Here is a 66,237-nt window from a genome sequence, read left to right on the forward strand (position 1 = left end):
TTTCTTCCCATTCACTTTAGGTTGGCCCTGAGCATCACTTCCTGCATTTCAGGGGTTTGAGGGTACCAGGAGCCTGGAGATCTGATCAAGAGGAGCGAGGCTGAAAACTAGGTCTCTCTAAGCAGCTACTCAAAGACCATGCTGCGACGTAGCGGTCTGAATCCAAGGAAGGCGCAACGTGTAGCGGCAGCCAACTCCTCTCACACCCTGCTGACCATGCACTGGCTGTCCTTGAGGCAAGAATACTAGGGAGAGGGAGGGGGTCTCTGGAGAGTTGGAGGAGCGAGGACCCGGGAGGTGGTTCGGAAATCTCTTACCTAGGAGGGGTCTAGGGATGCCCTTGAACTGGAACCCCCAAGTCTCAGGGACCAGGTTTGAATCCGCGTTTGCACCTCAAGCATGTTTTTTTTTCTTTAATTTAGGTTGCTCCTACGCGAGGGCTGGTTCAGGAAGGACTGATGATTACTTCGGGGAACTTCGCCTCCCAAATAACCCCTGGCTCTGTGACCCCAGCCGCTGAGCACCAGCGCTTGATCCCAAAGGCTGGCTGGGCTGGTACTCGGACAAGTCACGCAGAGTTGGGGCGGGGCCTGGGCGAAGGGGCGGGGCCTCTCCGGCTCCCAGGCGGAGCTTCTGCTAAAGGCGCGGAGCACAAGGCTCCGAGGGCGCAGAGTAGAGCAACACCACCCGGTAGAAATCTGGGCTGGAGACTGCGTGTCCACAGCCCACCCTCAGCTTCCACTCGGTGCCGGCATCCCAACCCTTACCGGCCGTCGCCCGGCGCAGCCCGCGGCCATGCAGCCCCGGGCTTGAGGCGGCCCCATGGCAAAACCTGCGATCCCAGCGACGACGGCGCATGGAGAACTTCCGTAAGGTGCGCTCGGAGGAGGCGCCGGCGGGGGACGGTGATGAGGGTGGCAGCCTGAACTCTGGCCCTTTCGCAGATCTGGCGCCCGGTGCTGTACACATGCGGGTCAAGGAGGGCAGCAAGATCCGCAACCTGCTGGCCTTTGCCACCGCCAGCATGGCGCAGCCAGCCACGCGCGCCATCGTCTTCAGCGGCTGCGGCCGGGCCACCACCAAAACCGTCACGTGCGCCGAGATCCTCAAGCGCCGCCTGGCGGGCTTACACCAGGTCACGCGGCTGCGCTACCGGAGCGTGCGCGAGGTGTGGCAGAGCCTCCCGCCTGGGCCCACGCGGGGTCAAACGCCTGATGGTCCGGCCGCCAGTCTCAGTGTACTTAAGAATGTACCGAGTCTGGCTATCCTACTTTCAAAGGACGCATTGGATCCACTACAACTTGGCTACCAGCCTCCGAATCTCAGTCCTGGTCCTTCGTCCACTGCTACGGTGTCGACGTCCAAGAGGAGCCTGGGGGAATCTGCTGCTGGAGAAAGCACTGCTAAGCGGTCTCAGCCTGAGCCAGGGGCTGAGAATGAGGACCCGACTGCCTGAGAACTCCTGGCTCTGAGCCACCTAGACCGACTGGATCAACACTCCTACATCCACATGCACTTTCATACCTGGGTTTTAAGGGACCCATGTTCCTGGACTAGAAGATTGACAGCACGGATCCCAAGGCGACCGAAGAAGGAGCTCAGGATTAATAAGAGGATCCCCTGAAGTTCAAGGAAACTTTGTGGGATGTGTTGCCAGAAGTCACAGAACTCCACCCCCACTTTTTTCTAGGCCATACTGGGATCTTTTTTAGGGAAGCATGATGGATAGTGAAACTCTTGATCCTTCTTGGGGGCCCAGATTTTAAAAGCACCCAGGATGCATGAAAACTGGCAGTTGAGGGTCTTGAAATCATTCTTGCTATTGACTGAGGGCCGGGGCTGTGAAGTAGATTCCTTGAGGGTGGTCACGTTGGAAACGTTAGGACCCTATTTTGCCCACTCACCGCCTGGCAATTCCCCTTGTTACCTTTTCTTCCTTTCAGCATCTCCCCTTTTGCATGGTGGCGGAGAAGAGACCCAGGACAAAACTTTCCATGCCTCCTCCCCGGAGTCCTACTGCTGGAGTCTTGCTTCAAATAAAACAAACATGAAAATGGCTGTCCCCAGAATTGTTTGTTTTGTTTTTTTTTTTCCTTACCCACCCGCCTGTGCAGAGACACTTTGGCATGCTTGCCTTCAGCCTTATTAGCCTTTGGAGTGTTCAAGGTCAGACACAGCGACTCGGCAGCCTCAGGAACTCGTGGTGGAGCGGGTGGGGGTTTGTGTCCCTGTTGCTTCCCCACAAAGGGAAAGGAAGCAGTATTGCTGCTTTTCTGGGTTGGGAAGGAGGGAGAGCGTTGGTGAGCTGAAGGAGGCAGCCTGCCAAGGCTGGCAGACCATGCTAAGGTTCTAACCTTGTACCCTCCTCCCGGTAGACATCCTTACCCAGAAGGCAGGCAGGCACAAAGCCCCATGAGTAGGAGCTCCCCTTCACTGCCCTCTCTCTGCAAAAGGACAGCACACCCTTGGGAGAGGGGGAGGAGAGAGGCAGCACAAATCCACTGCTAGAAATTACTATTCAGCAGAGAAGCCTGGACTGTGAATCACTGCAGGCTCCCTGATAAGCTGCTGCCTCCAGTCCTGCACAGCTGTGTGGTGAGAGATAACGGCCTCAGATGCCTCTCTGCCCAAGTCCAAGCCGGCGGGGGTGGGGGTGGGGGGTGCCGTGTGCTGGAAGTCGAATGGGGAGCTGTGCAGCATATAGCTCAGGCTCTTCAGAGCAGATGCCGCCCCATGGAACTCAGCACTTCTGGAAAGGAGATGGGAGGGAATACATTTGTAAGTCACTTTGCTTGCAGAACCTTGAAATAAATTCTACTGGTGAGGAGGCTGGCTTCTGCAGCTGATGGAGGGGTTCCTTGGGGAGGCCTCTTTTCTCCTTCTAATATCTCTGCTTGTGCTTTGGATCACCAAATCCTGTCATGCAGACTGTCATTCATTGCCCTCCACCCTCCCCTGACCTATTTATTTTTAGAGATGATCTTGCCATGTAGTACAGGCTGGCCAGAAACTCATCCTCCTGCCCCAGCCTCCCAAATGCTGGGATTACAGGTGTGCATCTTATCCAGCTCAATTTCTTGGTCTTGAGGAATCTCTACGGAGAGCCAAGGGATTTAGATGTGTTTGTTGGCCCCTCTCTGAGATGGAGCAAGAGATATGGAAAGAGTGAAAACTGGACTAGGGATGTAACTCAGTTGGTAGAGTATTTGCCTAGTGTGTATAAAGTCTCATTTCTACTTCCAACACCACATAAGCTTGCAATGGTGGCATATGCCTGAAATACCAGAACTCTGGAGGTGAAGGCAGGAGTATGTATCAAAAGTTCAAGGTCTCCAGGCTGTGGTGGCACACGCCTTTAATCCCAGCCCTCTGGAGGCAGAGGCAGGCGGATCTCTGTGAGTTTGAGGCCAGCCTGGTCTACAGAGCAAGTTCCAGGACTGGCTCCATAGCTACTGGGAAAACCTGTCTCGAACCACCCACACACACATACACACACACAAAAGTTCAAGATCATCCTTGGCTACATATAGTGTTTGAGGCCAGCCTGGGCAAAGTATCTCAGAAAACAGTAAAATATCCAGGCAACAGAGGTGCACTGTACTGCTAGGCTTCCAAAGATAAAGAAAAAGATAGCCGGGCGGTGGTGGCACACGCCTTTAATCCCAGCACTCAGGAGGCAGAGGTAGGCGGATCTCTGTGAGTTCGAGACCAGCCTGATCTACCGAGCGAGTTCCAGGACTGGCTCCAAAACAATACAGAGAAACCCTGTCTCGAAACCCCCACCCAAAAAAAGGAAAAAGATAAATTTTACAAGTCTTGAATGCTAGACGCCTGTGGAAGACTTGCCTAGATCACTATCCTGGTTCCAGGACTATGCAAGCAGAGCCTGCTAGGCTTGTCAGGAAAGCAAAGCTATGGAAGCTCTTTGGATGGGCCAGGTGAGTGTCCTTCCAGCCTAGAATCACATCCTGGGATGGGGAAGAAGGACACAGCTTCCTCTAGCTTCAGTTAACCTGCTCCCTTGAAAGAAAACAAGCCATGGGTGTTGGTGGCGCACGCCTTTAATCCCAGCACTCGGGAGGCAGAGGCAGGTGGATCTCTGTGAGTCCGAGGCCAGCCTGGTCTACAGAGCGAGTTCCAGAACAACCTTCCAAAGAAATACAAAGAAACCCTGTCTCAAAAAACAAAACAAAAAAAAAAAAAAAAAGGAAGAAAACAAGCCACAAACAGGCCCAGCATGTTTGGTACCAAGGCTGATCAGCTGACTGGCATCCATGAGCACCCCGCTTCTGCCTTACCGATCTGCTGTCCCTGCTGTCCCTGCTGTCCCTTGAGAAGTTTCCAAAGGAGGGGCACATGTCTCTGTGCCTCTTCGCTCCCCATAACATAAGCTGAAGTGGGAACTTGAGAGGTACTGGCTTAGGGAGAGGACATGGATGGAATTCCTCAGAAGTAGTGTCCACTTCAGGAAGGGACTGGTGGTAAAGTAGGAAATCTCTCTGTGAGACCTCCATCTATTCCAGTATTGGCCTATTTATAAATTTGCCCTGGTACATGGTAACAAGCCTCTTGTCTTATGGTTTTTATTGCTGAGAAGAGGTACCATGACCATGGTAACTTTCATAAAGAAAACACTTAATTGGAGTGGCTCAGAAGTTCAGTCCTTTATAACCAAGATGGGGAACAAGGCTGTGTGCAGGCAGATGTGCTGAAGCTGAAATGCAGATGTGGTGCTGGAGCTGAGCATGCTACATCTTGCAGGCAACAGGAAGTCAACTGACTATAACACTGAGGGAAACTTGAGCAAAAGAGACCTCAAAGCCCTCCCCCACAGTGACACACTTCCTCCAACAAAGCCACACCTCTTAATAGTGCCACTCCCTTTGGGGGCCATTTTTTCAAACCACCACACATCTACTCACCCTAGATAGGGTACCAGAGATTGATGGGAGTTGCTATTCTGTAAATCTTTATTGGTTGTTGAATAAAGTACTGTTGGCCAACAGGGAAGCAAAATAGGTGGGACTAGGAGTCCAGGAGGATTCTGGGAAAGAGAAGCACAGGAGACATCATGTAGCCGCCATAGGAGTAACGGGTCTGGACCCTTTTTCCAGTAAGAGAAATACTCAGATTAGCAATTATGGGGTAAGTACTTAAATCAGAGATAGCCAGTAAGAAACCAAGCAAACGGCCAACAGCTTCATAATTAATATAGCCTCCTGTGTGTTTATTTGGGACTGATGCGGCTCTGGAACCAGGCTGGCGGGAAGGCTTCACTCTTCAAGAGATGAGTGCATCCAAGTCTAACTCGGGGAACCAATTAGTTTATTGGGCTTACTTACAGATCATGGATGTGGGGTTACTTACAGGAATGTGGGTGAGCCCAAGCAGCCACACCACTGAAAAGTCTCATCCCAGCATGGATGACAACTACGGAGCTGCACACATGCTGTCTCCCTCCATTTAACCTTATATATTCTATGCAACCTATGACCTGCTAAGACCATGAAAACACATGCAACTGGGAGCAGGATTGGATACTCTGGAAGTGAGATGCAGAAGGAAGGTTTTTGCATCTCAAGTGAAGGATCTGGTAACAATTCTCAGTCCCCCCCCCCATGAGAGAGTGTCAACAAGCACAATCTGAAGAGTTACTAATATGCTGCTTCTGGTGATGACGGTGTGGTAGTTATATTTGGAGGACAGTGTTTTCCCCAGCAGGGTGCTTGCCTCCATTCCTGCGGTACTCACGTCACAAAATCAAAATCCATTTGGGAACATAAAAGTATATAATAAATACATGGTCACAAGGGTGGTGGGCTTCCAATTAGGCTTTTATTCATTCAACTCACTTTCATTGTTTTGTTGTGTCAACTTTCAGTCTAGGTGGAAGGTGTGGCCAGGAGTTAAAATCACAGAATAATCCAACATTTCTTCAGCAACCCCCCAAAGAAAAACCACCCCAAAACAATAACAACAAAGAGAAATCTATTGCAGAGAAATAAAAGTAACTTATGACCAATTTTATTTATGTATGTCTGTAATACCAGCTCTCAGGATACAGAGAAAGGTGTTCGGAGAGTTCAAGGCTAACTTAACCTAAACAGTGAGTATGAGGCTAGCCTGGGCTATACAGTAGGACCCTGCCTCAGAAAAAAAAGGGGGGAGGTGGGTAAATAAAAATATAGTGATGTAGCCGGGCGTTGGTGGCGCACGCCTTTAATCCCAGCACTCGGAAGGCAGAGGCAGGCGGATCTCTGTGAGTTCGAGACCAGCCTGGACTACCAAGTGACTTCCAGGACAGCCTCCAAAGCCACAGAGAAACCCTGTCTCGAAAAACCAAAAAAAAAATATATAGTGATGTTTATAGCCGGGCGGTGGTGGCGCACGCCTTTAATCCCAGCACTCGGGAGGCAGAGGCAGGCGGATCTCTGTGAGTTCGAGGCCGGGCTGGACCGATAGCCTCAGAAACAATACAGAGAAACCCTGTCTCGTAAAAACCAAATATATATATACATATATATATATATATATAATGATGTTTATGTACAAGCAGGTAACAATGAAACCTACTATGTCAGCAGGTTGATGGTGGTACATGCCTTTAATCCCAGCACTCAGGAGGCAGAGGCAGGCGGATCTCTGTGAGTTCGAGGCCAGCCTGGTCTACAGAGTGAGTTCCAGGACAGCCTCCAAAACAATACAGAGAAATCCTGTCTCGAAAAACAAACAAACAAACAAAAAGCAGTTAGAGCTTGAAAGCCATAGGGAGGTAGGAATTGAGACTCTCTGGTCGTGGGGATGGAGATAAGAGTGTACCTTAGAGCTACCAAGCTAAGTGGTCATTATCATTCCAGCCAGGAAAAAGAAGGCCTTCTGAGCATTTTTGCTAGCCTGGCCAGGTTCTGGTTTGCCCTTCTGGGATTCCAGGAGTGACACCTTTTAAGGATCAAATAGTGAAGGGGCAGGAGTTGTGGTTGCATAAGCTTCAGGAGCTGTCATTAATTGGCTATGAATCTGCCAAGGCGTATTCGATGTCTAGCTAGCGAAGATGTGCCAGACGTGCTCACCTCCATCCTTTGCCCTCTGTTTCCTAAGCTCATTACTTGGCTCAGTTTTTGTCATTATTCTAACCAACAGGGAAAATCTAATCCCCTTTATTTCACCTACATGTTAGAATACATAGTTATCAGAGAGGAGTAATTGAAGAAAGAGAGGCTAGGAGGCAGAACTCAAAAGGTGGGTCAGGGGTTAAATGTGCTCACTGCTCTTGCAGAGGACTCACAAGGTGGATGATAAAGGTATGTAACTCCATCTCAAAGGGATCTGATGCTCTCTTCTGGACCCTCCATACATGTAACATCCACATACATGTAACCCCCTCCACCATCACACATCATTTAAAAGCTTTCTTTAAATTATGTAGTGGTGGTGCATGTGTTTAGTCCTTGCACTCAGAAGACAAAGGGCAGGCAGATCTCTGTGAGATCAAGGCCAAAAATAAAGTTTTCTTTCTTTCTTTCTTTTTTTTTTTTTTTTTTGGTTTTACGAGACAGGGTTTCTCTGTATTGTTTTGGAGGCTGTCGGTACAGCCCGGCCTCGAACTCACAGAGATCCGCCTGCCTCTGCCTCGAGAGTGCTGGGATTAAAGGCGAGCGCCACCACCGCCAGGCAAAAATAAAGTTTTCTTTAAAAAAAAAAAACAGGAGCCGGGCAGGGGTGGCGCTCGCCTTTAATCCCAGCACTCGCGAGGCAGAGGCAGGCGGATCTCTGTGAGTTCGAGACCAGCCTGGTCTACTGAGCAAGTTCCAGGACATGGTCCAACAAACAATACAGAGAAACCCTGTCTGGAAAAACCAAAAAAAAAAAAAAAAATAGGGATGAAGAGATGGCTCAGAATTTAAGAGCATGTACTGCTCTTGTAGAGGACCTAGATTCAGTTCCCAGCACGCACATGGCAGCTCACAACTGTCTGTAACTCCAGTTCTACAGGATCCAGCACTATCTTCTGGTCTCCATGGGTACCAGGCATGCACATGGTATATTTACATGCAAGCAAACATTCATATACATGAAATAAAAATAAATAAAATCTTCCCAGTGGCGATGGTGCACATCTGTAACCCCAGCTCTCAAGAGGCAGAGGCAAGCAGATTTCTGAATTCAAAGTCACCCTAGTCTACAGAGTGAGTTCTAGGACAGCTAGGGTTACACAGAGAAACCCCGTCTTGAAAAACAAACAAACAGAATCTATTAAAATAAAATAAAAATTTAAATAAAATAAAGAGTTGGGGAGGGAGAAAGAAAACAAAATTCATCACAGGATTGACTCTCTCAGAACACAGTTGTCACTGTGCCCTGTGTGATCTGTATCACTGTGATCTTTTGGCTGGCCTGGCAGTCACCCTGCTAAAAGCATGTCTATGATTGAATGAATCCCATTTGCTTTGTGCCCTGTCCAGTTCCTGGCACTTAAGAAGCCATTAGAGCATTGTTAAGTGAATGAATGGGGACTCTTTGAGCGAGGTTTTTCAGCTATTCTTCTGTCACATTAAAGTCCATAACTGGGGCTGGAGAGGGGGGCTTAACAGTTAAGAGCATGTGCTGTTATTCCAGAGCACCTGAGTTCCATTTCCAGTATCCATGCAGGCCAGCTTATAACCGCCTGTAACTCCAGCTACAGGTTATCCACAACCTTCTCTGGCCTCTGGAGGCACCTACACACATGCAGCATATACACACCCAATAATAATAAAATAATAATAATAATAACAAATATTTTCAAAGTCCACAACTGCTCAGTCCCATAGACAGTGTCAGATCTGCCCCTAACTCTACCACAGGTGTCTTGACTCATCTGGGCCCTCTGGTCCTCCTGCCCTGCCCAAGTAGGGTCACCATGGGTCTCTAGCTCCCAAAAGACTTGTTAAATGCCTAACCGCGGTAACTGTAAGTAGGACCTAATCTGGAAACTCATTCTTCCCATGTTAAGGGCCTTTGCCTTCAAGATGGCTCATCAGGTAAAGATGCTTGCTGCCAACTTTCATTATCTGAGTTTAATTCCTGATGTCCAAATGGTTAAAGGAGAAAACCACCTCCTTTAAATAAATAAATGTAATATATTTTTAGAGATATAAATTTAGAAATTGTGCTGTAGTTGGGCCTGGTGGAATCCTAGGAACTCCAAAAATTGAAGCAGGCTCAGTTAACCTGTGCTAGAGTGAGTTCAAGGCCAGTCAAGACAACTTAGTGAGAATTTGTCTCAAAATAAAGAACAAAAGAAGGCTGACGTTACAGCTCAGTGGTAGGACACTGACCTGATCTGTCTTGGCTGAGTGCGGGGGGGGGCGCTGGAAGTGTTGCTCAGTAGTAGAGGTCTTGCCTAGAATGTACAAGACCTTGGATCTTGTGGTGGTTTGAATGAGAATAGCCCCCATAGACTCATATGTTTGAATGTTTTATCCCCAGTTAGCGGAACTGTTTGGAAGGATTAAGAGGTATAGCCTTTGTTGGAGGAGGTATTTCACTAGGTGTGGACTTTGAGATGTCAAAAGCTCATGCCACCAGGCGGTGGTGGCACACGCCTTTAATCCCAGCACTCGAGAGGCAGAGGCCAGGCGGATCTCTGTGAGTTCGAGACCAAGCCTGGTCTACCGAGCGAGTTCCAGGACAGGCTCCAAAACAATACAGAGAAACCCTGTCTCAAAAAAAAAAACAACTCATGCCATTTTTCAGTCCCATCTTGTCCTGTGTCTGTAGATCAGATGTAAATTCTCACACTCCAGTGCCTTGCCTGCCTTGCCTGCCTATTCATATGCTCTCAGCCATGATGGTCATAGACTCACTTCTGCAACTGTAAGCAAGCCCCAATTAAATGCTTTCTTCTATAAGTTGTTTTGACTATTGTGTCTCTTCACAGCAATAGAAAATTTACTGAGACAGGCCCTATCCACAGTACAGCAATTAATCAATTATTAAAAGTAAAATTGCCATGTGGTGGTGACACATAACTCTAATCCCAGCACTCAGGAGGTGAGACAGGTGGATCTCTGTGACTTCAAGGGCATCCTGGTCTACAAAGCAAGTTCCAGGACAGGTAGGGCTGTTACACAAAGAAACCCTGTCTCAAAGAAAAAAAAAAGTCATGCTAAATTAGGACAAGCCAGCCAGGCGTTGGTGGTGCACACCTTTAATCCCAGCACTCGGGAGGCAGAGGCAGGTGGATCTCTGTGAGTTCGAGACCAGCCTGGTCTACCGAGCACAATACAGAGAAACCCTGTCTCGAAAAACCAAAAGAAAAAGAAAAAAAAAAAAAAGAAAGCCCTCAATCTAAAATGTGGTCCTTGCTTTGTCCAAGTCTCGAGGATCCCCAAAGACCCCCAGGGAGACAGACCCACTGAATTTCAAAAGCAATGTTTATTGTTCCATTCAACCATGACAGGGACTTCATCTAGCTAGCTGACGCAGCAGCCACCAGAGAAAGTGACCACCTAGTCTACTGCAATAGTTTTAAAGACAAAAATCACAGGATTACATCAGTAGGTAGGGAGAGGCACGGGTTGGATCCTGATTGGTGGACATTTGGGGAACAATTAGGGGAATATCTCAGAGTCAGGGCAACTGGTCTGTTAACATTTTTGATTGGTTTGCTACAGATGGGAACATTTGATGGTTTCTATGGCTTTGTCTGTTACTGGCAAGTTAGCCTGTTTTCATTGATTGGTGCTGGGAGGTAGCATTCTGTGATTTCTATGACTTTGTCTCTTGGAGTCTTTTTGTGGCCAAACACAACCTCCAGGTACTAACTAAATCTAAGAGGAAAGTCGTCTTGGAGTTTTTGTATTTAGTTTTGGACACATACAATGTAGTCTCCAAGAACTAAGTCTCCTGGAGACTAAGGGGGAGGGTGGACTGGGTTTATTCTGAAGCCTTTTTGAGTTTAGTTTAACCCTTTCAGTCCTGGGAAGATAGCTTAGCAGTTAAGAGTATGTACTGCTCTTGCAAAAGACCCAACTTCAGCTCACAACTGCCTGGAACTCCAGATCCAGGGGAATCTAATACCTCTGCCCTCCAGGAGCACCAACGCTCACATGCACAAACACCTCAGATACACATAATTAAAAGTAGTAAAATCTTTAAACTATGGTCCACAAGAGGAGAGATACACAAAAAAATGTATGAAGATGGAAGAAGAAGAGCATATAAAGATGGAGACAGAGACTAAAATGAGTTACATACATCAACAAGCCCAGACGTCCAGAGGATTGCCAGAAAAGAATAGAAACTGAAAAGGACACAAGGAAGACTCTTCCCTAAAGATTTAGAGTACACAGCCCTGTGGTGATTTCAGCTTGTTGTAAATCAGTCAGGCTGACCTCAAGTTCAGAGACACCCTCCTGCCTCTGCCTCCCAAGTGCTGGGGTTATAGGCGTTTTATTTTCCACTACACCTGTCTTCTTTGAGTTTTAAGGCACCAGCCTAGGGTACTTTGTTACTGAATCTGTAAACAATGAACAGTAAGTTCTCTCACTGCCTCTAGTGAAAAACAGGGAGAAGGAACAAGGAATATTTGCCAAGGCACCTGTTATTAAAATGTCCAGCCCTACATGGAAGGTTTATTCTCTGTGTTAAGTTAGCAAGTATTTCTGGTGTCGTGTCAATCAGGGGCATTAGAGAAATTAAGCCTGTGATTTGAGGCAAGTTACTTCTCTGAGCCTCAGGCTTCTTAGTGGCAAAGTAAACTGCAGATCATTGAAGGAAGAAAGGAGGTGGTAACACTAGGCTATCTTGGCTCTTGCAAACAATGGTCTGAGAACTGTCAAGATGGCTCCTTGGGGAAAGGTGTTTGCAACCAAGCCTGATGACCAGAGTTCAATCCCTAGAATCTAAAGATGTAGAGAGAGAACTACCTCAGTTTCTGCTCCAGCCTCCACCCACACCACAGCACGCACATGCCCACCCCCCACACAAAGTAAATGTTATCTAATTGTAATTTAGCACTGGCTGTCCTGGAACTTCATATATAGAGCAAGATGACTTTGAATTCACAGAGATCTTTCTGTCCCTACCGCCCAACTGCTGGAATTAAAGAAAGGCCTGTGTCACCATCCTCAGTCTAATTTTAAAAAATAATAAATAGGGAAGTATCATCTGTGGCATTGCTTAAAAATACAAGTGGCCAGGATTGAATCCAAACTATGAGGAATGGCTTCTCTCAGAAGCAGGACTATGGTACAGCTTAGTGGTAGAATACTTGCCTAGATGAGAAGTCCTTCCTGGGTTTGGTCCCCACTACTGAAAAAATAAAAACTAAGTTTACCAAGAGCGACCTGGGAATATGCATTTTGAAATAGTCTGTGTTGAAGCTGAGGATTAGTTGAGGCTCATTATTTTCTGATAAATAGAGTTGTGTTCATACTGGCAAGAAAGACAGCATTGAATCACCCTTCAACAGAGCTGGTAGATCACATTTGAAATATAAACATTTGTTGTGTGGGCATGGGAATGTAAGCGCAGGTCAGTCTTTTATTGTTAGTAATGGTAGGTTTTGGGGGTTATTTTGTTTTGTTTGGTTTTGTTTTTATTTTTCGTAACAGGGTTTCTCTGTAACAGCCCCGTCAATCCTGGAACTCGCTCTACAGACCAGGCTGGCCTCAAACTCAAAAAATCCCCTTGTCTCTGCCTCCCAAGGGCTGGAATTAAAGGCGTGTGCCACCACTGCCCGGTGGCTTGGGACTTTTATTTTGTGTTCTGTTCTGGGATTGGATCTCGGGTTTCATATCTGCTAGGCAAGCAGCCTTGTCACCAGGCGGCAGTCATGATTTGATACACATTTCTGTAGAGAAACTCTTTGTTGCAGAACCGCTCTGAGCTGCCCTCTACAGGTCGTTCTGGGAGAGGCAGGTCCTGTGCTCATTTGAAGAGCAAGACGGGATGGAAACTGTTTCTTTTAATAGGGGTGCTAAAAAAACTCCAAGCGCAAAGCTAGGTCCTGTTTCTGAACAGAAGTCGAGGGAGAAGGACCCGTCTCATACAGCACATCCCTACAACGATCCGTCTTTTCACATAAGTGTGTGTCTCTGTATACTTACATGGATAGTGCAACCTTCATATTAGAACAGCTGTTTTGGTAAACAGTCCCACAGAAAAGCAAAGACTTGCTAAACAGTTCATGTGATATTTTAGACGTATGTTCAGAAGAACTGAAAATGTGTCCACACACACACACACAAAAGATGTGTAAATGACTGTTTTCAAATGTGCTGATGGGAATATCCTGAACAATGTTAAGTAATAGCAATAATATATTCTTGTCTTGCCTCTGGCTTTCAAGCTATAAAACATCTCAGGATCTGTAACCATGAAAATTATGCTGACTTACAAAATTGAAATAAATTAGAACACATTAAAACGTAAGCATGATTATTCAAATCACCCTGTTCATAATAGTCCCACAGTGGAAATAACCTAACTGTCCATTAGACAATTAATGGATTGGGTCACAGAGACGACTCAGTGGAAAAGGTGACAGAGATGACTCAGTGGAAAAGGTGATTGCTTTCAAGTCTAGTGACTTGAGTTTGATCTTACCTGACCCCTCCTCCAAGGAGAAGAGGGCTAATCAATGAAGGTTGTCCTCTGACCTACATGTATGCCATGGCACCCCACCCCCAATAATTAAATGTAACTAAAAATTTTTTTCAAGTCAAGTGGTGGTGGCACATGCCTTTTGTCCCTGCACTCAGGAGGCAGAGGCAGGCAGATATCTGAGTTTGAGGCCAGCCTGGTCTACATAGCAAGTTCCAGGACACATGGGGTCTCAAAACACCAAAACACAAAACAAAATTTTAAAACCTCAAAAATTTCCAGCTTGCATGTTGATGTAGTGGAATAGAAATCTGCCAAGGGCCGGGCGTTGGTGGTGCACGCCTTTAATCCCAGCACTCGGGAGGCAGAGGCAGGCGGATCTCTGTGAGTTCCAGGCCAGCCTGGTCTACAGAGTGAGTTCCAGGACAGCCTCCAAAGCCACAGAGAAACCCTGTCTCGAAAAAACAAAAACCAAAAACAAAAAACAAAAGAAATCTGCCAAGGGGAAGAGTAAGAACAGATTAATGTTATGTGGCTAAATAGTGTTTCTCTAAAATTCTTTTTTTTTTTTTTTTTTTTTTGGTTTTTCAAGACAGGGTTTCTCTGTGGCTTTGGAGGCTGTCCTGGAACTAGCTCTTGTAGACCAGGCTGGCCTCGAACTCACAGAGATCCACCTGCCTCTGCCTCCCGAGTGCTGGGATTAAAGGCGTGCGCCACCAAACGCCCGGCCTTCTCTAAAATTCTTGTGTAGAAATCCTAACACTTAGTACCATGGCAAGTGGCAGGCACCATCTACAGATAGGCCTTTAAAGAGGTAGTTAGAGTGGGTGTGGTGGAGCATGCCTACAATCCCATCCCTTAGAAATATACTGAGGAGGACTGGGGCTGGAGATATGCCTGGATCATGCAGTGAGACCCTAAAAGGAAAAAGACCCAAAAAGCCAAATACCACATTATGTGATTTCCTATGTGTGAAATATCCATAGAAGGTGCTGTGGAATAATCCTTCACGCTGTAAATTGCACTAATTGGTTTAATAAAGAAGATGACTGGTCAATAGCTGGACAGGATAAGGTTAGGTGGGAAAACCAGACTAAGGACACTGGGAAGGAGGAAGGCAGAGGCGGAGGTGTCTTGCAAGACACAGAGAGGATGCAGGAGGCACAAGATGAAAGAGAGACAATGCCACATGGCAGAATTAATAGATTAATAGAAATGGATTAATTTAAGAAATGGATTAGTAGGTTACTTAAGTTGTAAGAGCTAGTTAATGATAAGCCTGAGCTATCAGCTGAGCTTTCATAATTAATATTAAGTCTCTGTGTCAGTTATTTGGGAACTGGCAGATGTTGTAGAATATTCGTTTAAGGTGTGTTACTTTTGTTTATGCTCTGAAACATTTAATGATGCAAAGATGTGTTTGATTAAATAAAATTCACCTGTGGTCAGGAGGCTGGGTCAGCAACTAACTGATAGGAAGTTGTAGGGAGAAGCCAGGAGGAGAAGGGTTTATAAGGAGGGGGGGCGAAAAATCACGAGGACTTGTTTGGAGGCTCGCTCTCGGAGGTGAACTAGGTGAGCTGCTTGCTATTCAGCTTCGCTGGGAAGCCGGATTCTACCTCAACCTTTGAATCTTGAATTCTTTATCGGGACAAAGATTTAAGTAAGTTTTCTTAGTAGCTCTGAAAGAGTCAGTTCCCTCAGGCGTCGGCTCTTGTGGCCTAGCTGCTGCTGGTAGTCTCAGAGTGGCAGTTGCCGAATAGGACGTTGGTAGCTTAAAAGGCAAAACGATTAAAAAAGAAAAGCCATAGGCAGGTGGGAAAGAAAAGTTCATCTACAACAGGGCAAGTCATTGCTGCGCCTAGTCCTGCAAGCCTGTAGACCCAGCTACTTGAGAAGCAGAGATAGGCTTATGGTAAGTCTGCCAGGGCTAAAGAGTAAGCTCAAGGCCAGCCTGGGCAATGTAAGGTGACCCTGTCTCACTAAGGAGTTACGGATGCAGCTCAGAAGTGAAGTGCATGCCTAGTTTCAATCCCAAGACTGAACAATGGATAAAAAGAGAGGTGGCTCAGCAGTTAACAACATTTTTGGGTTTTGTTGTTGTTGTTGTTGTTTTGGTTTGGTTTGGTTTGGTTTGGTTTTTGGTTTTTTAAGACAGGGTTTCTCTGTGGCTTTGGAGGCTGTCCTGGAACTTGCTCTGTAGACCAGGCTGGCCTTGAACTCATAGAGATCCGCTGCCTCTGCCTCCTGAGTGCTGGGATTAAAGGTGTGTGCCACTACCACCTGGCCACACTTGCTGTTCTTGAAAAGGACCCGGGTTTGTTCCCCGAATGCACATGGTAGCTCACAACCATCTGTCACTCCAGTTCTGGCAATCTGATGGCCCCTTCTAGCATGCATGTGGTACACAGATATAAGGTAGACAAACCACTCGCATACCAGAACAAGATTTTTTAAAGCCATAGCAGCAGAAAGGAAACCAAGTTGCTTACAGGGGTGGGGTGGGAGTAGGGCTCATTATTCTTAGACTGATTTTATTTCTGGGATAATGGAAAATTCTAGAATAGCTATAATGAACTATAGCTATAATGAACACCAACTGATTCTGTATCTTTAAAAGGGTGAGTTTTATAGTTTGAGAGTTATATTATTCTAGACAAGTACTCTACCACTGAGCCACATCCCTAGCCCATTTATATATAACAAACAACAAAAACACTTTTCTCTGTTATGTTGTTTCTGTCAGGTATTTTGTCCTATCAATGAAAAAGTAACCAAGGGCAGGTGTGGTGGCTTCTTTAACTCCAGCACTCAGGAGGCAGAGGCAGATGGATCACTGTGAGTTCAAGGCCAGGCAGGGTTTCTTTGAAACCACAGTGAAATCTTGCGTTTTAGTCTTCTATTGCTGTGAAGAGACACCATGACCACAACAACTCTAATAAGAAAAAGCACTTAATTGGAGCTTGCTTACAGAGGCTTAGTCCATTATCATGGCAGGAAGCGTGGGAGCACTCAGGTTGGCATGGTACTGAAGAAGTAGCTGAGAGTTCTACATCTGAAGGCAACAGGAAGAGAGAGACATCGAGATTGTCTTGGGCTTTTGAAACCCCAAAGCCCATCCCCAGTAACATACTTCCTCCAACATGGCCACACCTCCTAATTCCTCTCAAGTAGTGCCACTCCATGATGACCAAGCCTTCAAATATGTGAGCCCATGGGGCCGTTCTCATTCAAACCACCACACCTTGTATCAAAAACTAAAAAAACTAACACAAGTCCCATACCTGGCACAGAAAAGTCAAGATGAATTTGGACAGACCTAGCATGGACTCATACTCCTTCGGTCAACTTACATTGTTCTTTCTTATATTTTCTTTTTTACATTCATGTATTTATGCATCCAAAAATTCATTTAATTCTTTTAAGGCTTATTTTAGGTTTATTTATGTGTATATATGTGAGTGTATACCACTGTTATGCCAGGTTCACAAAACCCCAAAGAGACTTCCACAAGGAGCCCACATGCCAATGCAAAAGCAAAGGTTTCTTTATTTTCAAGCTGGTCAGCCAAGATCTCACTCCATCGGGAGGAAGTGAGACCCCAATCAGCAATTAAAGGAAGCTTTTAAAGGGAAAGACCATAAGGCTGAAGGCCACAAATTACAAAGTTTCCATGGTTACTCAAGGTCTTTACAAAGTACAAAGTAAAACAAAAACTATATATTTTAATAAGATACATTTCAGCAAGATAGAGCAGGGGCATGGAGTCCTGGGGGAAATGGGATCATGAGTTTGTCATGGGCTGGGGAGCTTTTTACAACAGGCAATTAATGCTTATCTGGTTTTCTTTAGAACAAAGAAATGTTGAAACAGATGGTGGTGAGCTAACTCCCTTTCTCCAAGAGCTGGACTCAGGCTCCTAATCATGTACTCCTGGTTAGGGAGTCAAATTTTAGAAGTTCCCTTTTTCTCTGCATAGGTTCAGCAGCCCAAGTTTTTAAACTTTTATTAGTTTTAATTTTCGGTCTCTCACCATCGTGTCGAAAAGGATGTCAAATCCCTTTGGAGTTGGAGTTACAGGCAGTTGGGAGCCACTTGATGTGAAATAAACTTGAATCCTTGTGTGATATTTTGTGTTCTGACAAATAAAACTTGCCTGGAGATCAGAGGGTAGAGATAGCCACTAGTTAACCACAGAAGCTGGACAGTGGCTCACACATTTAATCCCAGCACTCGGAAAGTAGAGACAGGAAGTGAAGTGGGAACAGATCTCAGCCCTTTTGGAATGAGGAATGAGACTGGTAGGAAGCTACTAGAACTGTTCCGGTTCTCTGATCTTCCAAGTTTTCACCCTGATACTTGACTCCTGATTTTTTATTAAGATTAATTAGATTAATGCTTCAAGTCTCTGATAGAGCTAAAAGCATTCTTAACTATGGAGCCATCTTTTTCCTGCCCAATATTTATCGTTTCGTTGTTGTTGTATTTTCTGTGACAGGGTTTCTCTGTATAACACCTCTAGCTGACCTGGGATTAGCTCTGTAGACCAAGTTGGCCTCAAGCTCAGAGATCTTCCTGCCTCTGCCTTTCAAGTGCTGGGACTAACGGCAGGCATCATCACACCCAGCATTTATTGTATTTTTAAGATAAAAATTTCATTCTGTAGTCCAGACTGGTCTGGAATTCACTGCTGTAGCCTAGGCTAGCCTCAAACTTTGTGACATTCCTCCTCCCTCTGTCTCTCCAGTGCTGAGATAACAGACACGAGTCATCAACTATAACTTATCCAATCACATCACTTATTTATTTACTTATTTAATACATTAGGAATTAAAATTAGGGCCTTGAATATAAGACACAATTGCTTCATCAGTATCCCTGGACTTCCCATCATATTCCTTACAGTTATCCATGCTTTGACCATATATATATATAGTGAAAGTTTTATTTAAAAATAAACAAACATGGTTAGGTAGTAGTATCACATGCCTTTAATCCCAGCACTCAGGAGGTGGAAGCAGGCTGATCTCTGTGAATTCAAGGCCAGCCTAACCCACACATTGAGTTCCAGGACAGGCAGGACTACAAAGTGAAATTCTATCTCAAAAAACCGAAAACAAACAAGAAAGACAATTGTTTAGAGAGCTTCAGGACAGTTGAACAGATGGGGCTTTAGGAAAGGTACAAGGATTATGGTATTCCCCTGAGTCTTATGAGTTTCTCTACCAAATTAATAGAACCCAAGAAAGGAGTTATAGGAATGCTTATTGGAAGCTGACTGACAAGGAGTGCCAGAGGCCTTGCCTTGAGATTCATGTCTGAAGTGGAGGATAGTCTTGGGGATTGAGTATATACTTGGATAGATAATATCAGAATTTAATTGAATTTGTAGAAACTGAATTAGTTTTTTTTTCCAGAGTTAGTCAAAAGTTTACTCAAAGTGGACCTGAACTAATCCAGTGAAGACTATATATGTATATGAGTTTTTGAGGTAGAGTCTTGCTGTATATATAAAACCCCTACCCAACCTGGAAGTCACTATATAGGTCAGGCTGGCCTAGAACTTGTAGTGACCTCTTTCTGGTTTTTTTTTGTTTTTGTTTTTGTTTTTTGGGTTTTTTTTTTTTTTTTTTGTTTTACGAGACAGGGTTTCTCTGTATTGTTTTGGAGGCTGTCAGTCCAGCCTGGCCTCGAACTCACAGAGATCCTCCTGCCTCTGCCTCCCGAGTGCTGGGATTAAAGGCTTGCGCCACCACCGCCCGGCTCCTCTTTCTGCTTCTTAAGTGATAGGATTACAGGCTCATGGACCATTTACCATCTTAGAGGGGTTTTGGTTTGTGTGTGTGTGTGTGTGTGTGTGTGTGTGTGTGTGTTTTGACAAGGTCTCACTGTGTAGACCAGGCTAGTCTTTAACTTAGAGATCTGCTTGTCTTTGCCTTCTGAGTACTGAGATTAAAGGTGTGCACTGTCGGGCGTTGGTGGCCCACACCTTTAATCCCAACATTCGGGAGGCAGAGGCAGACAGATCTCTGTGAGTTTGGCCTGATCCACACAGTGAGTTCCAGGACAGCCTCCAAAACAATATGGAGAAACCCTGTCTCGAAAAACCAAAAAATAAAATAAAGGTGTGCACCACCATTGCTCAGTTTAGAGGGGTCTTTATGAGAGGGTGAATTTATCAGAGACTCTGCTGCTGGCCTGAAGAAATAAACTAAGGTATTGTGAGATAATCTGGAGGTGGGTTATGTGAGGACACAAGTATTCTTGGCTGGTATCAAGAAACAAGCCCTGAACTGCGCCAACAACCTGAATGACCTTGGAAGAGGACTCCAGGTTTCAGATGAGACACAGACACAGCTGACACATTGACTTCAGCCTTGGGAGACCCTGAGTAGGCAATCTAGACATTCTTTGCCTACACTTTTGAGCCAGAAAACTGGAAGGTAATGATGGGTTGTTATTTATTTATTTATTTATTTATTTATTTATTTATTTATTTATTTATTTATTTATTTGGGCTTCTCTGTGGCTTTGAAGGCTGTCCTGGTCTTGAACTCACAGAGATCCACCTGCCTCTACCTCCTCTGCTGGGATTAAAGGCATGCGCCACCACCGCCCGGCTTGCTGGGGTTATTTTAAGCAGCTAGTTTGTGTGATCCTGGCGCTCTTATAAGGAGTGAGGCAGGTGTTTGACCATAATCACCCCGGTGAATCCTCAGAGCTGGGGATGCGATGAAGAATCCAATTGGCATCATACAACCTAGTGTGTGTACGTGTGTGTATGTGAATGTGCACGCACAAGCGGACACCAGAGGTTGACGTCAGGTCTTCCTCTATCACTTTCTACCTTATTTCCCAAGAGGAATCTCACTAAGCTTGGAGCTTGGACTAGATTGGCTGGCTGGTCAGCGAACCTCTAGGATCCACTTATCTCCACCCCAGCACTGGCACCACAGACTGGTTTTTACGTGGATGCTGAGCAGTCGTGGCATCTGAACTCTGAGCCTCATGTTTACACAGAAAGTACCTTATCCATTGAACCATCTCCCTAGACCCTGAACACTGTAATTTTCACTTTCCTTATGGGTAAAATGAAATAATTGGGCTTTAAAAAAAAAAAACGGGATCATGTGATCCCCGGTCCTTCTGCCGAAACCTCCGAAGTGCTGAGATTATTGGCCTGATGAGCCACGCCCAATACGGAAACAAAAAAATTTTGAGACACAGGCTGCAAAGGAGGGTCTGGAACTCTAAGCCCGCAGAATGCTGGGATCATAGCACGCACCACCACGCGAGGCAAAGCAGCTATTCTTTGACACTATCGCCACAATCCCAATTTTTGATATCTCCTTCGTTGTCGGAATCCAAAATCCACAACGTCCATTGCTCGCTCCGCCTTTCCTCCCACGCCAGGACGTTCACTACAGGACTCAGGTCAACGGACCATCATCCTCGAGGCGCCGGCGTGGTTTGTCCTCAACGCGCCGCCGTAGCCGCCCTTAGTTCAAGGATACCACCCGCTTCCGTAGGCGCGAGATCCGCAGTAGGCGGGCCTTGTGCTCCGCCCAGTGTGCGTCGGTGCGTGAGTCCGGCCCCCACGAGCTGCCGAGCCGCCCGCGAGCTCTCACCGGCTTCTCTCCAGCCTCAGCCAGTGTGCTGCGGTCGCCGTCATGCTCGCCGCTGCCCTTCGTCGCTGTACCGCAACCGCGGCCGCCCGAGGCTTTCTGCACCCGGTCTCGGCCCCCAGCCCCGCCGCCGGTAAGGCCCGCGCCCGCCACAGCCCGCGCCCGCGTGTCCTTGCTGTGACCTGGGCTCCCGCCGCCACTCGAGGGTAGGCTCTCTGGCGGCCTAGCCTTTGCCCTGCGAGCCGGCAGCCGAGCCCGGTGACCGCAGTCCGTCCGCTGCCGTGTGGGAGAGTCAAGGAAGCGCCCCCCAGGTCTCCCTCCTGCACTTCCTGGTGTCGGAACCACGACCGGTGAGATGTGGACCTGCCGGGGTCGCTGAGGACCGGGCTCAGCGCTCCTTTTCCGTCTCTGGGCCGTGACCGTTCCCGGCGCTGACCCCGCAGCCACCTGACCGGGAGTGGCCCCGCCGGCCTACGGCGTCTTGGCGAAGGTGACATTGAACCTCCGGGCGCGCCGCCCGCCTCTGTGTTTCCTAGAACATTATTCGATTTCCCAGTGGGACACAATACACTTTTGGTCTTAATCCGGCAGTTCTCTGCTGGTTTTTTTGTGTCACCTTCATAACTCGAGTAGGGTCACGTTTAAGGACTGTTGAGCCGCTTTGTAATTCCACATTTAAAAGAGGTAAACGTGTGTGGTGGGTTCTTACGGTCTGCAGGAGAGCCTGGATTTTGATAGGTATTAACCACAAGAATGTTAACGTTTCCAAAATTGGGTACCAAATACCCAGGACTACCGGGTGTATAGACATGGCAATTCTTAATGGTTTCCCACTTGGCCCATTTAAAGTAGGATCCTGAACGCTGGCTATGAAACGTTAGGTTTTGTAGCTTTGTGATCTGGAGAGTTTGTGTCCACTGCCCAGTGCTGGGGAAGGACCCAAGGTCTCCTGCATGCTAGATAATTGCTCTGCCGCTTAGTGCATTTTAGCCTCCTCCACTAGCACTGTAAGTTTCCTTTTTGTTAGATTTTGGTGTGTCTCACTATGTAGCCCTAGCTGTCCTGGAATTCTGTGTAAACCAGGCCAGCCTCAAACTCAAATATTCGTATTTTATTTTTGAGATAGGGCCTCTTTCTAGGCCCAGAAGGACCTAGAACTCATAAAGGCTAGCCAGGCATTTAGTGCATTTCTCCTGCCTCCCAAGTGCTGGGATTAAAGTGGGAACCACCACATCCAGCTCAAGCAAAGCACTGTGTACTTTTAATTACGGTAGTTGTACTTGGATCCTGGTCTGTGATGGTAGTGCATACTACATTACAAAATTTAGTTCCTGTGTGTTAATATAAAAAAAAACTAAACCAGGTATGGTGACCCAGCACTCATAGGAAGGCAGCAGCAGATGAATCTCTTGTGTATTCCAGTCCAGTGGTGACTACGTGTGAGACCCTGTCTCTAAAAAGTAACTCAAACACTCCAAAATTTTATGTTTCCTTCATTATTTGAACCTAAAGAATATTTTTGCTTCATTTAATTTGTCTTTTATAATGTATTAGCAATATAAGAATCAAGTATAAGGGTTTAGGGTTTTAAAAGGCCCAGGGGTACAGGGCTCACTTGTTCTTGCAGAGGACCCAAGTTCTATTCCCAGCACCCACATCCAGAGGATCTGACTTCCTCAGGCACCCCATGATGTACACATGACATGCAAACATTTGTAAAAAATAAAATGATGGAGATGATCTTGTTTACAGAAGGAAGCAGCTGAAGCCTACTTTGAGTAACTGACCTTTTTGTTAGTGGTGGAGCTGTTTTCTCTTTCTTAGTTAAGTTTGGACTAACCTGGTATTAAAATGCTGTGTTGTTCTTGTTTATTTCACATAGAAAAATACCGAAGAAAATTGCTTTTTTGTCTTGGGCTTTTGAGTTGAGGTCAATCCATAGAGACCTGGCCTGCCTGAAATTTACTGTGTGATCAGACTGCTCTGGAGTAACAGCTCTTCTGCCACTGCCCCCTGGGTCCTGAGATTATAGGTGCAGGAGAGTGGTTTAAAGGAAATTTTCTGCTTTTTCTTCTTTTTTTTGGGGGGGGAAGCATTGAACTTCAGCAGTTTGTTGTGTGACGGGAATTTCCAGCTTTTTTTTTTTTTTTTTTTTTTTTGGTTTTTCGAGACAGGGTTTCTCTGTATTGTTTTGGAGGCTATCGGTCCAGCCCGGCCTCGAACTCACAGAGATCCGCCTGCCTCTGCCTCCGGAGTGCTGGGATTAAAGTCATGCGCCACCACCGCCTGGCAATTTCCAGCTTTTTAAAAGAAGGTTTGGAAAATGTTAAAAGGTTTATTGTTGTTGGTTGAGCGGTGGTGGTGCACACCTTTAATCCCAGCCCTTGGGAGGCAGAGGCAGGCTGATCTCTGTAAGTTTAAGACCAGCCTGGTCTACAAAGTAAGTTCTAGGACTACCAATTCTGTTACACAGAGAAACCCTGTCTCAAAAAACAAAACAAAAAATGTTATTGTTTAAGGAAACCATAGACTAAAGTTCTCTAGTTTTATCTCTGAGGCTTCCTACTGGTGTGTAATTCAGAAACCAAAGGCTTCCTTTTAGATTGTTGTACCATATACCTAAATACTGCCACAAGGGGGCAGAATTGGTTGCAGATGGTGTCTGGTCCTTTTTAGCTGTGTGATCTTGTACATACTCATTGATCTTAAGCTTTAGTTGCCTTTCTGCAGTTGACATAATGTTTTGGGTGGCAAACGCTTTTAATCTCAGCCCTAGGGAAGCAGAGGCAGGAGGAGGGTCTCTGAAGTTCAAGGCCTGGTCTACAGAGCCAGTTCCAGGACAGCCAGGGCTACACAGAGAAACCCTGTTTTAGAACACCCCTCCAAAAAAAAGAATGTTTTGGTATCTGTAGGTTTAAATTAGGTAATGCAACCCTTGACAACTTGTCTGGCACAAAGGCAGTCATGCTCTGCTAAGTAATAAATTGGGGTCTGGTAAGTACCTCCTGCACATTAATCAATTTGTCAGCGGACATCTTAGAGCCTATTACATACTAGGCCATGAAGTATTGTCCACTCATCCTATATCTGGTTGATGGTTGGCAGAAATGTGCAAAGCATATTTGGTTTGTTGTGATTCACTTCATTTTTTTGGTTGACATTTATTATTGGTATGAGATCATACATTTTTGTAACTGAAAGTTAAAAAGAAGCTGGGCAGGCCAGGTAGTGGTGGCACACATTCCCTTAGTCCCAGCACTCAGGAGACAGAGGCAGGCAAGTCTCCAATCTGGTCTACAGAGTGAGTTCCAGAACAACCAGAGCTACACAGAGAAGCCCTGTCTTTAAAAAAAAAAAAAATGAAAAAGAAGAACCTGGGCATGGTGGCTCACAGCTAGGAAGGGTCACTAAGAGTTACAGACCAGTCTGGGATGCAGATTTGGAACCCTAAAAGGGTATGTGGGGGCTCCTGGTTGATGTAGGGGTACATCGTCTACAGTGGTGGTTCTCAACCTTACTAATGCTGTGACCCTTCAATGTTTCATGTTCTGGTCACCCCAACCATTAAATTATTTAGTTAATACTCCATTGCTGTAATTTTGCTACTGTTACGAATTGTAATTAAATATCTGATATTCGGCCTCCAGGTTGAGAACTGCTGCTCTATAGGTCTTCTACCTTCCTTAAACTTGCTGACAGGATTAATCTCCCTAGTCAGTTTGTTCCAGGGTCCTCTACCTTCTGAGGGCAGAATTATAGTTGGGGGACAGCATGTCCACACAGCATTTTATGTGGGTTCTAGGACCCAAACTCTACTGGGCCATTTTTCCAGCCCCTGATTTTGTTTCTTTATTTAGAGGCAGGGTCTCTTGTAGCCCAGGCTAACCCTGAATCTAAAGATAACCATAAACTCCTGATCCTCCTGCCTCCACCTCCTAAATCCGTATTTTAAGTAAAACTCTAGGCCGGCGTCCTTGGCACACTCCTTTACTCCCTGCACTCGGGAAGTTTTAGGTATGTGTGGGAGAAAGAGCTGGACCTGATATAATTCCAGCTTTTGAGCGGCTGAGACAGGAGGATGGAGATCTGAGACAGGGAGATGCTGTCTCAAGAGAAAAATAAAACCTACGTATCAATATATACAAATAAAACATTGTCTTAATCTTGAAGGATCTGGAACTCATGGAGATCTACTTTGCCTCTGCCTACTGAGTGTTGGGATTAAAGTGCCACCATGCTTAGCTCTAATGATTATTTTATTTTATTTTTTGGTTCTTTGAGACAGGGTTTCTTTGTATTGTTTTGGAGACTGTCCTGGACCTTGCTCTGTAGACCAGGCTGGCCTTGAACTCACAGAGATCCACCTGCCTCTGCCTCCTGAGTATTGGGATTAAAAGCGTGCACCACCACCGCCCGGCCTAATGATTATTTTATAAGGGTATGTTTTGTTTTCTGAGATTGGATTTTACTCTGTAGTTCAGGCTGGCCTCAATTTCCAAAGTGCTAGTATTACAGACATGAGTCACCATACACAACTTTTCTCCCCTTCATATAATAGTTTTTAATTTGTATTCTAGGAAGGCGTAATCAAAACTTTGAAGGGCATGATCATCTTAGCTTGCATTTGCAGTTGCTTGTTGTCTGTTTTTACAGTTAGAAAACAAAGCTAGCAAGCACTCAGATACACACACCTTGGCAAAAGAAATTGGCTACCATGAAATGCTTTTCTAGGTTGAAGGTAAACCTAACAGTTAACCCAGAGTTGAAGGCAGGCACCGGTCGGTAGTGTTGCACGCCTTTAATTCCAGCACTTAGGAGGCAAAAGCAGGCAGATCTCTGAGTTCAAGGCCATCCTGGTCTGCAGAGCAAATTAATTCCAGGACAGCCTCCAGAGCAGACAAGCAAAAAACTTACTTCTAGTAGGATGTACATATACTTTGATTTTTTTTTTCTTGAGTAAATACTTGGATTTTACTGTAGCTATGTTTTGTTTTGTTTTGATGTGCTTTGATGTCTTGCCTGCATGTATGTCTGTGTGAGGGTGTCAGATTTTGGAGTTACAGACCATTGTTAGTTGCCATGTGGGTGCTGGGAATTGAACCTGAGTCCTCTAGAAGAACAGTCAGTGCTCTTAACTGCTGAGCCATCTCTCCCAACACTGTAGCTGTATTAACTTGATGGGAAATCATTAAGCAGTCTTTGAAAGTGGTTATACCATTTTATGTTTGCACTTGAAGTAAGGATAGCTTTAGTTTTTGAGAAAGGTAGCTTAGAACTTCTAGGTAACCATGAGATAGAGGGTTACTACAGTATGTGCTTAATAGTATATAAAATGTTTTAGTCTTCTGAGATACTATGTATAGTTTAGATATCAGCTACATTTAGGTCTATAGATCTTTTTCCTTGTCAAAGAAGTTAAAACATACCTACTTTTAGCCCATTCATACTTGTGTTCCAGTTTGTTTGGGACCAGGGTTATGCAGAAATTTGTCTCTGGAATTGGGGCTTGGGTTGTGATCTTCTGGGACTAATGGCAGGTGTTTTGCTCAAGGTACAAATCCTTTCATTGATTCAACAATTCTTTTCCTAAAATGATTATACATTTTGTTCATTTTTCTCCTTTTCTGTTATCATATTAAGGCTGTAATGCATTGTAAGAGCTGGAGAGATTGATCACTCATTGGTTAAGAACACTTACTGCTCTTGCAGAATATTACCTGAATTCCAGTTCCTAGCACTCCTATCAGAAGGCTCACAATGGCCTGTAACTCCAGCTACATGACATCCAATACCTCTGACTTCCCAGGGTACCTGCATTCATGTGGATATACCCACACACAGACATTGACACATACACATAATTAAAACTTACTGTTGAGTGTGTGGCTGTTGATCTGTTCGTACCACAATGTGCATATTGGAGATCAGAGGACAACTTCAATTGGTTCTTACCTTTCTGTCTTTGTGTGTTCTTGGGATCACTCGGGCCTTTAGGTTTGTGTGGCAGTTGATTTGATACACTGAGCTATCTCACTAGCCTGAGAGGGGGTCTTTACTATATAGTCCAGGCTGAGCTCAATCCTCCTGCCTAAATTTCCAGAGTGTTAGGATTATAGGAATGTGCCATCACACCTAGATGTATAATACTATCTTATTTTTGGTAGTATTTAAATTTGTTTTTCTTGCCTTTTGAGATTCTGCGGCCCAGGCTGTGCCTAGAATTCACTGTATAGTGCCTAGGCAACATAGCAAGATCTGTCTCAAAATGAACAAAAAGACAACTTAATGCATTAGATAGTATATGTCAAGCATTCTTTATACATTTTGTCCTCTTTGTTGTTCTCTCTAGTCTTCTGCCAGTTACTATATTAAGGACAGGATATAACATTTACATTTCAAAATAGTCATACTATTGAAGTCGTTGTTCTTTTCCTTTGTAGCTGTCCAGTCCATTCGCTGCTATTCTCATGGATCACATGAGACAGATGAGGAGTTTGATGCTCGCTGGGTGACATACTTCAACAAGCCAGACATCGATGCCTGGGAATTGCGTAAAGGTAATTGGAACAGGCATATCTACCTGTTTGGGTGTGTAAATATGAACTATTTCCACTACTTTATTGAAAGCAGCTAGTTGGAAACAAACTGTGAGCTGGTGATTACCATACAGCTTGTAGTTAGTTAGGAAAGCCTACAACCTTTTCCTATAAAGTATGAGTTTTAAACTAGACAGCAGGGCTGGAGTATAATAGTCAGTGATTGATAGAGCCCTTGCCTAACATGCATAGGGTTTGGTCCCCAGCACTGGGAAGAAAGAGGGGAAGGAGGAGGGAACATGTGAACTATTGACATTTGGGCCAGAAAATTCTTTGCTGTGAGGGGCTGTTCTCTGAACTGGAGGGTGTTTACTAGCATCCTTGGTCTCTACCCATTAATAAATATACCACAATTATGAAAACCAAAAACATCTCTAGATATTGCCTAGTGTCAGAATCACCCGAGTGACAAAACCACCCTCATTGAAAACCACTACTAAAGATAATTGAGCAGAGTTACTAGTTTTGTGCCTTCAGATAATTTACATGAGCAATCATTTGGTTCCCACACCCATTTGAGGTTTTGTTAGTTTAAGTTATGAGTTGCAGTTTTGTTGTTTTTTTTTTTTTAAGCAGGAACAAATAGCATTATGTTAACCAGTCATTAATTGTATGTGTGCTAACTATATAATTCATCTCAGACCATGAGTCTGTGGCTGTGGGCATAGTTGTTACTTGGTTGTGTTTTTTGTTCAAATATTTTATAATAACAGAAGCAAGAAACTCAAGTGTTTTTAACTTCTCTGCTGGGGAAGTTCTTACTGAATAACCTGAAAATCTTGGTGGCTGTGAAAAACAGTTCTGCATTCTCATCAAGTCTTCAATTTTGATAATTTGTTGTTTTGTGCAGACACAAAGTAATCATGCCCAGTGTTTTTTGGTTGAATGTTTTTGAGTCTGTACACTAATATTTCTGTATAATATCTTGATGTCCTGATTTGGGTCTCATTGTCTCTCCTTAGGCATTCGAGTAGTTTTTAGATGATTTTAAAATCATTTATATTGTAGATGTATTACATACAGGTAATACAGTTAACCCTATGTGTTAACAGTTAAGCATGTAAGTTGAAGAAAGTTCTATAATTCTCCTAATTCTTTGTGGATGATTCTTATTAGTTTGTTATAGGTAGATTGTCATTTTACAGGTAAGAGAACAGTGGCCCAAACAGATGAGGTCATATGCTCATGATTCAGTAAGAATATGGAGAGCTAAGCCATGGAAAGTAGATAACTAAATTTTAGTGTTAATTAAGAAGGATATCTCAGGTTAATGTGACTCTTCTTTTTTTAACTTGACAGGGATGAACACACTTGTTGGCTATGATCTGGTTCCTGAGCCCAAAATCATTGATGCTGCTTTGCGTGCATGTAGACGGTTAAATGATTTTGCTAGTGCTGTTCGCATCTTGGAGGTTGTTAAGGTCAGTAAGATAATGAATGATGCTAAGATTGTTCCAGAAATAGGTGGGCCATATCACATAACAGCATTGGTTTAACTTCTGCACATAATATCCTCTAAGTACAATTCTCCATGAAAGGCCATGTTCTGTAAGAAACTTTTAAGGAGCCAGGTGTGGTGGCACACGACTTTAATCCCAGCACTCAGGAGGCAGAGGCAGGTGGATCTATGTGAGTTCAAGGCCACCTGGTCTACAGAACTAGTTCCAGGACAGCAGGGCTACACAAAGAAAACGTTTCTCAGAAAAAAAACAAAAGTTTTAAGTTTTATGAGGGGGAGAATGACAATACTGTATCCAGTCATTCAGCACTAGTAGTTAATTCAGTTAGACCTTTTTAAATTGCAAATTTTAAAACTTCCGTTGTGTTAATTTAATTTTTCTGATGCCTGATGGCATATTTAATTACCTTTTCTTCTGTCATCACCACCTTGAACTTCTGATTCTCCTGCCTCTAATTCTGAAGTGCTAGGATTACAGGAGTAAACACCTAGTTTTGTGGTTCTAAGGACAGAACTGGAAGGCTTCAGTAGAATGCTTAGTGGGCATTCTACCGAGTATAACCCCAACCCTGCAAATGTGATTAAAAACTTGTAGTTTTTGTTTGTTTGTTGTTGTTTTTTTCCGAGACAGGGTTTCTCTGTATTGTTTTGGAGGCTGTCCTGGAACTCACTCTGTAGACCAGGCTGGTCTCGAACTCACAGAGATCCGCCTGCCTCTGCCTCCAGAGTGCTGGGATTAAAGGCGTGCACCAACAGCGCCCGGCTAAAAGCTTCTAGTTTTGTTTGTTAATAGAGACTATTCTTTTGCCAACAGGACAAAGCAGGACCTCATAAGGAAATCTACCCCTATGTCATCCAGGAACTTAGACCAACTTTAAATGAACTGGGAATTTCCACTCCAGAGGAACTGGGCCTCGACAAAGTGTAAACCCCTCTGTAAGTACTGTGTCCCTGACCAAGGAAGGAGCAGAGTCAGTTCAGAAAATGGTGGGTTGATGACAGCACTGTTCTGCTACATTTATTTATTTGTATGTGGGGTGGGGCATGCTTGTGTCACAGCAACTGTGTGGAATTCAGAGGACAGTTTGCAGAAGTCAGTTTTCTCCTATCATGTGGGTTCTAGGGATTCATCTCATGTTGTCAGGCTCAGCAGCAAGAGCCTTTACCTGCTGAGCCATCTTGGTCAGCCCCAAAATTCCTATCAATTGTTTGCATTGTTCTGAGTGCTAGGATTACCTGGTTCTAAACACTTCTAATCGAAAAGGCAAACTAAGTCCCAGTGCTGAAATTATGAAGAGGCCTCAAAGCTAGTCTCTGTAAGTTGGCTGGAGCTGTATTAAAAATAGAAAGTGTTCTACCGTGCTAGTGATAAACTCCTGGAACTGTAGTTCCAAACATGATTTTAAATAAGACAACTTCCTCTCTGCACTTTGCTGATTCTTTGCTTTTTTTTTTTTTTTTTTTTCTCCACAGATGGGCTTCTCAAGGACTTACTGTTATACTACTTGATTGAAACAGTCACCTGGAAATGTTTTATTTGAACAAATTTTCCTTTGAGTATCAAACCATGTAATAGTAACTTGGACTTTAATAAAGGGAAATGAGTTTGAACTGAAATTACATACTGTGCCTCTTTTTTTTTATTTTTTATTTTTGCATTGAGACTGAACTGGGCATGGTGTTACACACCTTTAATCCCAGCATTCAGGAGACAGGTGGGTGGATCTCTGAGTTTGAGGACAGCCAGGACTCCACAGAAACACCCCATCTCAAAACCAGAGTCATCAAGGTGGTCTGGAGGATGTGCTGTGTAGCAGCCAGCTCTTCTCAGGGCCTGTGCCTTCCCTCCCTGCCAGCTCTAGCAACTGTGAGCTTAGACGTCAGTATTTGTGTTTGCTGTGGTTGGTTTGGAGGCCGGCCTTGTGATTAAAGATTAGAGAAATGGGTTTACCCCTTGAAAGAGTTGAGAAAACAACCCCATTTTACTTCAGAAGCCCCATAATACTGGAAAGTATCTCCCTGCTTTCTGCTTATAGGTCTGGGTGACAAATGTTATAGCCAGTCAGATTACTATAACAGGAAAACAGTAGTAAGTTGAAATTCAGATGCCTTGTGTTCTAAAGCTATGCTAGTTGTTAGTAAAACTAGTTTTGATAAGTTTGATTTTTTTTTTTAAGATCTACATTAAACCCATGTATGTGTTCAATCACTAAACCCACTTTGGAAGGTTTTAATATCACCTTTGATAAAACTTGATCCCCTACCTGGAAACCTCTCATCCCCTCAATAAGTAAACCAAGGCAGTGAGTACACTTATTTTGTGGATAGCTAGTTGTACTCAAAATGGATTGCTTTGAGAACCATCTCTTTCCATAGCTCCAGTCTCCTAGCCAGACCCCTATCATAGCTTTCTTAGCTTCCTCCATTGCGCTCTGTTTCTTTCAGATATTATTTATATGACTCCTCCCAGGGACTCATGCTAATGTCCTGTCCTTTGAGGATCCTATGGACATGGCAAGAGATAGATTAGAATAACTCCCTAATATAGCAAATTTAAAAGTTCTGAACATACATACAGTACATACAGGTACTATGAGGTAATAAGAGACATTTAAGAAAGTGTTTCTCCCTCCCCCAGACAGGGTTTCTCGGTGGCTTTGGAAGATAGTTACATTTTAGTTAAAGCCTCAAGAATTGGGATAGGAAGCCGGGCGTTGGTGGCGCACGCCTTTAATCCCAGCACTCCGGAGGCAGAGGCAGGCGGATCTCTGTGAGTTTGAGGCCAGCCTGGTCTACAGAGCTAGTTCCAGGACAGCCTCCAAAACAATACAGAGAAACCCTGTCTCGAAAAAACCAAAAAAAAAAAGGGTGTTGTTAGCCCTAGACCCCAAAGGTAATTTTACTTAATTTTCTTATGTTTGACCTTTTTACCACTGGAGTGGAAAGAAAGGATTTTTTTTCCTCCTGCCTCATCACACCCATTGAGGCTCTTAATATAGAAAAATGCAAAATTATTAAAATGGCCACAGGAAGGAGCCAAGGAAGGAACAAAGTTCACAACTATCAACCAGGTAAAACTGTAATGGTCCTCATACTACATACATTGAATGTCTACTGAACCAGAAATTATAGCAACACTGATAATAGAGCAACAAACAGGAGCGGGAAAGCTGAAGGAAAGGAAGGAGGCAGGGCAGAAGGCTAAGCGACTGTACAGTAACAGTGAGGGTGCTGGATCAGGGTGGCAGCAGTACCAATGGAAAGCATTTTAAGTCTCTGACTATAGTTGATTAGATGGAGAGTGAATTCTGAGAAAACACGGAGGGAAATAATGGTGCTTGGCTGAGGAAGAGAAAGCACTCTGTGGGCAGGAGTCTTATCCTATGAAGAGCAAAAATAATGAGAGGGATTTGAAGTTTGAAGCTGTACAGGGAGAGTCCTTGGGGTATAAATTAGGCTGAAAGTTGACTTGGTGAAAAGAGAAGGGTATCTTTATGCTGTGATCATGGTTCTCAACCTTCCTAATGCTGCCATCCTTTATAATACAGTTCTTCATGTTGTGGTGACCTCCAACCATAAAATTCCTTTTGTTGCTACTTCCTAATTTTGCTACTGTTACGAACTTTAATGTAAATATCTATTTCTGATGGTCTTTGGCCACCCCTGTTAGAGGGCTGTTCAGTCCACAGGGTTGCAACCCATAGCTTGAGTATCAGCTCTGAAAAGTGTATGCTTCCAGGCACTGGATGATGCAGTAGGCAAGGGTGACTGCTATGGAACATGAGTTTGATTCCCACAGCCCACACAATGGAAAGAGAGAACAAATCCCAGAAGTTACTTTCTGACTCACACTAGAGCATGCGCACGCGCGCGCACACACATCTTTGGTTTCTTTCGAGACAAGGTTTCTCTGTGGCTTTGGAGGCTGTCCTGGAACTCACTCTGTAGACCAGGCTGGTCTCGAACTCACAGAGATCCGCCTGCCTCTGCCTCCCGAGTGCTGGAATTAAAGGCATGCGCCACCAACGCCTGGCCACACACACACATCTTTAAAAGTTGTTTAGCATATGATAGAGTACTTTTCTAGCATACTTGAGTTCCCTAGGTTCAATCCTTAGTATCCATCCCACCTTGAAAAAAGCATAAGACATAGTTCATATTTTTGCAGAGTTCAGTCCATTGTAGAATATCCCATACATTTTTGGCAAAAACGCTATGCTATTTTGGACATGATGGCACATATGTTTAGTCCCATACTCCTAGAGGCAGAGAGACATGTAGATCACTGAATTCAAAGTCAGTTTTGTCTATATAGTGAGTTCCAGGCCAGAGAGCTACAAAAAAAGCCTCTAAACTATGTGAAATATCAGGTGTATCCCTCTCAGGAGGGACATGATATCCTGTGTGCAACATGTCATTCTATCCTAGCTTTTTATTGTTTTTCAAGACAGTTTCTGTGGTCCTGGTTGTATATAGAACTTGCTTTGTAGATCTGACAGCCCTGCCTCCTGAGTGCTGGGATTAATTGTTTGCCAGACTGGATTCAACCCCAGCATTTGGGAGGTAGGTTGATCTCTTGAGTTTGAGGCCAGTCTGGTGTACAAGTGAGTTCTAGGACAGCCAGGGGTACACAGAGAAACCCTGTCTGGGTGGGAGTTGGGGGAGTGTTTGCCACCACACCAGACTTAATCTAGTTCTTTTTTTTTTTTTTTTTTTTTTTTGGTTTTTCGAGACAGGGTTTCTCTGTATCATTTTGGAGGCTGTCCTAGAACTCACTCTGTAGACCAGGCTGGCCTCAAACTCACAGAGATCCGCCTGCCTCTGCCTCTGGAGTGCTGGGATTAAAGGCGTGCGCCACCAACGCCCGGCTAGCTTTTTTTTTTTAATTTCATTTGTGTCTATGGAGTTCAGGGACAATTTACAAGATTCCATTCTCTTCACTGTATAAATCAAACTCAGGTTTGGCAGACACTTTTACTGGCTAAGTCATCCTGTTCTAGCTTTTTACATTTTCCTACCAGATTATGGCAAGCCGCAGAATGTAACAGTAAAATGGGAAATGGGGTTTAGATTCAGACCTGTGTCCAAACTCATCTGCCAAATAGCACTTTCTCAGACAAAATTACAACTTAATGATGGGGTGGGGGGGTGGGAACTGCCTCCACGGCAAGTGTTTTTACTGCTGACGGCATCCTCGACCCCTCCACCACCTAAATTAGGCAGCGTTGTCTTCCCTGTTCCCAGAGATGTTTACAGGCCAAAGGTTTAGAAACAAATGAAAGGATGGACTGGGCATTTAAATTGCTTTCCTTACAAGTCTAGGGCAGAGAGACAAAAGAAATGAAACTGGCCAATACAAGTAACTTCAGGTAATTTTTTTCTGTGAAAGAATTGAGGTATATATAAAGCTGGGCAGTGGTGGTGCACACCTTTAGTCCCAGCACTCAGGAGGCAGAGGGAGGCAGATCTCTGTGAGTTTGAGGCCAGCTTGGTCTACAGAGCTAGTTCCATGACAGCCAGGGCTGTCTAAACCCTATTTCAAAAAACAGGAAAAAAAAATGAAGATTAATTGCCTGCATGTATGTGCCTGCTGCCTGCAGAAATGAGGAGTGGGGATCAGATCTCCTGAAACTGGAGTTATAGGTGGTTATGAGCCCCCACCTTTTGTATTGCCTTGTTACTGTTGTGAAACAGTTTTACTGTGGACCTGAAGCTGGCCTTCAACTCCTGGTCCTCTTCTCTCTACTGAACTTAAGGCACATACCACCACATCCAGCTGTGCCATTTGTCTGAAAGAGCAATTATAAGTTTGTTTGTTTTTTAATATTTATTTATTCATTATGTATATATTGTGTTCTGTACTGCAGGCCAGAAGAGGACACCAGATCTCATTACAGATGGTTGTGAGCCACCATGTGGTTGCTGGGAATTGAACTCAGGTCCTCTGGAGGAGCAGCCAGTGCTCTTAACCTCTGAGCCACCTCTCTAGCCCACAAGTTTCTTTTCAGCATGAAAACTGAACATTAAACCAAGTCGAGTGTTCCTGGAAGTAAACCATTCCAGTAGCTAGGAATGGTGGTGCAAACCTATTAATTCCAGTACCTGGGAATCCAAGCATGGAGGTTTGTGAGTTCAAGGCCAGTCTTGGCTACATATGGAGAATCTGCCTAAAATGAAAACAAGTCCAACAAATAGTATAGGGTGGGGGCTGGAGAGGTGGCTCAGTGAGTTAAGAGCACGGGCTGCTCTTCTAGAGGACCTGGCTTTAATTCCCAGCCACCACATGGCAGCTCACTACTGTCTATAATACCTGTTCCAGGGGATCATAACACCAGTGTACATAAAATACAAATAATTAAAAAAAAACTTACCTAGCCAAATAGTATAGGGTGGAATTCACAAAAACAACACAAACCCCCAAAACTCTAGCCCCAAATTCATTTTCTCTTACCCAGCATTTTTCTGCTTGTCTCTGGTGGTTTAGGCTGCACAATATTGACATACCCTGTGACAGTATGTTAGCTGTGGAACAGCCTTATGGTATTTGGCAGTTTCTACAAGGATCTGGAGCTTATTTCCAGCCAGACACAAGGACATCCCTGGGGGCTAGAAAAGTCAAGTCTTGACACAACCTTGTACCCTGCCACACACAGACTCGAGTGCACTTTCACCCTGCGTTCTAGCATCTAGTTTATTTTTGTTACTGTAGGACATTCATTCTTTTTTTCTTTTTTCTTTTTTTTTTTTTTTGTTTTTTTTTTTTTTTTTTTTTGAGACAGGGTTTCTCTGTGGCTTTGGAGTCTGTCCTGGAACTCACTTGGTAGTCCAGGCTGGTTTCGAACTCACAGAGATCCGCCTGCCTCTGCCTCCCGAGTGCTGGGATTAAAGGCATGCGCCACCAACGCCCGGCGACATTCATTCTTTTTAAAGACTCATTTATTATGTTCACAGCATTCTGCCTCTATTTGAACGTGCATGCCTGAAGAGGGCACCAGATCTCATTACAGATGGTTGTGAGCCTCTATGTGGGTCCTAGGAATTGAATTCAGGACCTCTGAAAGAGCAGCCAGTGCTGTTAACCTCTGAGCAATCTTTCCAGTCTTCCTTCCCTGTTCTTTTTCATTATTTTTAAAAGGACTTACAGGCCAGGCTTGTCTTGAACTCTGGGCTCCGCCTCCCAAGTCCTGGGCTCGCAGGTGTGTACCATCATGTCTAGCTTCCCATTTTACCTTCTGTTGTTGTGTTAAGAGATCAGCACCTCCACCCAAAATAATCAATAAAAGCTCTGTGCATTCCAGGGAAGGACTTTACCACCGCCTATACTTCAAGTCCCAAGGTTGTATTTAAGTGTAGGAACATGCCTAAAGAGGGTCACCTGTGACCTAGGTCTCCTGCAAGCCAAGTGTTACAAGAAACGGTAGACTTTGGGTAGGATACCATGGTTGATCTACGTTGTTTTACAGCAGCTACAGCTGAATCTACTGCTGTTTCAGCTACTGACAAGGCCTAGTCACTGCCTGCTGCTCAGGCCGAAGCCCAGCAGGACTTCGGTGTCCCACCAGAACCACTTCTGGCACTGCAGTCAAATGTCGTTTTTAATTAAATATCTTATTTTACCAATAAAGACTCTAGCATCAGATGCTGGGGTGAAAACCTGCTGAGAAGCAACTAGCTGACCTTCCTCCTTTTCCAGTGACCAAGCATGACGTACTCTTTTCTACTATCTCAAACAAAAAGGAGAAAAAAGACCACCACACTCAAAGTCCCTCACTACTACTTCCTGTGTTTCCCTGTTCATTTTCTGACTTCCTCTAACTCTCTGACTACTTCCTGTCAGCTAGCTGCTGGCTCAGCCTCTTTACCCAAGGTTTTATTAATTAATGCAAACTGGGGGTTCACAGTATGATCAAATATCCCACATCCCCCTTTTGTCTAAATAGAAAGGAAAAGTTTTAAGTCTAACACAGTGAAACTATATACAATAAGAATTATCAGCCGGAGCCGGGCGTTGGTGGCGCACACCTTTAATCCCAGCACTCGGGAGGCAGAGGCAGGAGGATCTCTGTAAGTTCGAGACCAGCCTGGACTACCAAGCGAGTTCCAGGTCAGCCTCCAAAGCCACAGAGAAACCCTGTCTCGAAAAACCAAAAAAAAAAAAAAAAAAAAAAAAAAAGAATTATCAGCCGGGCGTTGGTGGCCCACACCTTTAATCCCAGCACTCGGGAGGCAGAGGCAGGCAGATCTCTATGAGTTCGAGGCCAGCCTGGTCTATAAGAGCTAGTTCCGGAACAGCCTCCAAAACAATACAGAGAAACCCTGTCTCCGGAAAAAAAATTATCAGGTAAGAATTACATGCACAATGACCAGTCCATTTGTATTTGGTAACTTTGGAGAAAGTACTCTATTATCTATCCTATCTGGGTGAGTTCAAAGTTTTGTACCTTAATCACTTTCTATCAGAACTTGTATTACCAGCTAAAAATATCTTTTTAGAAGTTTCATTTTCTTAGATTAAACAACTTAAGCTTTTATGTCTCTCAACCTTAATAACTTACATCTCTTTTGTTTCTTTTTTGAAAGTGATTAACAAGGAAAACTGTAAAACTATAACTTCTAGTCTTCAAACCAGAGATCTGAGAAGGATAAGATATCTGAGTAATATTGTCAGGAAATGCAGAGCAAGCAACTTCTAGAACTATAGAAATGACAGAGACTCTGCCTGGACAGTCACCCAAGGTTCCTCTGCAATGTTGGGGCATCCATCTTCAGCCTACAGGCCTAGAATATCTGACAGACTTTCCTGTAAAGCAGGAATTTTGAAAGACTGACCTACCTTGTCTTGGCAAAGTTTACCAGTCAGTTTCCTTTGTGTCCTATTTGTCCAACTTGGACAGCATACTATCAGCAGTTGAGGCAATGGCAGTTTCTTGCCAGTGGCTAGCTAGCTTTGCCAAAACTCTACACAGAGGTTCTTCCATGCCTATCATGTTCTTTGAAGCATATTGGTTCTGCCAGGAGCAGACATATCCCACCATCATGAAAAGCTTTATGCTATGAAAACATCTTTTTTTTTCCTCCTGGTTTTTCGAGATAGCCTTTCTCTGTGGCTTTGGAGGCTGTCCTGGAACTAGCTCTTGTAGACCAGGCTGGTCTCAAACTCATAGAGATCCACTTGCCTCTGCCTCCTGAGTGCTGGGATTAAAGGTGTGTGCCACCACCACCTGGCTGCTATGAAAACATCTTAAATGTCATATTCTGTAGATTGCCAAAGTGTCTGAAGACCACCTGTCTATCTAAAATATATGTTTGATCTTGAAAACATACCTAACATGACAAGTTTGTTATGGGTGCCTAACTACTGACCTACGTTTCTTAATTATCCTAAACAGTTTGTAATAGTAGCTTTTAAGGACTAGAACTTTATATTACATTTTTAAATGAGTTGCAGAGGTACAATACCTTAAACAAGAGTAGAAACATATATACAGCATGTTGTAACAAAAATAACCTTAAATTTGTATCAATATACAAAACTTCATACCAATGTAAAATATTTGAGCAGTTGCATTTTAGTTTAAAAGTAGATTCAATAATCTATAGTTGGTATATCCCTCCCTTTTTCTTTTGATTCCTTGTCCTCCACCCCTTTTTCAACACTAAATAAGAGAAGGTCAGAGGAAAGAAAAAGAAAGAAATCCTTGATGAACTCCTTTGCTTAGTTTCCTCTCTGACCATGGCCAGTAACAACTTGAAACAAACTCCCCAAATGATGACAATATCCATAACCCACTGACCACCCCACCTCTTGGGAATGTGAATCACCGTGTTCTTAAAATTGCTTCCTGCTGTCTGGAGCTGAGGGCATCTTTAGGGAACCCTGAGGAAATTGAGATAATGGTCAAGTCCTGGGACACCCAGCTGTATCATTTGTCATCCAGTCTCTGTGTGATGGGAAGGTACAGGGCTTGACTGAAGTCTGTGAGACTCGACCAAGATTTAAGATGTCTCATCCAGTCTGAGCTGTTCTCATGTAAGGATCAACACATATGTCACTTGTCTTATAGTTTTTCTTGGTTTCTTCCTTCATGTCTGCAGCCAATATTTTCAGGTCTTTCCCAGTCAAATACGATCTTTATTAATTTTGAAGGAATCCATAGCTTTTCATTTCCTGTGGAAACAAAGGCATGGCCTCTCCCCAACACAACATATTTCCTGACTTCCACCCTAAAGTTAAGACATCCTTAAAAATATAGAGGCTGAGCCAGGCAGTGGTTGCACACACCTTTAATCCCAGCACTCAGGAGGCAGAGATAGGTGAATCTCTGAGTTCAAGGCTAGCCTGGTCTACAAAGTGAGTTCCAGGACAGACAGGGCTGTTAGACAGAGAAACCCTGTCTCAAAAAACAAAAAGTAAATAATATTTAATTCAGTTTTTTCCCCCACAATCTAGTATCTCTCAGTGGCTGTTGATTTTTGTTCATTAGCATTTAAAAAATTTAAACTTAACAAAGCACTATGCAATCTGTCTCTGGGGGTCTCTGTTACCACCTTCTGTTTAATAAGCATACCTTTTAAAGTATGATTAGATCTTTCTATAACTGTTCTGTAGGATTGTGTGGTATACCTGTGATATGCTTTATGTTGTAATATGCAAAAGAAACATTTCATTTTCCCTTGTTCATCTGCATTCATTAGTCTAATATCAGCCTTTGTCACATCTGCATACTTTTTGAATTATGTCTAGGAAAAAAGTATTGTTTCTAAGCCGGGCGTTGGTGGTGCATGCCTTTAATCCCAGCACTCGGGAGGCAGAGGCAGGCGGATCTCTGTGAGTTCGAGGTTAGCTTGGTCTACAGAGCGAGTTCCAGGACAGCCTCCAAAACAATACAGAGAAACCCTGTCTCGAAAACCAAAAAAAAAAAAAAATATATATATATATATATATATATATATATATATATATTGTTTCTAGGAACACCTTGCCTACATTCCCTTTAAAATGACCTTGCCTGCCACAACCAAGACATTTGACAGTTTGTCTTTTCTTAAAACCTTTAGAGATTACCTCTCCTAATAAAGTTGCATCACAAGTGTGAGAGCCAATATGAGCAGTATTTCTAATCCATTCCTCTATTGGTGCCACTATTGCCTTTAGAGGCCTGATCACCTTTTTTCCTGGATCTGATGCTATTCGATTTACAGCTGAAGTCAATCTTTGCAAAAAACTCAGTTTAGGCTTCTTTTGGGCCTTGTATAATCTTACTTAATGACTCAGAACTCATTTCTGGTTCTTTAACCTTATCCCAAGCACTTAAGGCTGCAAACCGACTTAGCAGCAAGGTGTTGTCATCAAATTCAAATTGCCTTTGCAATTCAGCATACTGACCTTCACCCAGCAATTGACTTGGGGAAATATCGATACATCTAGCCCTATTTTTTCTTCTATGGCTCTAGCTTCCTTTCTCCACCATACATGCCCTTGTAGCTGAGGACCAGCTTCCAATGTTACTGATGCGAAATCTTTCCAGTCTTGAGGGATAATTCTGTTCTGAGTTGCCCATGAATTTAATATCCGCTTCACATAGGGTGAATGCACACCAGATGAAACATCTTTAAATTTCCTCAAATCTAGTATTTCTATAGGATCACATTAATGTCTCCATAGCATAAGGTTGGTTTTCTAATAACCCTGGGCAGCCCTTCTTCAATTTTCTCATGTGGTGGCACAGGAGGTTCTGCTCATTTTCATTAACAAGTCTTTCTAAGGCTTGTATCTTATCAGTCAAATGTTTTCTTATTTTCACTAGTAAATCTTTCTAAGGCTTTGTTGTTGTTGTTGTTTTGTTTTGTTTTTTTGAGACAGGGCTTCTCTGTATTGCTTTGGAGACGGTCCTGGAACTCGCTCTGTAGACCAGGCTGACTTCGACCTAAGACTTGTATTTCATCATTTAACTTTTCATATATGGCACGATTATCACACCACTTTTTATATTTGGCACAAAAAAACCAAAACAAAACACTGTAGCTATTAAGGATAAAATACGAATTACCATACAGATGTTTACAGTCAGCATTATGCCAACCCAGCTAAGTTGCTTAACCCCTCATTTACTGCTTCCGTTTTCAAGTAATCTTTAGTAGCATTTTACAGGGTCTTAACTCCCCGCATTGTGACATTTCCCATCCTTAACATGGGAAAGATTGTTCTTTCTAATACTACTTAACTTTCTCCTTAAGGACTTCCCAGGTGGCTCACCAAATCTAATGACTTCTCAGTTTGTCCACCGCTGGTGTGATTTCTCTGTTGTGTGGTTGTGCCACGTAATGGAGCACCAAATGTTGTTTTTAGGTACAGCAGATGCATCTGAACCTACTGCTGTTTCAGCTCCTGCCAAGGCTCCACTCACAGTCCGCTGCTCAGACCTCGGCCGGGCAGGACTTCTGTGTCCCGCCAGAACCACCTCTGCCGCTGTGGCCAAATGTAGTTTTTAACTAAATCTCTAGCCTTCTGCTTAACCAATAAAGATTCGGGAGTCAGATGCTGGGGTGAAAACCTACTAACAGACCTTCCTCCTTAGCGGTCGACCAAGCAAAATGAACTCTTGTGCAGTCCCAAACGTGTTTCTCTGACTCCCTCTAACTTTTTTTTTTGTTTTGTTTTTTGTTTTTGTTTTACGAGACAGGGTTTCTCTGTATTGTTTTGGAGGCTGTCGGTCCAGGCCGGCCTCGAACTCACAGAGATCCGCCTGCCTCTGCCTCCCGAGTGCTGGGATTAAAGGCATGTGCCACCACCGCCCGGCTTCCCTCCAACTTTCTATGACTACATCCTGTCAGCTAGTTGCTGGCTCCGCCTCTTGACCTAATGTTTTTTTTTTTTATTAACGCAAACTCGGTGTTCACTATGTGATCAAATATCCCACGATAAATAATGATTCTCGGGCACTCAAGGCACACCGAACGAGCCCTTGGGTCGGCACACAGCCGCCACCCTCCATAAATGTTATTTTACTTAGATTATAGACTGAACAGAGATCCTTCTCATCATCAGGCTTAAATGGACTTCGGGTTTCAGAGTGCCGGGAGGCAAGACCTGGGCTGCCTCGCTCCTGACCGTCGCGCGGAACCTTGATGCTCGCCCTCCTGCAGGTCGCGGGGGAACCACCAAGGGAAGCCCGAGCCTGTGCGCCACCATCTTACTAAAGGAGTGTATGCCCCGCCATTCGTTCTTCCCCACGCTGGGCTGGCCGCTGGCGGGGCGGGGCGGGGCCGGTTATGGCGGCCGCAGAGCTCCGGGGACACGCGGTGCGGATGTCCACCCAGGGACCCCGGCCTGTCGCGGCCCCGGACGGCGTGGCAGGAGCCGCAGGCCTGCCCTCTGAACGGGGTGGCGGGGCGGCCCTCCGGCTCGGGGAACGCCCGCCAGCCACTATGGAGAAGCGGGGACCATACATGGTGACGCGCGCACCTTCCATTCAGGCTAAGCTTCGTGAGTGCAGCGGGATTCGTGAGAGCGGGCTGCTGTGGCCTGGGGTTGGGCCCCTAAGTCCCGTGATCTTGTCCCCGGAAGGGAAGGGGTTTAGGTGCAGCCCTCACCCGCCACCGAGAGCCCGGGAAGAGCGGAATGGGGAAGACCCGGCTGACCCAGGACCTTTTGACTTCCAGAAAAGCACCGGGACCTGGCCAAAGCCGTTCTACGGAGAAAGGGCATGCTGGGGGCCTTGCCGAACCGCCCCGATTCTTCAGGGAAAAGGTCTCAGTGGGCCCCACCTCCTCTGTGTCAGAAGCTTCCGAAGAAGGCCTTCCTTTAGCCTCCTGCCTGGGAAGAGGGCGCTGAAGTTTAGCTAGCCAGCTAGTCTGCTGACAGGTTCACCTTAAGAATGGAAACTGGAGCCACCTCTACTCTCCCTTTAAGGCCGTGCTAGTATCACGAAATAGGCTTTGAAATAGGGGAGTTCCATCAGTGCATAGATAAGAATTCATTAAGGGAAGAGATGGTGGAGAGAAGCAGCTTTGCCTGGTTAAAAAGAGGGAGGTGTATTGTTCCTAGGAGCGGTCAGTGGAGTGGGCTAGAGCGTCATTTGAGGAGCCAGAGCCACCTGCACACAACATTGGCTTGTGGCAGATGCGACTGAGTAGAGGGGAAGTCTGGAATGGTCCAATTGGTTCTTTCTGCATAGGGCGAGCAATGCCCTTCCCGGTGAAATGCCCGTGCTTTCTCCCCTCCCCATCTCTCCTCAGGTCAGTGAAGTTTAACAAGGGCTATGCTGCTCTTAGCCAGAGTCCAGATGAAAACCTGGTGTCCCTTGACTCTGACAGGTGAGTACTTTCCTTGGAGATGGTCGGGAGTGACTTGGATAGCACTGCAGATTGCTTGGTACCCTTGCCTGGTGCCTATCTCCTCCAAGGCCTTTCATGCAGAGGGCTGTCCTCTTCTGAGTGCTGTCCCTTCCGGGGATGGCATGGCTGGATGGGTCACCCTGTCCTGTTGTGCCTGCACTGGAAGTGAGAATGACTGTTTCTGCTGAAGTCAACTGAGGGAGCCATTGGTACTCACTAGAGACTCTGGGCTTGAGTTCTGCGGTGTGCGGTCTTTGCTTCATAAGCCCTTCAGACCCCTTGCATGTCCCTCCTTGCCATTTGCAGCTGTGCTCCACAGATGTCCCCTGAACTGATTGTCTTCCTCTTCTCCTAGTGATGGGGAGCTGGAATCCAGATACTCCTCCGGGTATTCCTCTGCAGAGGCAAGTCCAGAGCGCCTGTGTGTGCAGTGCCAGGCTGCAGTCAGCATCACCACTGTCCGAATGCTTGTTTGGTGCCTGCTGTGTGCACAGCACTGTGCTAGATTCTAGTCTGCCCTCTAGTCTGCCACTATGCCCTCCCTCTTCCCTTAGCACAGATAGCAGGTGTCTTAGGAGGGCTGTTGAAAATTCAGGAGACTATATATCCTCAGGATAGAAATGATCTCAGCAGTCTATAATCTAGGAGCCATCTTGATAAATTGCAGCTAAGTGTTTCCTAGCCTTTGTGTGCTGGGATGCTTCCTGTGATTGGGCACTTTGTACATCCAAGAAGCATTGCTTGCTACCCTCCCCCAGCAAACATACAACTCCTTCTTTGGGTCGTTTACAGGTCTTCCTGTTTCTTGCAGCCTGGACCCTCTGAGTCAGCATTCAACCCTCCCCTACCCATCTTCCCCAGAGCCTGCTTTCTTCAGTTCCGTCTCTGGGCAGTTCTGTCTGAGCACGCCTCCTGGGCTGGTCTTTCAGACATCTTTCCAGAATGACTGTCCCAGGGAAAATCACAGGCAGAATAGCATGTGGCAGGACAAGTACAAGAAGCTGAAGTGGGACATGGCTGCACTAGGTCTGTCTTCCTCATTCTCCAATGACTCTTTGGCTAATCTCTCAGTTTCTGCAAATGAGAAAGCAGCTTGCATAACTAAGATTGTCAAAATTAAGAAAACTTGCCGAGTGGTGGTAGTGCACGCCTTTAATCCCAGCACCCAGGAGGCAAAGGTAGGTGGATCTCTGAGAGTTCAAGGTCTGCCTGGTCTACAGAGTTCCAGGACAGCAGAGCTACACAGAGAAACCTTGTCTTGAAAACAGGGGCGGGGGGACCTAAGAAAACTCTTCCAAGAATCCCAATTCTTAAATTTTCCTAGCCTCCCAGCCTGGACTACAGAGTTCCAGAACAGCCAAGGCTGTTAAACACAGAAACCCTGTCTTGGGAAAAAAAAATCCTAGCCTCATTAACTTTCTGCTTGCCAGTTCCCTGATGAAATCAGGCTGACTGGTGTACTTCGAAGTAGCCCAGCCCTGCCAGCAGGGAAGGTAGTAAGAACTTGCAGCGCAGACAAAGATGCTCCCTCCCCCTTTCTGCTGTACTACATATATCTTTAATACTCAAGCCCATGTTTTATTCTCTCTCTCTCTCTCCCTCTCTCTTTCTGCTGTACTGCATATATCTTTAATACTCGAGCCCATGTTTTACTCTCTCTCTCCCTCTCTCTTTTGAGACACTTTCCTCTATATTCTCTGGCTCACCTGGAACTCACTATATAGATCAGACTGGCCTTGAACTCAAGAGAGATCTGCCTGCCTCTGTCTCCCAAGTGTTGAAATCAAAGGTGTGTGCCTCCACACACAATTGGACTGTATTCTTTAAATCTTGACAGGGATATCTGGAATTCCAGTGGGAAAAGTCAGTACAGTGATTTGAACTTGCTCTGTAGACCAGGCTGGCCTTGAACTTACAGATATCTGCCTGCCTCTGCCTCCCGAGTGCTGGGACTAAAGGCGTGCACCACAACTGACCAACTCGGTACAGTGACTTTTTAATGTAAAGCCTGGATACTTTTCAGTAAGCCTCTGGGGAGTTCCTCACTGCTAGAAAGTTGGGAAATGGTGATGCTTCCTTTGTAATCCAGGATGTGGAGTTGGCCTGGGGCTAGGCAGGGCAGGGACAGGAAGCTCAGATGTGACAGGGGCCTGCCTTTGGGCAGCAGCTCTGCTGCTTTGCATCCTGACTTACAGTCCTCTCCTCTTCCTTCAGCAGGTGAGCCAGGATGTGAGCAGGCAGCTGCTGCAGGATGGTTATCACCTGGATGAGATTCCAGATGATGAGGACCTGGACCTCATTCCCCCTAAACCTATCGCCTCTTCCACATGCTCTTGCTGCTGGTGCTGTCTTGGAGACTCTTCCTGTACCCTCCAGTAGTCATAACCCTCCAGGATACACCCTGCTGGTCATGAAGTCTGCAGAGCCCTGATGGCCCTTCATGGCCCAGTGCACTAGATCCTGCTGCCAGCCTAGAGTCATGGAGGCGCTGACCTACAGGCAGCCCTCACCTCGTGCTTCTGTCAGAGCCCCTGTCTGGGTCACAGGCAACAGGTGAAAGTCTGCAGTTCTCTGTTGGGGCAGTTTCAGGAAGCCACTTCAATAAGGGCAGGAGTAAAGGCTTTCTGTGGTTCTTATGCTACTGACAAGGGTTGCTAAGAAAACCATTTGCAGACATTCTGCCTGCCATTTGTTGGGGTGCTCTGAGGAAGGGAAAACAAAGCTCCTCTGCCTAGGCTGTGCTGGGTGGTGTGGTAGGAGGCAGAAAATAGCACTTTTTGGCTTGCAGTAAGAATCTAAAAGAATGTAACAGACTGATTCAAGAAATTCTGTTTTTCTTGCTCCAACTCTAAGGTCAGTTAACAGGTTTGAACTTCAAGAAAGCACAAAGTGTGTTGTTACTTCAGGTTACATCTGTCTAGTTATGACAAGGAATATAGCTTAATGATGATGTGGAATTCTGGCTTTTGGAACCTCTGGACTTGGGATATTCTACTGGTCCTTCTGTATGGATGGGTTTAGTAACTGGTCAGCCTTTCCCTAGTTAAAAGGAAACTGCTCTATCATGTATATGTACATTTATCTATAGTTCCTTGACATTGGCTCGTTTTTTCTACCTGTTTTTTGTTTGTTTTAATCTAATAGTTAATTGGTTCCTGGGGCTGGTACCAGAAGCCTGCAGTTTTGTGATTACCAGCAGAGGGAGCTGCTGGGCAGTCAGTGCCTTCTGTGCTTAGATTTTTAACTTTGAGAACAGATGTCCTGGTGTAGCTTTGGCCTACATGGAAATGGTCAAACAGGATGGGGAGGAGAGACCTAAGCCAGCTCCTGGACCCCACTTGAGATAGATCAGTTTGCAGTGGAAGGGGAACGTCCCCCTTCTAACAAGGTTTATTCCTATGGCACATGCCTCTGCCCCAGCACAGAGCTCACAGGCTGAAGGCTGTGTATACTCTAGTAGAACACTTGCCTAGCATGTGCAATGCTCTGGGTTCCAGTCCACTGGGGGCTGGGGGTATGGAACACAGCAAACCTGTGAGTGAGCACAGGCTTTCTCAACCCCAAGCCTGAACACAACAAATACAGGGGTAATTTTTCTTGCAATACTATGCCTTTCTGGAATTTCGTTTTCCAGGATGTCTCCCCTACCTTTCCTTTATCTTACCCAGGTGTGTGGTGTGACTTGGAGTGGAAAGGGTTCCCAGCATAAAGGGCACAGTAGTCAGGATTAGGGGTTGGGCACAACATGTCACTGTCATGTCCAGTGACTACTAGAGGCATAGGAGGAATGATGTGCCACCTATGGTAGCAGAAAGGGTAAGATCAAAAGATAAGTCCTTCACTGTTACTTGGCCACAAACCTGTCCTTGTGCTAGCCTGCTAATACCCAACAGGCTTTTCTTCTCAGGCAGCAGAAGGTTGAAGAGACCATGTCTAGGGGCTTTTTACTCAACTACTGAGCAGAATCATAGGAGGGGATGGGACAGCAACCAGAGGCACATCTGCTTGGTTCCTGGGACTGGGTTATAGATGTGAATTACGTTCTGCAGAGGGACTCTGCAACTCTAAGCAGATATCTCACATTCTGAGCACCTTATGTTAAGGCCTGCAGGGAAGGACCACAGACCACATCCAAGCCTTTTGGAGCCCTGCAGAGGTGAAGCACGTGTGGAAGGGAAGAGATGTGGTTCAGTGTAGAGAAAGACTAGATGGTGTGGTTCAGTGAGGGCCAGGGATGCCTGTGGAGTCCTAGTTCTGTTGGGAGTTGGTCAAGACAGAGTGGTTTGGGCATTTGGCAGCTGGGGGGGGGAGTAACCCCAAACCACACCCTTTGGGGTGATTGTTGCTGTAATCAACTTTGAAGTACTTGGCTGGAACAGTCCCTAGGAGGGAAGTTCTGGAGCTGGGCGGCCTTGTATGGGAAAGCTCAGGGATGTGGAGCAGGTGACAGTGTCCAGTTAGGAGGGCAGAAACAGCTGTTAGGGGATGGACAAGATAACACCAATAAAGGCACACTGGTAGCTAGATTCTAACTGCCCAATTCAGAGTGCTGGGTGTCCTGCAGGAGGCAGTCCCTGGGAAGAAGTGTATCTGAGCTTCTTCAGGAATGGTTCCACCTAATGTTTACAAACCACTGCTCTAAGACCTCTTGGCTTGTACTTCTACAGTCTGTTATAATAAATGCAGTCATGGTAGTTGACCTGTATTGTATTGCATTGGTTGGGGTGGGGACACTTTTTGAGACAGGATTTGTTTGTATAGCCCTGGCTGTCCTAGAACTCAATCTGTAGACTAGACTGTCTGCAAACTCAGAGATCTGCCTGCCTCTCCCTCCTTAGCGCTGGGATTAAAGATGTGTGCCACCATATATGATTTGCTTTGGGAGGTTTAAGAAAGGCCTGCATATGCTGAAACAATAACTTAGTCCGACCATGGCATGCCTCCTGAAAACTTTTTCTGCTGTTCCCCAAGGATATTATTTTGGAGGCTGTGAGTAGAATGGACCCTTGGCTTTAGAATGGGTGAGCCTTTAGCAGACCCTCTTCAGACTATTATTGTTTTTTGTGTGTCTGTGTATACATGTAGGTGTAACATGGCAAATGTGTTGATCAGGGAACAACTTTCAGGAGTAGGTTCTCTTTCTACCATGTAGATCCCAGGGGTTGAATTTAGGTCATCAGGCTTGGTGGCAAGCCCTTTTACTCCATGAGCCATCACTCTGGCCTCAGCTGTTTTTGTGGGGTTTTTCGTTTTGTTTTTTTAAGCCAGAGAAATTGTGTAATACGTGCTAAGGATGGTGGTGCATGCCTATAATTACCTGGGAGGTAAAGGCAGGGATCTGTTCAGGTCATCCCCCAATACATGGGGATTTCTTTTTTTTGTTTTGTTTTGTTTTTTTGTTTTTACGAGACAGGGCTTCTCTGTATTGTTTTGGAGGCTATCGGTCCAGCCCGGCCTTGAACTCACAGAGATCTGCCTGCCTCTGCCTCCCGAGTGCTGGGATTAAAGGCGTGCGCCACCACCACCCGGCTCAGGGATTTCTTGTTTGGTTTTTAAGTTGTATCTTATGTGTGTGTGCGCGGAGTATATGTTTGTGCATCATTCGTATGCAGCTGCAGGAGCCCATGGAGGTCAGAAGCATCACATCTCTTAGAATGAGTTACAGACAGTTGTGAGCCACCACATGGGAGCTAAGAACCAAACCTGGGTTCTCTGTAAGTACTTTTAGCTGCTGAGTCATCTCTCCAACCTCCAATACACAACATTAGCCTGAGCTATATGAGAACCTCAAAAATATCTAAAAGGGACTCAGGTGGCTCAGTTGTTAAAGAGATTACTGTGCAAGCATGAGAACCTGAGTTCAGATCCCTGACCTCTCCTCCCCCAGCACCCAAATAAAAAGTCAAAGGCAGCGGCACATACCTGTAATCCCAGTTCTGGGGAGGCTGAGCCAGGAGGCTCATTAAAGCTTTCTACCAGTCAGCCTAGCTGAATTAGTGAGTTCCAGTGGATGGCTCTTGAGTAGTAACACTGAGGTACATGTGCACATACATAAACATGTTCACACACCAGAAGCCATCTGAAGCTGAGACAGAAGTACAACTTCAAAGCCAACCTTTGGAACACAGCAAGATAGTCTCAAAAATAAGTACACTAGAAGAGCAGCCAAGGCCTGCCTGCGGGCTGTGCATCTGAGGCTGAGGCTGGCTTCCTCTTCACCCTGTCCTATAAAAGGATTCTGGAATCCAGCCTGCCCACCCCTAGGAAGCTGTATCAAGCAGAATCAAGACCAAAATTGGACATCAGAGAGCTCTTTCTGCCCACATCAGGGGCAGGAATACCAACTGCTCTTTAGTCCTTATCCTTGACACAAGTGATCTTTAATTACTTTGACAGAACTAGGGGGAGTAAGCTTCATTAGTCCACTGGCCTGTCACTTAGATGGATGCTGATCTGATGCTGGGTCACAATGTTTTGTTAGTTGGGGCAGAGTTGTTGCCTCCTGAATAGACACATCTGACTCAGAGGTAGCAAGGAGTGTTGAGAGAACAGTGGAGTGGAGTGGTAGGCCTCAGTCTTCACATAGACCCCTCATCCTGAAGATAGTCCAACCTGGGCATGCTCTGGAGTCACTAATGCCAAGCTCTCTACTATTCCAGCATGCACCAAAGAGTGCACAATAGGGACAAAGATTGGGCTGAACCTGAAAGGTGGAGCTGGCCAAGATATAGGTGATGGGCAGAGAGGGTGGAAAGGCTGGTCTCTACAGCAGACAGCAGGCCCGGAATATCAGCAGATCCTTGGCCACAGTAAGCTTCAGTGAGACACTCTCATTGGCCCCAATGAAGAGCACTCCACCACGCTGCAAAGGGATCTCTCCTTGAACTGTGGGTGTGGTAGCTGTCACTGTCCCTTGGACCATCAGAAGGATGCTGGCAGAGTCTACTGCCAAGATCTTGTATTCAGTGACAGAGCCAGGGACCTGGTAGAAAGAAGTGATGGATACTATAGTTTATACTCTGCCCCTGGGTGCTAGAGACACCTCAAGGGCCCTGCTGCCTCCTTCCCCACTGTTGAGGCTCTTGGCACCATGGAAACCCACATCTGGTCCCTGGTAGAGAAGTAGATGAGTTCTGTGGCTGCCATACTAAGTGGGCTTGACAGGAAATCCAGCCCCAGGTATAGCCCTGTAGGTTTGACATGTTACACAAAGGATACCCACCTGGCCCATGTACTCACCTCCATCTTCATAACAGTGAAGTCTGGCACAGGGGGGTCATAGATGGAGAGATAGGGGTCATCTTGACTCCGTGTTGGGGTAAACAGCCTGTCCTTGCTGGGGCTAGGTGTGTAGTTGAGCATTTCACATAGGGTTGGCACATCAATGAATTTGGGTGTCAGGCCAGCACGCACAGTATTGTCTGAACATGCCATGCATTCCACACAGTCTGAGAACAGATAAATCATGTGCTAAGATGGTGAAGTAAGCCATGGAGTTTGGCTCTCCAGGGCTGGGCCTACTAACTTAGGCATATGCATGCCCTATAAATCAGTTATGTGAATAGAATTGTGGGAGAATATGATGAAGGTAATAGGCATCAAATTGTATTAACCCCTAATGTTAACATGACTTCTGCAACAGAATCCTGTGAGTGGATAAGCTGTCAAAGTCAAATGGGAGGCCAGTCAGATCTGGTGGTCATGCCTATAATCACAGAACACACAAGGCTGAAGTAGGAGGGTTGCCATGAATTTGAGGCTAGCCTGGGCTACAGAGTGAGACCCTGTCTCAAAACAAGAATAGCAACAAAGAGGATGGTCAAAGTGGGTAAAACCATTTGCCATGCAAACATGTGGTCCTGTGTTCAAAGGCCAAAGACACATATTAAAACAAGTGTGTAGTACAAATAGTTGTAATCCCATTCCTATGGGAAGATACAAGAATCTCTGGAAGTTCACAGGACAACTAGATGGAGTATGTGTCAAAAAAAGAAAAAGAAAAAAGAGACCTTCATGCAAACAGAATGAGGCCCAACCCTTAGCCCCCAGGTTGTCCTGGTCTCCACATGCACCCTATGGTACATACATTCACAACAAGTGACATCCTTCTGTTGTATCACCCATATTGTAGTGTAAAAGTCTGCAGGCAAACACCAATGATAGGACAAAGAACAGCAGCTTTGTCTAGTGTGGCTTGGCTCAAACTGATTTCCACACTCATCAAAGGGGCTTAACACCAGAACTTGTGGCTGGTAGCAGGTTTTAAGCTATGTCTACCACCCAGCTGGCAGCCATCATCCATATTGGCTCAACCATCCTCCCAGGTGCTTACAGAGGCCTCACCAACCACCCTCTTTTATCGACACACACACAAAAAAAAAACAAGGTCCATGGGGGATGGCAGTGGGGCATACTACTAAAATGGGGCTCACCTCCCTTCAGGTAGGCATGGGGCACATTGGCCTCCAGAAACATGGCTTCCCCCGGCTTTAAGGTGAGCAGGTTCAGGAAGTAGATGGCGAAACATCCAATATCACCCGGGTACTGCTGGTGCAGCTGCAGCAAGAGCTTCCCACAAATGTCATCCATGCTGTTTCCGGCAGATACTGAGGGTCACAGAGCATCCCAAGGCCACTAAGACACACGTGGTAGTCACAGCTTCACCCTGATGAGGGACTCTTGGGGAACAGTTCCTGCCCCTACGAATGCAGTTGCTATGCCAAGCCACTTCTAAACATCCATAATATGCCCCATCTTTGATGTTCAGTCATCCTCACTCAGTCTTTCTGTTTCACAAAAATGCCATCTCTCACCCCCACCATCTGCATGACTGGCCTGACTACAGCAGCTGGGCATTGTGATGTACAGCTAACATCCTAGCACCAAAGCAGAAGAATCACCATGAGTGAAGGGTAGACTGGACTATATACCACACTCTAATACAGTCTGGACTGCAAAGTATGGCCCTGTCTCAAATGACACAGGCTAGGGATGCAGCTCAGTTGGTACAGTGCTTGCCCAACATGCATGAAACCCTAGGTTTGGTCCTAGCTCCACAAAGACAGACATCGTGACACGTACCAGTAATCCCAGCACACAGGAAGTACAAGCAGAAATGTCAGAATTTGGCTATCTAATGAGTTTGAGGCCACTCAACTCATTGGTTACAAGAAACCTTGTCTCAAAGAGAGGTGGGAGATAAAATTGCATGAGAAATATTTAAAACACAGATACCACTAGCATCTCCAGTTTAGATTTTGACAAAAATACCTCCAGACAAAAACAGTCTCCTGGTTAGGGACCACTCACAGTTCTTGAGCTCAAAATCTATTATAGGTAAGTAGATAGCTCAAAAGCTTCATGAAAAGCGTCAAATTTCCTATAAGTCAAGGACTTCCCCTTTGTCAGCACTGGAACTCCCACGTCTCAAGAAATCTGTTCATCTTAGACAAACTGGGATGGTCGTCTACCCCAGAGAGCACAAGGTATAATGTGCTCTGGGCTAAAAGGTACCCTGGAGACAGACTGAGGGAAGATAAGCTCAGCCTGGGCTGGAGACATGAGGGAGGTTTCTTGGAAGGGCAGAGGCAGGGGCAGGGTGATCTGAGTTTCCTGGAGCATGCAAAGAAGTGGGGAGTGCATTCAGAATATATAGGAACCACAATAGAGACAGCAGTGTTCCAAGTGGAAGGGTGGTTTGTTTGGTCTCTATACAGAGACTTGCTCAATGGCTACTCTGCTAAACTAGAGAATGCCAGTTTTAACTAATGAGCGCATAAGCCTAAGGGATCACTGCATACTTGGATGTCAGACAGAGCTCAGGTCAGGGTTCTCCAAGAGCATGCAAAACCACACAAAACAAGAGGCTACACTCAGGTGAGAGCAAACAGCTGTGGTGCAAAGGCAACACAGCAGGGACTTAGGAAAAGAGAGGGTTCTGGGGCTGCCTGGAGAAGAAGGACCTCATCAACTGGCACACAGCTCCTGAGTCTATCAATCTGGCTTCTCACTGGCTGTACTGACTCTTCAGGCCAACAGTGACACAACCACACCCACCATGGTCATTTCCTGAACTCTGTTAGCACAAGGTTGGGCACCTAGGAGGGCTTTAAGAAAGAACTAATGGTTAAGAGCACAAGACTTGAGTCCTCTAGAGATGAGTGAGCTCCTTGGTCCTTTCTTGCTCCCTAGTCCCCCAAGTGCAAGTCTGTCCCATGGGAAGCAGCTGGAGGGCTGGAAAGAATCTGGAAGTGCCTGGGTGGAGGGCATTGGTAGAATCCTCTAGGCCAGTCAGCTTTTAGCCACCTACAGAAAACCAGTTAGGAGGTAGCACCCACCCAGGGGCCTCATTCCACAAAGGCTAGGCAAGAAACGGCAGTAGCCGATCTTAGTGCCTATCTAGATTCCACTTGGGGAAAGAGGCTGGAACCCTGTATGCATGGCCTCGTCTCTGCCTGTGTCAAGAGTCTAGGCTAGGGCACTGCATCCACCCGGGTCTCTGCCACACCCACCTTGCTGGGAGATCCGTTTCACCAACAGGTTAAGCTGCTCCACCACTACCTTCTTCTCAGCCTTCATCAGGTGGGAGAAGCAGTTCCTCAGAGCAGAGGCCACAGCCTCAGGACCCCCACTCATGCTCTGCTTTAGCTGTTCCGTGGCATCCTCTCCAGTCAGGGACTGGAGCTCAGGCACCTCTGCAGTGGTCAGGCCAAGGAGATGGAAGATGAAACACTGAGAAGTGAGGACCTCCCACCGTGTCCCTAACCAAAGACCCTGCCGTGTAAACATCTGTTCACCCCCAGTCCTCAGCAACCACACCTGAGTCTAGTCTCACTATCTGCCCACTGCCCCCCAAATTGCCTCATTAGGCCAAGATCCCTTTAGTTCCTATGATATTCAGCCTCTGCTCTCTGTCTCTGTTTGGCCCAGGTTCCTCATGCATCCCAGGGCCAGTACATATGCCCTCAGCATTCCTGTCCAACCTTACTCTTCAGGAAGGTCACAATCTCCTCCACTGGCCGGAAACCACACAAGCCCTGGAAGGAGGTGAGGGCAATGGCCATTTCTGGCTTGTGGTTGGCATCAGGGTAGTGCTGTGGAGCCTGGAGGTGCAGCTTCTCTGCCAGCTCCTGTGGGCAGGTAGGGAAGGACAACAGCTGGGGTACAGACATATCAGCAGGATTACTGGTCTCTGGAGCCCCTGCTGCCCAGCCGTCCCAGCTGCCAATGACAATGAAGCCAGTCAAGGCATCATGCAGAAACTTGGGGTTCAGCTAACCCAAGGCAGAGAAATGGCCCAAATCTGGGGTGGGGGAACTAGGACAGACTTAAGAAATCTGGCCTGTGGCACAGGAACTCCAAACGGCAAACATAGCTGTGTGACTTGGGTAATGATTTTTGGGGAGGTAGAGTTAGGCATGTCTAGAGTATTAGGTCATCCTCAGCTACACAATCAGTTTGAGGCCAGCTTGGTCTACAAAAACCCCAAAATTATAGGTTGGAAAAATGGCTTGGTAGTTAAGAGCACTTGTTGCTCTCGCAAAGGGCTCAGGTTCTTTTCCTAGCACCCATATGGTGGTTCACAACTATTTGTATCTCCAGTTCCATGGGATCTGAGGCCCTCTTACTTCAAAAGGCACCAAGCATGCATGTGATATACATACATGGAGGCAAACACTCATGCACATATAATAAAATAATCTCTAAAAATTTTTAAAAAGCCAGGTGGTGGTAGCTCATACCTTTAATCCTAGCATTCAGGAGGTAGAGCCAGGAGGATCTTTGAGTTCAAGGTCAGCCTGCTTTACAGAGTGAGTTCCAGGACAGCCAGGGCTACACAGAGAAACCTCGACTCAAAAAACAAACAAACAAAACAAAACAAAAAATTTATTTTTTTCTTTAAAGGGGTTATGCTAGAGCTATAGCTCAGTGGTTAAGAGCACTGGTTGCTCTTCTAGAAGTCCTGGGTTCAATTCCCAGCACCCACTATTGCTCCAGTCTGAGAGGACCTGATGTCCTCTTCTGGCCTCCCAAAAAAACTATACTCATGTAATGCACAGGCCTATATGCAGACAAAACACTCACACACAAAAGAAAAATACAAAAGTGTTAAACATTTTTTAAAAGAGGAGTTTAGACAGACTGTTTAAGCTAGGTTGGGTCATGTTCAAGAAAATTATACAACAGGTGCAGCCAAAGCAACAGCTGGGGTGCCTGCCATGTCCTGGAATTCTGATATTGAACTCTCCAAGAGAGCCAGGCGGGGAAATGGCAGATATGAATAGACCTAGGCTGGGGGAGGGGGAGCCAAGGACGGATGTGGAGAAGCTCTCTTGGCATAGGCCAGTCAGTTGTCCACTTAAGACTTAGCTTCTGCACATGTCACCAGCATCTGTCCCTGAGCAGGCAAACTGCGATTAGTAAGACTTGCTTAGATTTAGCCCCGAGCTAGAGCCTAGTGTGGACAGGGTGTAAGCAGGGATAAATCTATGGGTAGGCCCACCAAAACCCACCCTACCCTGACGTCTGCACCCCCTGGTCCTCTACCTTGTTAGGGTGTGCCTGGATAGACAGGGCTGTTTCCACAGAGAGCACTTTGAAGAGGAAGGGCAGCTTGCCATTAAAGGTGTCTTTGACCTTTGTGCCTAAGCAGTTCTGGTTGTCAGCAATCCACTGGCCTAAGGTCTTCTGGGAAATACTGTTGTCAAGGATCCTGGCATCTCCCCGGGGGTGTGTCCCCATCCACAGCTGGAAGGACGGGAAAGTTGAGAAAGAAGGAAGCAACTGACATCCCAGTATGTATGAGGAGGCATGTACCAGTACAATGGTGTATGGGTACTGGGGATCAAGCCCAGCGCCTCACATATGGAAAGTCAGTACTCTACCATTGTCTGTCCAATGGGGAGAACGACACTTCAATGTCTCTGAAAGCATGAGTCTCAGTGACAGTTCTGTGAGGGGTGAACATTCATCATTTCAGTCTCAAAAGACAAAACCTCCCTATGCTTTGACTTTTCCCTTCTCAATAGAAGGAATGAATTTGGGGTTAGTACAAATGAAAAATCAGGGAGCTGGAGAAATGGCTCAGTGGTCAGAGATCTTGTTGCTCTTCCAAAGCATCCACCGTCAGTTTCCAGAACCCACATCAAGCAGGGCTCACAACCTCCTATAACTCCAGCTCCAGGGGATCCACTGCCTCTGGCCTCAAGCACCTGCTCTCACATGCAGACATACACACATATGTATTAATATACATAATTAAAAATATAACAATGTTTATAAAAATAAATGTTAAAGAGAAAGGTTAATCAAAGTTAAACATCTATTTTTGGCCAGGAGAGGTGTTTCATGCCTATAATCCTAGCACTTAGGATGTAGAAGATGGGAGACTGGGAGTTCGAGGTCATTCTCAACTCCACAGCAAGACTGAGACCAGCTTAGGCACCGTGAGACAGTCTCAGAAAAATCAAACAAATGGAAAAGATTCGGTAAGTAGCCGGGCGTTGGTGGCGCAAGCCTTTAATCCCAGCACTCGGGAGGCAGAGGCAGGCGGATCTCTGTAAGTTCGAGACCAGCCTGGACTACCAAGCGAGTTCCAGGACAGGCTCCAAAGCCACAGAGAAACCCTGTCTCGAAAAACCAAAAAAAAAAAAAAAAGATTCGGTAAGTGCCGAGAGCTGTCCTGGAAAGAAGAGTAGCACCAAGGTTCAAAAAACCCCAGATGCTGGGCATGGTGGCGCACACCTTTAAAGCACTAGGGAGGCAGAGGCAGGCAATCTCTGAGTTCAAGGCCAGCTTGGTCTGCAGAGCTCTTTCCAGAACAGTCAGGACTACACAGAGAAACCCTGCGTCTGAAAAAAAAAAATCTCAGAAGTTTTATCTTTCTCTGTATGAGACCGAGCTTTGATAGAGACCAGGCAGATCCTTCTGCCTCAGCCTCCCCCAGTTCTGTAATTACAATGCTCTGCCTACCGCTCTCTTTGTGCACTGCCTGGTCTGAGGAATGTCTTCTGCGGGCTGCAGAGATTTTTCTCAGCTGATCCACAAGGCCTGTTCCAGGTCCTCTGGTCTCACTTAGGGTAAAGTGGACTGCTGTGCAGCCAGGGCCTTACCTCTGCGTAAGGCTTGTCCTCTGAGATCTGGGCCAGAGGGTCACTGCTGGCCAGCAGACACGCCACTTCACTGTTGGAGCCCATCTTCCCCCAGGCATACTGCTGCACCACACAGGAAAGTGGGAACACTGGGGACACAGACAGAGGGTCAGTTTCCATTCCACTCTTCAGACCTGGCCCTAGTGCTTGGGAACAAGGAACGAGAGGGAAGTTCTAAGGGCAGAGCCACACGAGTCTATGAGTTGTGGGATAACACCTCTCAGTTCCGCAGTTCTGGATGCTCCCATCTGTAAGATTGGCAGATACGGATCTTGTCTACCATGGGGAAGAAATGGGTTCAGGTGATAGGGAGGGAAAAGGAAGTAACTATTCATCTCTCCGCACTCGATCGGTCCCGTAATGATCCAAGCGCACCTAGGAGCCCTAGTCAATCGACCCCCGGTTGCAATCCCCACTCCAGATACCCTCCTGGGCCCAGAGTTCGCGGGAATGGTGGCGACCTGCCATGGCGACCCTGACAAGATTAATCCCCAAGACGCGACCACCACCAAGGTAACCAGCACCGGACAACGGCTCACCTCGCTGGCTCGCCATCCTAGCCGCCGGAGACCCGGCTTCAGGCACGTAAGCCCTTCCCAGCAGCCTCCGCTGCTCTAAGCGCAAAGCTTGTCGGGAAATGTAGTTCACAGAACCCACCGCCTCCTACATCTGCAGTCAGGAACCCCCAGTTGCCGAAAAGTATTCCCCCTAATACTTGGTCAGACCACTCTGCCTTCCAATTCTTTTTATCCGTATGTAAGTACACTATTAATGTATTCCAAGTATACATCAGAGAGCAAGAAAACACTACTTTTAACAGTGTGTCTAAATAACCAGGCGTAGTAGCACACCCCTATAATTCCAGCACTTAGGGATCCGAGGCAGGAGGATTGTCTTGAGTTCCGAATCAGCCTGAGGCACATAGTAAGACCCTGTCACAAACAGGCCATCTGGGTAAGCCCCACTAAGAAGAAGAGATTTGAGGAAGAGTGAAAAGTGTTCCTGGCAGAAGAAAGAGTTAGCAAGAATCCTCTAGTGCTGGAACTTGTGCCTACACTTTACACAATTAAATATCAAAGAGATCAGTGCTGCATGACAAAGGGACACACACACACACACACACACACACACACACACACACACACACACACACACACACACTGAAGGGAAAGGAGTCAGCAAAATAGAAAGGAGGAGTTCATATGCTGTCATTTGGATCTCAGGTTTTCCTCTAAGTGCCCAGTGGTTAAAAGGTTATTGATGTGATGTAAGTATGATGATGATGATGATGATGATGATGGCAGATGTCACTCGCAGCCCCTTCACTCCTCTAAACTTGTTTCTTACTCTGTAGATCTGCCGGGTTTATTGCAGGGTCTGTGGCGATTTATAAAGCAGTCAGTGCTCTGTGTTCCTCTGCCCCTCTCATCCTAGGTCTCCAGAACCTGTCCTTCTTCAGTCTGAGCTGCCCACAGCTGTGACAGGAAGGGAAGTCACCAGGAGCCCTTCACAGGGAGGCTAGGGATGGAGCTCTGCTGCGCAGTAATCTTGTCATACTCTGTAGAAAGCCTCCCAACCTCCTTAGCAGCCAGCTGGAGACCCAGAATCACAGCTCTCAAAGCTCCTGGGAACATGAGAGAGGGTTACAGACATGGGAGGGCTCTCTAACAGACCCAAGCATTGCAAATATGGTGGTAGCAGGTCTTGTCCACTCCCCTTCTCTGTCCCTTGCTAAATCATTAGATTACATTCCTAAAGCTAGCCACCAAGGTACACTACCCTTTTGCCTAACTCATTCCTGAAACTGATCACCAAGGTCCAGCTATCAAAACAACAAGGTCCAGCAGACAAAATTCATTATTTGGTTACTCTGACTATCATGTCCAATTAGGACTCACCAACGCATCCTAGCATAGACTTCTCCTTTTTCTCCTTAAAAACCACTCCTGCAGAGACACCTTTGCCTGATCTGCTCTTTGCCTGATCCAGAGGAATCCCTCCTCTCCATTGAATGCTCTGGGGTAAATAAATCTCCTTTGTTCTGTGCCAGCTCCAAGGCTCCTCAGACCTGACTCCACCTTATACACACAGGGTGTGGGGCTAATTTGCACATATGTCCAAGAAAAGGGGAAGGGTTTCTCAAACTTTATTTCCTAGGTGTGGCTATCAACCCCTCCTGGAGTCCTCTTGTTTATATAAATCAACCTGTATTTCTTTTTTTTTCCTTTTGGTTTTTCAAGACAGGGTTTCTCTTGTTTGGTAGACCAGGCTGGTCTCGAACTCACAGAGATCTGCTTGCCTCTGCCTTCCAAGTGCTGGGAGTAAGGTGTGCACAATCAACCAGCCAACCTGTATTTCAAAGGAAGTTTTCTCATATCAATAAAATGGAAAACAAAAATCATGTGCTTGGCAGCTCAAATACCTCCTACTTGGAGTACTATATCTTTCCCTCACCACTATTCCCCAAGTCATACTAACTTGCTGGGATAAGACTTAGATACAGGAATGGGGCAGGCATATCAGAGACAGAGACAGAGAGACAGAGAGCGAGAGCGAGAGAGAGAGAGAGAGAGAGAGAGAGAGAGAGAGAGAGAGAGAGAGAGAGAGAGAGAGAGAGAGAGAATTAGACACAGGATGGGAGAGATAGTTCACAATAATAACACTGCTCTTCCCAGGTTCTGTTACCAGCACCAACATGGCAGCTGATAGCCAACTGTAACTCCATTTCCTGGGGTTCTGACACCTCCTGGAAACCACAGGACCAGGCACACACATGGTGCTCAGGCACAATGCAGGCAAAACAGGAGCACATACGATTAAAAAAAGAATTAGACACGGAGTTCAAGAGACACTTCCATTTGCCACCATAGAAACCAGAATCAGAATCACTTCCACTGAGTATCTTTTGCATAAGAAAGAAAAGTCTTTTTTGGTTTTTCTTTTTGCTTTTTAGGTTTTTCTTTTTTTTTTTTTTTTTTTGGTTTTTCGAGACAGGGTTTCTCTGTGGCTTTGGTGGCTGTCCTGGAACTCACTCTGTAGACCAGGCTGGCCTCGAACTCACAGAGATCCGCCTGCCTCTGCCTCCCGAGTGCTGGGATTAAAGGCGTGCACCACCAACGCTTTTTTAGGTTTTTCAAGATAGAGTTTCTCTGTGGCTTTGGAGGCTGTCCTGGAACTATTCTTGTAGACCAAGCTGGTCTCGAACTCACAGAGATCTGCCTGCCCCTGCCTCCCAAATGCTGGGACTAAAGGTGTGCGCCACTAACACCCAGCTTGCTCGTCTGCCTCTTGAAAAACAGTTTACACTGTATTATTCAGGGACTTTCTGCTCTCTCTCTCTCTCTCTCTCTCTCTCTCTCTCTCTCTCTCTCTGTCTGTCTGTCTGTCTCTGTCTCTCCCTTCTAGACCATGTCTGACTCTGTTTCACGTTACTTTGTAGGGTCTTGTGTTTTTTTTTTTTTAGACTGGGTCTCACTATGTAGCTCTGGCTGGCCTAGAGCCCACAGAGATCTATCTGCCTCTGCCTCCTGGGTTCTGACATATAAGGTGTGACCACCCCACTCAGCTCTGCTTCACATTTCTGCCAGAGCCCTGCTGAGAATTCAAACTGAGATAGCAGCTGTCATTCTTACTAACCTACATACTGTGTTAAACCCTTTCCAAGAATTCTCTCCTTTTATGACCGAAATATTGTAGCCAGTAAATCTTTTAGCTTCACTTGCTTTAAACTTTTTTATTATGTGTAAATTTGTGCCTGTATGTGGGTATGTAGACATGAATTCAGGTCCCCACAGGTGAACAGGGCTTCGGATCTCCATGGAGCTGGAGTTACAGGTCATTCAACGTGAATTCTCTTCCAGAGCAGTACTTGCTTTTAACTAGTGAGCTGTCTCTTCAGCACCTTCACTTGCTTTTAATTGACTTTAGCATAATCACTAATTTGAGAGTCTTGCCGGCACAGACCTGTAATCTTAACTCAGGAGGCTGATGCAGGAGGGTTGAAAAGCTAAGGCCAACCTGAGGAGGTACGTATTAAGTTCTAGACCAACCTGGGCTACAATGAGACCTTATCTTGAGAGAAAGAGAGGAGTAGGGACTGGGGATCTAGCTCAGGGGCAGAGCACTGCCTCGCATGTTTAATATCCTCAACAACCCTAGTATGTCAAAAAATTAAAAAAAATAACTAATTTGAGCTGGGTTTAGTGGTACGTAACTATAATAGTAGAGCTCTGGAAGCAGAGGGTTGTGAGGTGGTCACCAGAGAAGACTGTCCATACACAGGTATAAGCCAGTAGAAAGTCTTTTTGTAGCTGGCTGGCTGGCTGGCTGGCTGGCGACTATACTGGGTGTTTGGGATCCCAGGGTAGCACTAAGCCTTTCTCAGGGTGAAGTTTTAAGCATAAAAACCATGTTCTGGGTTGACACACTTCAGTTAACAAAAACAGTTAGCCAGAAGCAGAACTACAGAAGCCAAAAAGCAAGATTAGCACATTTAGAGACTTTCCCAGAATGATGATGACTTTGATGGATTAGGCCTTTGTCTTTCTTTTGGCAGGTAGTAACTTCTGCATGCTGAGTTTTATGGCCTGAATGGTACTTCTATCATGGAGTCAGTTTGATAAGGTCTGGGGCCCTGTTACAGAGGCAAGAGGGTCAGGGGCTCAAGGTTATCCTTGGCTTATGCACTGGAGACTAATTGGGGCTATATGAAGCCTCACCTCAAGAGAAAGAAAGGAAGGAAGGAAAGAAGAAAGGAAGGAAGGAGGGAAGGAAGGAAAAGAAAGATTAAAAAGAAAAAAAACTAACTACTCAAGAGTTCAAGGCTAGCCTAGGCAACTTAGTGAGACTCTTGTTTCAAGATAATTTTCTTTTTACCCCCACCCCGACCTCACCAGCCCCTTCTTTTCTTCCTTCCTCTTTCTTTCAACAGGGTCTGACTCTGTAGTTCAGGAAGGCCTGAAACTCAGGCTGGCCTAGAGCTAGCAGTAATTTTTCTGTCTCAGTTTATGAAGTGCTGGGATAACAGATATGAGCCACCATACCCTATGAAATAAAAGTTTTTAAAAATCAGTTAGCAATATAATTCAATGGCAGAGCACTTGTCCAACATGCCCAAGATCCTGGGTTCCATTCCCACTATTGAAAAATGTGTAATTAATTTGGAAGGCATAGAGCTAAGCAATGTATTACTAGTCTCCCACCAGCTTTGCTGTAAACTTCACCGTCACCGTAAACTTCACTGTTGCCTTTGACTAAAATCCCCTAATGGGTTAAGAATGTTCTTTGGCAAAAGTTGCTTTCGGTTCTCTTTCCCCATCTTAAACTGCAAGGTTAGGTATTCCCAAGAAAAGGAACTAAAAAAAAAAGACAAACAAAGTCTTCTAAGGGTTCAGAAAGTCAGTTGGGTGGTGGTGGCACAAGCCTTTAATCCCAGCATTCAAGAGGCAAGCAGATCTCTGAGGTCGAGGCCAGCCTGGTCTACAGAGTAAGTTCCAGGACAGCTAGGGCTACACAGAGAAATCCTGTCTTGAAAAACCATTTTAAAAAAATTCAGTAAGTCTTTTTTTTCCCCCTAGAACACCTCTGATGGGCTTCACAGAACATTAAACCACTGGCCAACAATTCGCTGATCTTATTCTTTGATTACAACAAGTAAAGTCATTTGGGATGTTACCTGCCTGTAATTCCAGCAGTTGGGAGGTAGGGGCAGGAGCATCAGACATTGAAGGGCATCTTTAACATAATAGCTTGAGGCCAGCCTGGGGTATGTGAGATCCTGTCTCAAAAAATTTTTAATTACATTAAAAGTGGAATAATGTTTAACTTACAAGGAAATAGTACATTTGCCTAAGAATCAGTGGGTGAGCCCTTGTTTACCATGTGCAACACATGGTTTTCGTGTTTTATTTATTGTGTTTGTTTTTAGTTTATTGCTTGTAAACACATATTAGTTCATGCAAGTGTGGAGGGCAGAAGTTGGTGTTGAAAATAAGACGTCCTCCTCTATCCTTCTCTGCCTTATTTTTCAAGGCAGGGTCTCTTACTGAATCTGGAGTTTACTAATCGCCTAGGCCAGCTAGCCAATGAGCTCCCAGGGTCTTCCTGTTTCTCCAGCATTAGGACTACAGACACACCTCCATGTCCCACTTTTTACACAGGTATTGTGTCTCTGAACTCATCTTCATGTTTGTATAGAAAACACTTTACCAACCTGGCCTTCTCCCCTCCGCTTTTCTTTCAATTTGTCTGTCTATCTTTGAGACAGGTTCTCTGTAGCCCAGACTGGCCTTGAATTCCATGTGGAGCTGAGGATGACCTTGACCTCCTGATTCTCCTTTCTGTGTTTGGGCGCTTTGCTTGCATGAATGTCCATGAGCCATATGTGTGCTGGGGGAAGCTAGAAGAGGGCACTGGATCATCCCCTAATACTGGGGTTAGAGATGATTGTGAGCTGCCGTGGGTGCTGGGAATGAAATCCAGATCTGCTGCATCAGCAGCCTGTGCTCTTAGCAACCAAGTCATCTCTCCAGCCCCAGGAATATTGGCTTTTGCTTGTCAAGCAAACGGACCTGAGTCTGGTAGCAATATTGAAAAAACATACATCTCCCTTTCTTAGCCCATAGTTCCTCAGAATCTGTTTGTGACAATTTTTTTAAAAAGCTGAATGTGGTATCAGAGATCTCTAACCCCAACAGGGGCAGGAGGATCAGGAGTTCAGACCTAAACTACATTAGACCCTGTCTAAAAATAAGCAAACAACAAACAGGGCCAATGAAATTTCTCAGTTAGTAAAGGTGCTTGCTATCAAGCTGTACAATCCAAGTTCAATCCCTATGATCCACATGGTAGGAGAGAACTAACTTTGGGAAGTAATCATTTTGCCTTCCCAAAACACACAGGCCCAACCCTCCCCACATGAAAACTGGTGTCTCACATTGACAGAATTGTGGGCAGTCTCCACATTGGTTATTATTAAGTTTTATTCCCTCTTCACCAATTCAGCATGCTACTTAGCCTTGGCACTGTACAAGAGGAAGTGGGACAACCTCACACTGTACAGACTCGTGTCCTCGCAGGATACAGACAGCTAAGATTTCTGCCCTTGGAGTTGTATCTATAGGGGCTGAGGAACAGAGGACCACACAGATGGGTCCCTTTCTCATTCTCTGAACTTTCAGATGTTTTCTGGTGGCAACGAGCTCAGCCTGAGTGGATAATTAGAACACACACAGGGTCGAGAAACGTAAAGGAAACTGATCATTGGAAACAGCAAGTGTTGACTACATGCATGCCATGTGCTTGGTACTAGTACCATGGTATATAAGTACCAGATATATAGTATAGCAGTCAGCAAAGCAGGCCCTGGAGGAGCCTTCTGTCTACTGGGGGAGACAGACATAAACAAACAGCCACCTAAACAAGTGTACAGTTAAAATCTGTACTATACACTAGGAAGGAAAATTGCAGGTAATATGAGTTTATGACATGGGATGATCTAATCTAGTGAAGAAAAGCCACTTCTGAGGAAACAACCTGAAGTTGGATTTGAAGAATTCATTCAGTGGAGTACAGGGATAAGGGCATACCAGTTAGAAGGTACAGCATGTACACAGGCCCTGAGACAGGGGAGTACAGGGGAGTTCCAGCAGTTGGGAAGGCACTAACGAGAGGAATGAAGAGGCGTGGGCCAAAGTGGGGGTGAGAAGAGATGGGGAAGAGAAATTCCAAAAGACCTGGAGGGCAAACTAAACATTTGGAACATACATGAGAATGGTTCTGTGGGCAAAGGGTGCTTGCCACCAAGTCTAATGACCTGAGTTCAAGCCCTGAAAAACACATACAGGTGGAAAGAGAGAACCAATTCCACAGTTATCTTCTGACACATGTCCTCACATCCATCCATACTTCATGTAGACACCAATAACTACTATTACTACTACTTTTTGTTTGTTTGCTTTTAAACAACTTATTTATTATTTTATGTGTATTGGTGTTTTGTCTATATGTATGTCTGTGTCAGGGTGCTCAGTCCCCTGGAACTGAATTTATAGACAGTTGTGAGCTGCCATGTGGGTGCTGGGAACTGAACCCGGGTCCTCTGAAGGAGCAGCCAGTGCTCTTAACCTCTGAGCTATTTCTCCAGCCCACCCCATTTTGTTTGTTTTGAGACAGGAATTCTCTGTGTAACAGTTTTGGCTGTCCTGGAACTTGCTCTGTAGACCAGGCTGGCCTGGAACTTGGACAAGGAGGGTGGGGCCTAAAAAGATGTGGGGGTTCATCTATGGCAGGTACTGGTGCACGGTCTTCCAACTTTGTCCTGGAGCACAGTTCTTCAAAGAACTCCTCTGACTGACATAGCACCCTTGTCATTTTGCTCCGGGACTTGCCGAACTTCCCAATTTTGCTCCCTAGGAATGCATGGAGTTTCCTGCCAGTCCCACTTTTGGAAGCTCAGAATAAACACAAATTGGAAGGAAGGCATG

The 66,237-nt window shown here is 45.5% G+C and overlaps 4 protein-coding genes across 11 annotated transcripts; 3 read left to right on the forward strand and 1 right to left on the reverse strand.

The window, feature by feature from the left end:
• The first annotated feature begins 323 nt into the window (after positions 1 to 323).
• On the forward strand, positions 324 to 2,069 carry Rpp25 (ribonuclease P and MRP subunit p25). The gene has a single exon (XM_013112860.3). The coding sequence runs from the start codon at positions 857 to 859 to the stop codon at positions 1,454 to 1,456; it is 600 nt and encodes a 199-aa protein (XP_012968314.1). The 5' UTR covers positions 324 to 856; the 3' UTR covers positions 1,457 to 2,069.
• A 19,091-nt stretch (positions 2,070 to 21,160) lies between these two features.
• On the forward strand, positions 21,161 to 30,884 carry LOC101843749 (cytochrome c oxidase subunit 5A, mitochondrial). Its single transcript, XM_040729690.1, has 5 exons — positions 21,161 to 21,345; positions 27,653 to 27,769; positions 29,108 to 29,229; positions 30,082 to 30,203; positions 30,741 to 30,884. Exons 1-4 carry the CDS (start codon positions 21,258 to 21,260, stop codon positions 30,193 to 30,195), a joined length of 441 nt encoding a protein of 146 aa, XP_040585624.1. The 5' UTR covers positions 21,161 to 21,257; the 3' UTR covers positions 30,196 to 30,203; positions 30,741 to 30,884.
• An 11,276-nt stretch (positions 30,885 to 42,160) lies between these two features.
• Positions 42,161 to 48,298, forward strand: Fam219b (family with sequence similarity 219 member B). 7 transcript variants are annotated; one of them, XR_002382612.2, is made up of 6 exons: positions 42,161 to 42,753; positions 42,930 to 43,017; positions 43,506 to 43,583; positions 43,960 to 44,008; positions 44,416 to 44,630; positions 45,822 to 45,955. XR_002382612.2 is itself a non-coding variant. In XM_040729688.1 (5 exons), the coding sequence occupies exons 1-5, from the start codon at positions 42,540 to 42,542 to the stop codon at positions 44,427 to 44,429; spliced, it is 462 nt and encodes a 153-aa protein (XP_040585622.1). In that variant the 5' UTR covers positions 42,164 to 42,539; the 3' UTR covers positions 44,430 to 44,565. The 7 variants fall into 7 exon arrangements, 5 of the variants coding, with proteins under 5 accessions (XP_040585622.1, XP_040585623.1, XP_012968312.1 ...); XR_002382611.2 differs by having other exon boundaries at positions 45,819 to 45,954; XM_040729688.1 differs by lacking the exon at positions 45,822 to 45,955 and having other exon boundaries at positions 42,164 to 42,753; positions 44,397 to 44,565.
• A 1,667-nt stretch (positions 48,299 to 49,965) lies between these two features.
• On the reverse strand, positions 49,966 to 58,372 carry Mpi (mannose phosphate isomerase). Of its 2 annotated transcripts, XM_005069589.4 has the most exons (8): positions 58,294 to 58,372; positions 57,716 to 57,843; positions 56,151 to 56,351; positions 54,592 to 54,733; positions 54,116 to 54,298; positions 52,037 to 52,210; positions 50,844 to 51,052; positions 49,966 to 50,586 (listed from the first exon to the last, which is right to left on the reverse strand). In XM_005069589.4, exons 1-8 carry the CDS (start codon positions 58,307 to 58,309, stop codon positions 50,368 to 50,370), a joined length of 1,272 nt encoding a protein of 423 aa, XP_005069646.1. In that variant the 5' UTR covers positions 58,310 to 58,372; the 3' UTR covers positions 49,966 to 50,367. The 2 variants fall into 2 exon arrangements, with proteins under 2 accessions (XP_005069646.1, XP_012968306.1); XM_013112852.3 differs by lacking the exon at positions 56,151 to 56,351.
• Between the last annotated feature and the right edge of the window lie 7,865 nt (positions 58,373 to 66,237).

This window comes from Mesocricetus auratus, unplaced genomic scaffold (assembly GCF_017639785.1).
Source record: "Mesocricetus auratus isolate SY011 unplaced genomic scaffold, BCM_Maur_2.0 Super-Scaffold_100022, whole genome shotgun sequence".
In the NCBI taxonomy this organism is placed as follows: domain Eukaryota; kingdom Metazoa; phylum Chordata; class Mammalia; order Rodentia; family Cricetidae; genus Mesocricetus; species Mesocricetus auratus.

Excerpts from the sequence above, each read along its gene's own strand:
- Rpp25 (XM_013112860.3), top strand. The coding sequence starts at position 857 with ATGGAGAACTTCCGTAAGGTGCGCTCGGAGGAGGCGCCGGCGGGGGAC.
- Fam219b (XM_005069588.4), top strand. The coding sequence starts at position 42,540 with ATGGCGGCCGCAGAGCTCCGGGGACACGCGGTGCGGATGTCCACCCAG. Across the intron at positions 43,584-43,959 it reads GTGTCCCTTGACTCTGACAG|TGATGGGGAGCTGGAATCCA; the intron begins GTGAGTACTTTC and ends CTCTTCTCCTAG. Across the intron at positions 44,009-45,818 it reads CCGGGTATTCCTCTGCAGAG|CAGGTGAGCCAGGATGTGAG; the intron begins GCAAGTCCAGAG and ends CTCTTCCTTCAG.
- Mpi (XM_005069589.4), bottom strand. Across the intron at positions 54,734-56,150 it reads TCCAGGCACACCCTAACAAG|GAGCTGGCAGAGAAGCTGCA; the intron begins GTAGAGGACCAG and ends ACCTGCCCACAG. Across the intron at positions 51,053-52,036 it reads CCATGCCTACCTGAAGGGAG|ACTGTGTGGAATGCATGGCA; the intron begins GTGAGCCCCATT and ends ATCTGTTCTCAG.
- LOC101843749 (XM_040729690.1), top strand. The coding sequence starts at position 21,258 with ATGCTCGCCGCTGCCCTTCGTCGCTGTACCGCAACCGCGGCCGCCCGA. Across the intron at positions 21,346-27,652 it reads GGCCCCCAGCCCCGCCGCCG|CTGTCCAGTCCATTCGCTGC; the intron begins GTAAGGCCCGCG and ends TTTCCTTTGTAG. Across the intron at positions 27,770-29,107 it reads TGCCTGGGAATTGCGTAAAG|GGATGAACACACTTGTTGGC; the intron begins GTAATTGGAACA and ends TTAACTTGACAG.